Genomic DNA, 71,435 nt, shown 5'->3' with positions numbered 1-71,435 from the left:
TTGATCAAACAAAATATTTGAACCAGAGATGTATAAAGCCAAGGCTAAAAAGTGACAAAAAAATTTCCTTGTTCAAGTATGCGCTCTATATTTCCCATTCATAAAAAGATTTTTAAAAAATGTCAATTTTTGCCTGATTTTGATTGAATTATAGAAATAGCGTCACTTCTGACGTCATATTCTGCCAGTGAGTGCAAATAAATCAAATAAAAAGATGAAAAATATATTTTATGTCAACTCTTCTTAAATATAAGTTAACATATTATTGTACCCGAAGCACTTAAAAAATGCGAATTATGGGGGCAAAATTTAACTCATATCATATATAGTTCTTTGTGATTTTGATGTAGACAGGAATTTTATGTACAGATGTTAAAATTCCAACAAAGACCTAAATATCAATAAGGAGTCATTTTCTCTGTTTATGATTTGTTTACGTTATATGAATATGTTGTACATTATGTATGTCGTTGTTTTTAGTGTCGGGGAACGGCTTTTTGAAATATGTCGTAGGAATATATACGATTACAAAAAAGTCTAAATTGATCGTATCATATCAGATATGAATGATTATTTCTAAGGTAGGCATTAATAGGTTTCCTTGAAAAGAATGCTTTTCTATACATTTCATCGAATTCATCGATTATTTTTATTACAATATTTTGTCAGCGCACGGTCATGGTGTAATAGGTCCAATTACTGTTTTACTTCCGGTTTGTCAGAGTTACTGCATAAGAGAGATGATTGAAATTAACACTAAAAACGTAAGAGAAAAATTGTTCGGTCATTTCTTAGAGAAAAAATATAATACTTATCGAAGAACAAGTCATAACATCGTAACTATATATATACAACAACGTATACATACACGACATTACAGGCGATGAATGGATGGAGCCGGTCACTGTCTGAAGATGAGGGGTACTGAGTGTGGCAGTGCTAGATGGGGAGGGTGGGGTTGTACTGGGGAATAATGTTGTGAGGGTGGGTTCAGCTGACGTGGTCACCGACTCAGAGGAAGCATAGAGGGCGGTTGGCGTTGTCAGAAGTGTACTGTGTGACGTCACACTGCAGGCATCCCTGGGAGGAATCGATGAGGCCATAGATGTATACTGAATCCAATCGATTACACCTGTAAAAATGTCAGATCCTTGTAAGTATATATAGATCTTTGAATTCTTATCAGACGTTTTTACGATCTCTTTTAAACAAATATTAGCTCTAGAGCATATGTAAGTTGATTATTGGCATTTCTAGACATGGAGTAATTAATTGTTCTTAAATTGAAAATGACAAAGAGCTGGTCCGATTTCTTTTGTACAATCAAACAAAGATGAATTCGACTTCTGAAGCTATTTTAGTCTCTAGAACTCTTGAAGGTTAATACTTTCTTGGTACAGTTGATCATGACAAATTTACAACCACTGACAAAACATCAGTATATTCTAGAGAGAAAAAATGGGTTTTTTTCGAATGTGGTGTTTTTATACGTTTACCGGTATATGAATTTAAGTGATTTTCTTACAATGTGCATTTACCGGTATACGTGTATCAGTTTAAGAGATTTTCATACATTTTCCGGTATATCAGTTTATGCGATTTTCATACATTTAACCGTATATCAAAATAAGTGATTAAAAGGGCATGGTCACGATTTTGGGTATAATTTATCGTTTACAATGTTTTAGTGAGGCATTTCTAATGATCAACGAAAATTTTGGTGTCAGTCGTGGTGTTATAAGAGACACAGATCACAATTCTTTGTCCTGTAAACAAAGCTTTGTTTACGTTTTGAATGTTGAAGTAACAATTCCAGCTTTGGGCCCGAAATGAATGTGATAAACGTTAGGAACTGTTTATTTATGTTGAAAACGAATTAGAACAGATAGAAATCAGCTTGAAAAAGTACTATTACCGGTATATTGAACCAATATAAACAAAAACAGGGCACAAGCCCTGTTCATCTGACAGAAATTTGTGAACTCTGTATCTTACTTATAACTTTACGACTGACACTCAAATTTTGGCTGATCATTAAAAATGCATTTCTAAAGCATTATAAACACTAAAAATTTGACCAAAATCGTGCATGACCATGCCCCTTTAGGAGTTTATATTAGGACCACGCATAAATATATTTCTTAAAATATGTACAAGACATGAGCGAAATTTTTAAGTACTCTGGTCTAGAATTAAACTGATCAATCACGTGTGATGCTTACTGTCAAGGTATAAATCGTAACGAGCGGCTAGAGCTTGTGGGGGGTTTACGCTGGCGAGGATTTCACAGCTACCGCCGTGCATTACACCTGCACAGGAACTATCTTCATGACATATTTTAGCACAAGAAAACGGGTCTACAGTGTGGTATATGAATGAAACTGAAAATGAACTTTTGACTACATCGTTCGTCTCAGGGAAGAAACACTGGACTGGATCTGAAAATAACAACAAATGATATTGGTTAAGGTGGCATGGGACACCTCCATATTGTGGCGTACTTCCTATCAAAATAACTGTCATAAAATCAAGCATAGTCTTATAAATGTTTTCAAAATGAAAACTGTTACCAAACAGCGTAGCGCAATTTTATTGTAAAAATTTGTAATTGTAAAATTTTAAAATTCTTAATATTAAAAGTTCAGATTTTATATTTTAATCTATATAATTTTGCATATTTTCTGTTGGTTTTACCTCACTTTTCATTAAAAAAAATCGTAAGGCACGAATTGCAAAATATTGAAAAATGCTTCAAAACGATTTAAAACATGTACCATATCTCAAAATTTTGATCATTGACCTCATATAAATTGTATGCCAACAGAAAAGGATCAATAAAAGTTGTTTAATACTATATTTTTTTTTAAACTTTTTTTTTTACATCCTTAACCGGTAAAAGTATTCTGATTATAATGTACTTTTATCCACGTAATATCTACAAGTGTCCCATACCATGTTAACTTGATGATATTTATAATGTCTTAACAATCACAGAAAATCAATAAAATCGTGTGATAATAACCTGCTTCTATGTTTTCGCAAATATAAGGAAGTGAAGAATAGCAATTCACTGCGGAGTAGTAGGTGGATGATGGGAGGAACATGACACACCCTTCTTTCTGATCCTCTGAAGAACTCTGCCAGGGATTAAAGCCTGTGTAGGAGGTCAGCTGGCCACAGTCGGGCCAGAAATGATGTAAATCTCCGCCTTGAGAAGTGGCATGAAGTCCAATCCAAACTGAGTCTCTACGAACACAGACTGCCATATTTGTATTTGGTAAGATGTTCAGAAATCCAGTGAGTTGAATAAAAGGAATAAGGAACCATTCTTTGAGTATTATGAGGTGATCAAATATGGTCGGGGTGATCAAATTCAGTATCAATATCATCATAGATTTGATCATGTCTAACTGTATTTGGAATCCTCATAATACTAGTATTCAAAGAATGAGTCATTGTATCCTTACCGGTTATCACAAACAAAGACAACGGAAAATGTAAAATACCTGTATACATAAAATTATAAATGTTATTTCATTTCCAAGACCACTTAAAAATTAGAAGCAAAAAACTACTCACAATGAGGAGCCCAGGACTTTATTTATTTTGGAATCCACAATAGAATGTATTTTAGTATGTTCTGCCAAATCGTCTAATTTCAGCAGGGTTTGATTCTTGTCTTTGCATACGTTGTAAGCCTCGCTCCAAGACAAAGGATGAAAGTGGACGTGGTACCGACAATCCTCGTGTTTGTCTATTCAATGAAATGAGGTCTTTGAGGTTAATAAGGTAGTCACGATTTCAGCAAGGAAATTTTCTTTTTTCATCTCTACAGTGCAATACTAAAACATATAATACTTAATAAATACAAATGGACTCGTTTTGTCTTTGTGGATTAAATATCGGTAAGGTTTTTTGTTTCAAATTGTTCCTTTTTTATGAAGACATTTATTCGATTTGTATTTATTTATTAACATTAAAACACTCATTCTAATGTTTGTGACATCTTATTTTGATTTCATTTCGTAGTAATTTCTCTTCAGCCAACCATTGCAGATCTTTATTTTCAAAGTCTTTTAAACAGTATGTACCATTGTGCAAAAATGTTGGTGATGTCATCTCTAGTTTTAAAAAAATATGTTAAAGTTCTGTAATGAGGCGATGACATAGTTTTCAAAAATTATTAGGTAGTTAAAACCAAAGAAAATAATTTAAGTCAATACGTACTTATTTTTTTAATGCGTCTTCAATATAAAGTGCATTTAATGCAACCCTCGTATATTAAAGTTCTCAGAAAGCATAATTGGGAGTCAAAACTTAGTAAAAGCCAATGAGTTTGAAAAGTCAATCACCTTATTAAAAAAACATTGCTATATTTTCATTTTAAAATGCCATCTCTAATTTAGTGTGTTTACTCACAGTCAACAATGGCTACTCCCCCAGCATGGCAGACATGGATCGTTATCACTATCAGCGCAGTGAGGGCAGGCATACACAGCAGTCTCATCTACACGACAGTTATACAGCATTAGGTCTATATCATCTACACGAAAGTCATACAGCATTAGGTCTAATCATCTACGCGACAGTTATACAGCATTAGGTCTACATCATCTACACGACAGTTATACAGCATTAGGTCTATATCGTCTACACGACAGTTATACAGCATTAGGTCTACATCATCTACACGACAGTCATACAGCATTAGGTCTATATCATCTACACACAACAGTTATACAGCATTAGGTCTATATCATCTACACGACAGTCATACAGCATTAGGTCTATATCATCTACATGAAAGTCATACAGCATTAGGTCTATATCATCTACACGACAGTCATACAGCATTAGGTCTATATCATCTACACGACAGTTATACATCATTAGGTCTACATCATCTACACGAAAGTCATACAACATTAGGTCTATATCATCTACACGACAGTTATACAGCATTAGGTCTACATCATCTATACGACAATTATACATCATTAGGTCTACATCATCTACACGAAAGTCAAACAGCATTAGGTCTACATCATCTACACGACAGTTATACAGCATTAGGTCTACATCATCTACACGACAGTTATACAGCATTAGGTCTACATCATCTATACGACAATTATACAGCATTAGGTCTACATCATCTACACGAAAGTCAAACAGCATTAGGTCTATATCATCTACACGACAGTTATACAGCATTAGGTCTACATCATCTACACGACAGTTATACAGCATCAGGTCTACATCATCTACACGACAATTATCTAGCATTAGGTCTACATCATCTACACGACTGTTATACAGCATTAGGTCTACATCTCCCTTAGAGGGGTTAAAATTATGTTTCTTTATTTATATAAATGTAATATAATTTTGCTTGAAACAGGTTTTCATAAACAAACAATCCGGTGGTACATAATAAAGTTTTAACGGCATGACAGACCATTTGGTCTGATTTTATCCTCAGTAATATATATTGAATTAGTATACTTCTGTTACAATATTTCTTATATTAAGTTCAGAAGGTAAAATGTCTAATTTAACGTATATGCTTAAAGTTTGTTCCTAGAAACAACGTTCAACTTTTTTAACATGATAGTTTCTTTGATGTCACGGATGAAAGCCCCCAACTCACCAAATTTACAAGTTATCAAAGCGTGAAAATTACAGAAAAAAATTATATTTAAAAGATGACAATATAAAACTCGATTCTCATCTCTACGTCAAGCTGTCTAACTGCCACCCTCCCCATACCTTTAGAGGTGTTCCTTAAGGATAAACTACCAATTGACGAATCTGAGCTTGAAGAACAGATCATGTGCAAATCTGAGTGCTCGAGGCTTTAAAGCCCATACAGTGCAATTTGCAAAATTGATGAGATACAAAAAAAAAGACATGCCAACTTGCACGTGGGCTCATCGGACTGACCTCCAAGAAGTTATAGTTACCGTGGTAACCGTCACATATATGGGGAATCAGCTGTTCCTTCTGTGTGTCACTCTGGTCAACAATGAAGATAATTTAGTATTTTTAAAAATCTTTTTCTTGGATATTTCAACACATGATTTAAAGATAGATGTAAATATTCAAAGTAAAATGCGTTCTGTGATGTTTCATGCGAGCTATGCAGTTAGCTAACTTTGCAGAAAAAAAAATTTAGCTGTTCACACTAACATGAAACCCTATCTTTAGATATTTTTTCAATTTTTTCATATTTTTAATCATTTTCATCCTCGTGTTTATTCAGTTTCTTAATTTTCTCTAGTACTATTCTCTCTCATTTCTCTTGTTTGAAACGATTATTGTAGTCGTATAGTGCGAAGCATACATGTACATTTTGCCTCAACTGCAAAAGAGGTGTGCTACGGTTATGTGGTCACGTTTAGCAAAACTCTATCCCGGAGTATAAATTGTGCTGTCCAGCCCTCAGAATGCTGACACTGAAATTTTGATGCCCATTCGTGACTGGCTGACTTTTACTTTACTGTAGAGTTCCACGTCAATGGCGTTAACAATTGAGATTGAGCCCCATACTGGGATCATCAATTAATTTTTTATAAAACTTAACATTGAACATATTGATTTTCCCCGTTTAATACAAATCAGCAATGTATTTATCATAACAAGACAGGTATAGTCTATCATCCCAGATCACTGTTTTCATCATCAAATGAATGTTGATTTTCTTAATAGATACACAGAAACTGTTAGAGGAGAAGAACTTCAATCTATATATGGCAAAAAGATATCCTCTTTCCGTATTCATTCTTTATACCAAAACGAAAATACTAATGGTCTTTTCTCCCGAAGATTAATAGTGGGAAAATCTGAAATCTTTTTTTTTATTTAGAAATTCCCAGGGCTCCTCGCACAATTTTTTTTTTCATTATCTTCAGGGTACCTTTCATGTCGTTTGCAAGGCAAAACCCCCTTTATGTTTTTATTTTTGGTTATGTTTTGACACCTAAAGCGATAGAGAGGGCCTTATAAATCAGAAAAACTAAACGTTTTCATTCTAATATTTGTAGCTAGGGCACGAATGCATTTATAATTATCGAAATTTTAAGAAAAAAGTGGCGGAAGCAGAAACTGGAGACAAAGTATACCCAGTAGTTTCTAATGCGAGTATTTACTGACTTTATGAAGTTATTTAAAAGTTATTGACAAACTGAAAACCTGTTTGTTACATCGGTATTTAAATAATAAACACTTTTCCAATAGCTTTAAGTAGGATAGGTCTTTCATCAAACCCTTGGCAGGGACAATAGAAGACGTCATAGGTTATAGGAGATATCACATTGGATAAATGTTATTTTATTTTTTGTCCTCAGAATAACACAAAAAAAGACTTCCGGTAAATCTTATTAAAAATACTAAGAAACAGAATGTTTCTTTTAACCAATTATGAATATTATTTCAGCATACTGTTAACCAATTATAATTTCAGCATACTGTTAACCAATTATATTTATTATTTCAGCATACTGTTATCCAATTATGAATATTATTTCAGTTTACGAGGACCAATGTATTCGTAAAAAGGATACACAGTACCGATCAGATCCAATCTAACACCAGAGTAAATCACAACTAAGCCCCGGGTTTACTTTCTGGGTTTACTTGGGGTTTACTCTGGGTTTATTTTTTGAAAATTTGAGTCCACTCGGGGTTTACTTTGGGTTTTCTTGTGGTTTACTTTCGGTTTACTCGAGAATTGCTTTTTGTGTCACCTGTACGCACTGACGTTTGAAGAAGACCTGTGTTTTACATACCATCTTACTGCATTAATTTATCATAGGTACTAGAACACATGTTATATGTTTTGTTTTTATATATTTAAACCTGTAGACATTGGCTACTATTTATAGCGTATAACCTGTAGAACAGGTATTCAAGTTAAGCACCATTTTCACTCATTCGTAGGCTTTTCTTTGCCGCATTTACACAATCCCCACCCACCCACTTATCTAGTGACATTTAAAAATCGAAGGACTGTGCACAATAAAATGTAAATTTCTTTATTTCAGGAAGAAGTTTGAAGAATCTTTATATGTATTTGTACGTGTAAATAAACGCAGCAAATAAGGGCTTCCTTCACTAATCATGTGTTTTGTTATTATTGTAAATAATTTATGTTCGGTTGAGTGGAACGAATAAGAACATAACTATAATTTCTGTCCCTTGTATATTGCGAATACACACGTGGCATCTGCTTTCAGGGGCATACTTCTGATCGGGGTTTAATCTCTGTGTCCACTCTGGGTTTACTTTGGGTTTACTCTGTGTCCACTCTAGTAAACCCGGAGTAAACCTACAGTACACCCAGAAAGTAAACTCAGGGTTTACTTTCTGTTAGGTTGGGTCTGATCGGTACTGTAACAATTAAGTCAATTACAAGCATTCTATGATAAACAAGGTTTGAAATGCTCTTAGAATACCCTTGTGACTTTTGTATGCGGTAAACAACAAGATGGCAATTCAATAATCTTTTCGATATTGTTCAAATTTAATCTATAAAAAAACATTTAAATTATCTGATTGTTTCAGAAAAAAAGTTGAACACTTCTAAATCAATATGATATAAATTTACCTTATCATTCGTTACTATCCATAATGTTTATATAAAGCAGGAAACTCCCCAAAAAATAAAACTATTTGTAAATCTGTTGGAGGAGCTGATGGTTTTTCAATCTTCCCTTCAGAATCTACGGCGTGACGTCACATGTGTTTCAGGGTCCCTCAGCGGGTTGTCTACAGATATGCTTTTGGTCCACTGAAATACACAATGTTAACAGTGAGAGTCCATCAAAGCGATAATGCCGGTGTATTGTTTCCTGTCTACCACTCAATAACACGCTGATTCAGTGATCCCGGTGCAGGTCAATACACATATGTTTATTAAATGTTTTTCTCTTCGACGGTGTATTCTCAATGGAGTGTTCGGCTTAATTGCGTGTCTGTAAAACAAGTGTTATCTGCTTTTCCAAAAAAACGATCTGTTTGCTTATATTACAATGTTTAACATTTTAATTTTGGATACCACCACGTCAAACAAGGAATTTTTTGCGCTGGTATAGAGAGAAATATCAAGTACAAGCCTATTTATTTTCTATTATTTGCAACTTTATTGCGACAAATCCATTTGGCAAACGAGAGTAATGTCCTTTGGTAATCTGATTCAACTGAGTCTAATTCCAAACTTATGTAGCAATATACCTTCATCAGCGGCATATGGAGTTTTTGTCTCTCGGTTAATTTGATACGCAAGGACATGCTCTACGTATGAACAGTTTTTAAGGCGAAGCGAGCTCCTGACAAACAAGTTGATAAAACATGACTTTCAACAGTCTCGACTGATGTCATCTTGTCGTAAGTTCAATGGTCAATACAACAACCTTGTCAGCAAATACAATCTTCCACTGGGTTGCATGCTGACTGACGTTTTTCATACTTATTGTTAGACCATAGTTAAACTTAATAACCTAATTGTCTAAGAATTTTTCCGTTTTGCCCGATTTCGACACAGTGTAACCGGTGTCCTATAATTTAAGGTCCGCCCCGTAAAATGATCCGGAGTAAAATGACCGGGGGTCATTTATCGACGTAATAAAACATACACACTGCCAAAATAAAGGGATCGTTGTACTTACATACAGCGTTTTAATCAACACTTAGATTGTATCGAAAAAAATTATTTGAATTCGAAAATTAGTGAAATGTTAAGTAAGAGAAGTAGTAAAACATATTTAAATTGAGTTCTCTCCGAGGACATTTTAAAAATGTCACAAATGCATGGAATCCATTGCAAACGATTGTCCGTTTTGTTGGAATAATCTTAAAATATTAACGCAGGTTTGTCCATTTTGTTTGACGGTATCGATTTCATCTAATGGCAAAAAGCAATAAATGTCGTATAAAAAAATAATAATGTCATGAATAATCAAAGTACTGAGGGTACTGAAAGACGGGGTCTTGAAAGTTTGAATTTGTAATTGTCCGGGATTTCCTCGAATATGCTTCCAAAATTTATGAGTTTAAATTAATTGTTACAATCTATGTTAATTCGGAGTTTTTGCAATTTTCTGATACTTTGTCTAGATTTTACTCAATCCCGGCCTTCATAATTGTAGAAAATTGACACAGCGGTATATTATGTAAAATAAGACACCAAGGAAAAATTCTAAAAATTACTACTAACCGGGAAAATAAAACAACTACTGGTACTGTACCAGTTATCGGCTAAGACCAGTTATCGGCTTAACTGAGAGTTCGGGTTTATAGCACGCGACAATCCAAGATTTTTTAATTCAGTCGTCTTTTTCGAATAAAGAAAAGTAAGTTTGCTTGAAAACTGTCTTGAATATGTTTTATACATGAGCTTAAACGATCATTGTTTACCGCTGATTTTACATCTTTGCACTTTCAGCAGTGGGGGAAGTGACGTAATAAGTTAAAAACAGAATATTACCTCTTTGTGATACGTTATTATATCCCTTCTTTGATTTGACATATAAAATCAATACATTTAACATGTATAAACAAAAGGAATTCACGAATTTCCGAGAGATTCGTACCGCAATTGAACGCCTGATTGCACAATTATGTATTGAGTAGTATACAATTTGGTGTATTACCGTATGATAATAAACGAATTATTTTATGAGTTTTGTTTATAATGTATCATGGCCCCGAGTACTTTAGTCTGACCTCACAAGGGGCATAATTCAAATTACATTTAGCAGAGTATAAAATCAACATGAACACGGATTTTTGCTATATGTTATCACGAAGCCGATAACTGGTACAGTAAATCGTAAAAACTCGGCAAATTCGGGGCGTGCTTAAAAGCACAAAACAAGATGTTTTGGGTTCTAAATAATGATATAAACTAACAGATTGATAAATAAGGAGTTCACTTTTTAAAGTATGTCAAGTTTTATCCAAAAATATCAAGAAATAAGGAATTACGAAAAGAAAACGTTAAATTTTAGCCGATAACTGGTACAGTGCCAGTATATCAAAGTAGATAATTTTAATCTTTAGATTTATTTAATTTTGTGATCCAAGGAAAAATCCACAAGTCGGACGGTATCCGTAATAAAAGTTTTATGAAAACCCCGAAAACTCTAAAACTGCTGAATTAACAAACAAAGTGAACATTTGTATACCGATAACAAACACAGGCACCTGACTTTAGAAATATATTTTTACAATAAGATTCCAAGAACTTTGACAATAAAAAGATTTTCACGGTCGCCATTTTGATTTTTAAGACCGACTTATCTGACACGATTTTCTTCATTTGCGATTCATGCAAAATTTATAGGTAAAAATTAATCCGTTCGCAACTTACTACTTTTTTGTGTAAACTCGTGCATCACCTACACGAATTACATGTACGATACAACCGTTCCTTTCATTAAAAATTATACTCCGAAAATCAGAGACATAAATAACAGAGATTGTCAACTCCGCCATTAGCGTGTAAATGTTACGGGACCAACATTACTTCGAGAACTTTAAGTGCAACAGCAATCTTGTATAAGTCATTAAATTTGAACCTGAGAGTGAACATGAACATGAACCTGTAAATATTTTAAGCATGTTTTATTTATGAAATATTTACAAAAACTCTTTATTTAGCTTTTAAATTACTTTTTAAAAACTTATTGACTTTTCACAAAGTAATGGTAATGCATTACTTTACTCATGTAATGGTAATGTAATGTATTTCTTCAAGAAAATCAAGTAATGGTAATGGTAATTAATTTAATGCCCTAATTCATGAAGTAATGGTAATGTAATTCATTATTTTACAATGTAATTCACCTTAAGCCTGATTCCAACTAAGCCGGAAAACATGAACATTAACATTAAACTTGGTTCTTCAATCGATAAGATTGTATATATTATATGATGTACAAGTCTTCCAAAATGTATAATCTATTATAGATTTTGCTTACAATGTATTGTTTAAAATTCAAATTCAGTTTAATCAACTAAAGAGCCAACGAACGAGAATGCAAATTCGGACTTGTTTTTATTTTCTTTGTACAAAATTCCTTTAGAGACGAACAGCAGTTATACCGCAAGAAGACTGGAAGCCAATGAGACACCTACACCCCTGCGAATGTGTTCGGAATGTTTTCTTTATCATTGCTAAGTTTATAATAAATCCAGAGGTGCTCGAATGAAAGTTCACGAGACTTCACCGAGATTTGTTAAGTTCCTGTGAAATTTCGAGCGGAAGTATATGTGTTCGGATAATATTCTCAAAATACGTAAGTACTAGTCGTTTTTCATATCATATCCTACTTTGATTTATGTTAAAACATGAAAATCGTGTTAGATGTATGTTTTATTTCACAATCTAGCGGTTATTTAAATTAAACGATGATATTCAGAACAGAGTTATCGTTCGTGTTCAACCACGTGTAGAGTGGTTGAAAGTATAAACATTGGGTTACTTAATAAAATCATAGCCATGTTTGATGCTTGTTGTGTGCAATACCATGTTTTTTAAATAAATTATGGGTGTCTATTTTGTATAAAAACTTAGTATATCAAGCCTTTTCAAGGAACATTCTGCATTAAATAGTATGGTCTGTTTCACTATTGATGCTATTACTAGGTCAGGCGCGGATCGAAAATAAACCCTTAGGGGGATCTCTACTAAGCATGTTAATTATTGCAACAGCAGAGAAAACACTAAGTTTTTGTATTGTCACATTTATTTCCAGAACACAGTTTATCCATCAATTAATGAAGATGAAGTTTAAAATCAATAACTTTTAGATTTTATATTTGACTACAAGTACCTAGATTCTATAAAATAGACTATAAACACGAGGCACGGTTTTTACTGCGAAACTGAAAGGGTCAAATAAAAACACGTGGTCTAAAATTTAAATGACAATAACATTCGCAGGGGTGACCTATTTGATTTGTAAAACATCTGTGTATAACCCGTCCTGATTAACTTCGGCTTGCGCATGAAGTTTGGTAGTATTAAGGTGAAAGATTGTCAAAATAAAATTCACAACTTTTTATAAATGGCACATTGCGTTTGGGAACTTTGATTTCGATTCCACCATCAACCCTTTCTATTGATTAATGAGCTCGTACACCAACTGAATCGTCAAAACGGCGCTGTGCATTCAGTTACGTAACTCATTACACATTTGAACCCGAGCAAGAATATTTTGATCAATAAAAGTATTTGTTTATTTTCTAAATATAATTTTATATACACAGCTAGAGGACTCAAAAAGATTTAATGCGTGTTTTTATAATACATATTTACTGAAATGCATGAAAACTTTCTGCACTATTTTCTTACGCGTAAACTCAATACATGTGTTCTGCGCGTGCCTTCCGGTTTGAGACTTCAGCTGACAGTAAACCATTTTTTACGAAAATTGATCACAGCTGTGTAGAAACATGCAGGACTGAAATCTACACGATTTAGTTTTAACCAGATCAGTCGAAATCTTCAGCAAACCTAGAATAATCAAGGACTGCTCCAAAAAATTATTCTGTTGTCGGACATAAATTCCCATATAAGATAATTAAAAATGTTGCTATTTCTTTTATCATACGTACTGATTTATTTACTGTTTACAAGGAAATATTCGTCCAAGTTAAATGTTCTCGCCCCTTTTGTCCTCGTTATCAGAAAGCCAAAATACAGGGCGGAACCGTTTACAAGTAGAGACGGGCGAAAATAACACGGGGCGAATAGATAATTATATATATATATATATATATATATATATATATATATATATATATATATATATATATATATATATATATATATATATATATATATATATATATATATATATATATATACCTTTGATTAACTTTCATTATCAATTTATCAGAAGAAAGATTAAAATAATTATACACAACGAAATGCTGTCTTTGGTGATTTATTTTGGATATGAAGGTAGCGACATTGCCAAAAAAAAAATACATAACCCGCGTTAGCAAAATAAATGAAACAAATGACTCCGTCTACGTTCAACTAAAAGCATTGAAACCAAGAAGTTATGGTGTTTTAAGCAATATTGAAGTAAGTAACGGAAACCATTTTTGTAAAGTCGATCAGAAATATCGAATTCAAATGCAAAAATTTGTAGCTTGCCTTCACTGGAATTTTTATGGAAAAAATGAATATTCCTTGATAAAATAGCGAATGCACCTATAGAGTTTCTAATATAATAGTGAACTCTATTTGAACTCAGTATTAACCTCGGTAAAAATTAACAATGTTAATGAGAAAACATTTTTTAAAAGAAAAATTACGACTATGAAATTATAAATAGATCTATTTCGTTACTGTAAAATTTGCACCTGAATAACGCGATTAATGTTTATTTAGCTCTATCAAACATCTTCAAATTATCCTTGTAAATATTGTCATATACTTTTCACTACAAATTGAATTTCTCGACAAAGAAATTGGAAGTGTCAAAGATCGATTGCCTTTGCAGAAGAAATAATCAAAGATTTGACGATCAACAACGTAAAATAAATCCAGAACCTGTTTGAAATAGCCATCAAAGTTCTCTATGTAAGCAGTAGCTACTGGCCCTGAGGGTGATCCCATTGGCCAGTGTGAAATTGTAGACAGAGTATGTTTGATTAGGGTAAGCTGGACGTCTGACCGGTTCTCATCAAGTGCTTGGATTACTAATTTGGAATAAACACATTGTGAACATTTTATCGATACCCGATTCTTTTTAATGGAAATGCTTCTGAGCGTAAATGTTCACTGTAATCAATTCAGTCGGGAGGTATTGAATTAAACACGTGCCATTGCGCGGCTTTGTTGGCGATTATAAAAAAATTTCAATCTAGGAGAGATCAATTCAGTCATCAAAGAAAACCGGAAAATTAACATGAAATGAAATATTTCTTCTTGTTCTGATGAGTTTTTAATGACTCCCTGGTACATTTGTATTTGAAATCTTTTCATTAAGAAACGAAATTATAGTATACTGCGACAATTTCGAAGAAGACATGCATATGATTTCCGTTTTTTGTAGCGTTAAAAAAGATAATCCGATAAGTAAAATGAGTATTTAGTTTAAAAATCGATGATATAATCTAAACTTTGTTTGCAATTGCTGATCAAAGATTTTTTGTTTTGATCAAAGGTTTGGATGTGATATACAAATATTGTTTTAGTTTATAGCTTTATTTATCTTAATGATAATAACTGTGAAATTCTAGAATCTATCAATAAAAAAATAACATTTCAGAAGTCAAAATTATTAAATCAATAAATATTTTAAAAACTAACTCCAAGAAGGTATGTATTTTGAAACTGTTTTAAGGTTGAGAAATTATTTTGGTTGCTGTGGTTCATGCAAAGCTCCATCAGTGCTATATAAACCTGGGTGTGTGCTATTTCTTTGTTTTTGTTTATATACAGAGGCCATAGCTTATTGTGTATGATGTGCAAGAAATAGTACTGTAGGTTAAATTTCAATCAATATTTGTAAATCAATTTCATATCCACGTATTGTTTTACTGTTCTCGTGATTTGGACGACATTGAAAATCGTCTTATTCTTTACATGGCCAAATTATTTATTCTATTAATCAAAGAGAATTAGATTTCCAATATTGCCATAGATTAAGAAATAAACTTAATATATTTAGTTTAAAACTTTTGCCATGAACTAAGAACTAAAGAAACTAAAATACATGTGTGATATATAAATAAATGTATTTCTAGTTATAGTCGACGTCGATCTGATCTTTAAATCCAATTTACCACATTGTACGTTACCTACTTATTGTTTGTATGTGTAAACATCTGATTGTATTGTTGATGTTATTCAATAAATACTTGTTTTATAATAGTGACAATGTGTATCATGACATTATTTTAATGCACCCCTGCCTTCATGGTAATATGGTTCTTTTTTAAACAGAAAGTAGCACATTTTGTTACACGTGGAGAAGATATTTATTGAATGCTTGGTAGTTTATGAAATTATCTTTTTTTTTATTTGTGGTTTTTTTCTGACGTTGCATATTTCAATGTCTCCCTAGCGTAACCGGAATTGACAACAAAGCATGCGCAACGTCTGAAATATTTTCTGCGATATTTCTCTAAATATCAGCATATACTTAAAACATTACCAACGTTTCCAAATCTTCATTTCATATGCATATACATGTATTATAAGAAGTATGTTTGATAACGAGAAGACCCCTTCCTTGCGTGGTTTTTCACTAAGATACACAAAACCGAGAAAGACTGTATAATGATAGACTTTTAAGTAAAACGTCACAGTTTCATGAGTCTGAGTTATTAGCTTACGTTATTCTTACCTCTAGAGTAAGGTCTGTGTTGGATGACGAAACCAATGATCTCTTTCGATCAAAACAGTCATACTTATGGGTAGAAGTATCGCAATCGATGACTAGACTAGACCGATTTATTTATTAAACGGTTACATGTGATCAATCGCAGGTAACGTATATCCTGCATGATCCATATCTGAAAGTTTTATTTGAAAATCATTACAAATACAACACCCCTGTCGGTATTAAAATAATGGATATCGCACAGTTAATGAAATAATGATGACATTACACAGTGGGGATTACAATGACTGGGCAGTCTGTGTGGTGTTAAGAATTGTTCATGAGTTGTGCTTAAAATATAAGAATAAATTTGGAGACAGGGTTGGAGGCAGGATGACTGTCCCAATTTGAGGGATAAAATCGCAACAACAAAAACTCAAAACGGGGTTTAACCCCTTTGCCCCCCCCCCCCCTCTCCAGTTCTGACGCAATAAAGGATACCATTTCGCTTAAGTTTGTGTTTACACATTAAAACACACGAGGGTTCATCCATAAATAATGTCACCGATGCGATACAAGCATTAAAAGTCGACGCAAAACAACAACAATTCGCAATTCAAAATACATATCTACTTTATAATCAATATCGTAGATAGAATTTCAAAGAACAATTTTTATTATTCTTAAAGATATTAACTCATATTAAACAAGGATCGAGTTAATTAAAAGAAGTCTATTCCAACTGGAGACGTCTCTTATTAATCATTGAAGTTTACTATTAAATCAGAAAAGCCGTTCTTTAGAAATTACGGTTTTCATGTTCTGTTCCTCTCGTATGTATTTTTTTCCCAATGAATTGATCAAAGGCTTAATATTTTGCTGCATATTAGACTTGGATTGGAATATTGTAATGTGCTGTTAGTTTGATCGAGGGCTCTATAAAACGATATAAATGAAAAATTAAATTAATGTAAAATAAATAGAATCAAAGTACTGAAGAACTGACGCGAGTTGATTTTATCGATTATTATTTATTTTAGAATCAACGATATATTATTTTGCATGGCAAGTAGTTTCCTATATGTATTTGAATTATGCACATTTTTCAAAAAATGAATTGTTCTCCGACAAGAATTTCGCGAAAACCCCCCTTATGAATAATAATGTGTAATATTCAAAGAATTAATTCCATCAAACTACATATCAGTAATCGATATTTCAACGAAATAGTATAGATCCAAGCAATATTGAACTCTAGTCTCGTTCATTCAGACGCTCGGCTGTCTCCGTTAATCTACGATAAGCAAGAGAGATTCTCTCCTTGTCTGAGATTTACGGATATATTGAACTCTGGCGTAGGAATACATACAATGTACGACTACAAAAAAAATCTAAATTGTTCGTACCATTTAAAATTTGACTATTTACACGGCATCTATAAATAAGTTTCCTTGAAAAACAATGTTTTAGAATACATTTCATCGAATTTATCTATTATTTTCAAGGACTAAATGTTATCAGCGGTGTTAATTTGTGCTTAGGTCCAAACACTGTTTCACTTTCGGTTTGCCTGAGTAACTGCATAGGAGAGTTGATTTAAAATCAACTCCCAAAAATTACAAAAAACTGAAAAGTACGTTAAAATTTATTCATGGCATTACACTTTGAATCAAATTAAAGTGCGCTAATATTGACCATATTGACGCACATTGGGATAATATCATTGTTTACATCTATATATTATTACATGTAGTTCAGTTAATTACTGGATTGTTAAGCCAATTTATATCAAGACGCATGCAGAAATTCCTATTAGACATAAATTACAAATACCATTTAAAATCAGTTTATTACTAGACTTAAAAAAAAAATCAGTTTTATTTGACATTAAAAGCTTATGTCAACTCTTACAATCTTCTCTTGCGTTTTATTGGCTTTTTTATGTCACGTGAGTGGGAAGGGTCGGATTCAATCTTCAATGATGAGAGTGTACTCGCATCAAATACCATACTTTTGTTGAGTCAATACCACTGGCTGCATATTTTAGAGCAAACCTTATCTCCTTTTTTTCATCGTATAAGTTCAAAACTATTGAATGAGGATATTTGAATATGCCATGCGATATGATAGTACAGATAACGTAATTGTCAAGGAGAGGTGAGAGATGGGGAAGGGGGAGACACTCTACATCATGTGATCAGTTTGAATGATATACTGGTTATTTTATGGCCTCATTTTCTGTTTTCTTACTTTGATTTTGGTACTAATACATGTCCATGTATATCATTTTCAATACCTTTGCTGATGTTCTCTACTGAATAACACAAAAACATATCACCTCTTTTTTCGCAAGCCCGGCTTTTTCTTTTGATTTTTAAGTACAAATACTCGCATTTGAGTGCGAGGATGAGAAAATAATTTAGCCGATTTCAACGGGTCGACAAGCATATGTATGTATATCATATACCCTATGTCTATCTCTAATTGTGCCCCTACTCCACAATTAGCTTAAAGTTTACAATACTTTAAATTCACAATTGGCCATTATGGAGTCCTCCTGCTTCGGTGTGTAGATTTCGGTCTTCGTTGACAATTTCCGTATGACAATTATCGGTTTATCGGTTCATCGGACGACTAATGAAGGCTCGGCAAATCTATATACGTTGGATACCTTTTGACAGTGTCCACAGATTCTACTTCCACGGAGCTTTCTCCTCTATTCACACGCTGTCTCATATGGTCTTAGCGGGAGTGTTAACCCCAAACAAGGGGAACGTTCTTCAATATCTTCTCCACGGCATTTCTAAATTGATATTTCTTTGTTTGATCCATAGAACTATTCAATTTAAGCACCTTGTTCCTTCTTTAGCAACTCATGCATTGTCAAAATTGATCGAACACTTGTCGAGCAAGAAGAAAATAGCGTGAACAACATTGCGGCATCGAAAAAAAAATCTACTTTTCACTTCTAATTCTCTGCAAGAATTTTATTTTGACAATAAAATTTATACCTTATTTCAGGCACCTAGCTGCAATAATGTAGCACTCTCCGATTTTTATATCTGATGCTTACCACCCCCCCCCCCCCCCAAAAAAAAAAAATAAAAATCGGGAGAGGGCTACATTATTGCAGCTATTCAGGCACCATGCAATGGCTTCACAAAATCTGTATTTTATATTGAAGCCATGTCGATCTTCAAGAAGAGATTTATAAAAATGTAATACACGGCATTTGCATCGATGAGTAAATTAATAAAAACACGACCGACTTAATTAATTCATCTATTTGTGTAGACTGGAAACTTTTAAGATATAGGCTGAGAATTAAATAAACTTGACTTCGACAGTTATACAGGGTTGTTGGAAAAGTTCGCGGACAAAGAAATGTACGGAAAAATTACTGTGTTTTTGTAGGATGACGTATGTTTTATTAAATGATTATATATATATATATATATATATATATATATATATATATATATATATATATATATATATATATATATATATATATATATATATATATATATATATATATATATAAAAGGCTGACATGAAAAGTAAAGCATATCTTATCATAATTACTGATCTGTATATATTTATGCTGCATTTAAAAAAATAAATCTTTACACATTTTTTTTTACAATGTCAAGGTTAAATCTGAAAAGTTTCGCTTCCATCGTGCGAATTGTCCGCCCACAATCGAACTTGACGGCGAACTTTTCTAACAAACCCCGTAGGCCTGATATTAAAAAAGAAAATGCTATTTCCATACGGCGCAGTATTTTCATAAGTAGGTTTTATGTGTTGTCAAATGAAAGAATTTGTAATATTGTAACAATAAAACATGATGAAAACAACATAATAAGAACATTGTAAATGTAAAATAATATTTTATTAGTTTTGAGGGTCGCTGAAATTTGTATCCGGAAAAATAATTTCCCTCTATAATCATTTTCTACTGTATAATTCAAAATGGCGAACATATAGCATTTTTGATGGGTATGTAATTTGAATCAAGCCAATAATCGATTTTATGTACAAATATAAGTCTCCGCACTATACAGATAATCAATATAACTTTGAAATTTAACTTCAGGGTTTTTCTTCATTTCCAGTTTTGTAAATTGGTGCTTACAAAATGGGTCGGTCGGAAAAGGGATCAGCTATCTGCACCATCAAATACCTGTTTTTGATATTCAACATTATAATTTGGGTAAGAATAACCAATATAAAGCTGTTGCATTGACACAACTTTACTTTTATTTTATTCCTGAAAAGGTTGAATTTCATATAGGGAAAAAATTGAAAATGTCAAAACAGATTTATTATACCAGAGATATATGTCTTTGAAGAGTCTGATTACACGTCAATCAGTAATATTTCAACATTTAAAGAAATGCTCATGGAAAGTTAGGATTATATCATGTATTAAGATCCAATTCGATTCTATATTTATTAATATGTTTTACGGTGCTACCATTGTGGCGAGCGCAGCAAATATTACACATACCTTGCATCATTGTCAACTTAGTTTTATTTAGGTATCAATGAACGCCAAAGAATTTGATTGAGAGAGAGAGAGAGAGAGCTCTGTTTGTAGGTGTGTAATTTTCCACTTTCAAATTTAATGGTTTGACGATATGCAGTATCTGCATAATTTTTTTAAATGTTTGATTTTTTTCTCTTTATTCTTTTTTATTTAGTTCAAAATGTCCTTTCGTTTATTTCCTCCCAACTCATATACTAATCTGCTTACTGTACATGCATACACAGTTAGCTTAAACTGATTGGATTGATATGACAGTAAAAATTAAAAACAAATCATGTGTCAATGAGGCAAGTATCGCAGTCTATCCTGAAAAAGGTAGTACCGGTACACGCATTATGTACAGATGTTTGATCCACCTCTAATTTTATTGCGGCAATTATAGTATGAGAGCACTGTGATGTCATCCATGACCTTTTTTTGTCTTTGTTTACGTATCTCGACTCAAAACAATGGTATGGAAGCATGTAACAAATCTGTTGGGTCTCGCTAAAGCTTGTGCAGTACTTAAAACATGTCTTCAAACCTCAAAACACTGTAAATAAGGTGTTAAATGTCGGCCATTTTTGGCATAGCATCACGGGTAAAAACATTTGAGAGCATTATGGGACGTAGACAAAAAATTTTGTTTGATGTAATGTAGGTTTAGCTCGTTCTTTTCCCGCGCACACTGGTTCTTAAAGCTCGCTTCGTTTGCCAGCGCACAGTGATGGCGAGCTGCTATTGCTATAATTAAGGTAATTGAAGTGTTTTGTTGATCAAGGTATTGGGGTGTGGAGTGTTTGCTGTTGGAATATGGATGCAGGCTAACAGAGATTCATTCTCCGTCGTTTTACCCAGCCATAGCTTTCTAACTGCTGCATCATTAGTAATAATTGCTGGAGCCATCACTCTTGTCATTGGATTTGTTGGCTGCTGTGGTGCGATTGCTGAAAACAAGTGCATGATGGTTGTGGTAAGTTTCGTTTCATTATGTATTTGTTTCCTTTATCCCAAGTGTCTTCTCTTAACAAAGGATGTTTGCAACTACACTTGTGTAAGGATATGGGTAATATATGAAAGAAATGTTAAGTCCAACCATTTTACTCTTATTTGTATATCGATTGAATGCTTACAATCAGTATCAGACATTCATTGATCTTGCACCCAAGTTAAAAAAGAAACAATTCTTTTTCAGTATTTTATATTCGTACTTGTCATATTTGGATTGGAAGTTGCAGCAACAGCTTTGATATTATCATATCAGAAAGATGTAAGTATAAAATATTTAAATAAGGTACATGTATTTACAGTATATAGTACTTAAGTAAGATAAAACCAAAAGCTTAAATATATTATGGCTGTAAAACTATTTTATGCCAAGATATATGCTGAAATATATACAGTAACGAGTGTATGACCAACATAGTAAACTGATGTTTTATTTTAGTACAGGTAGCCATGAATTTTTTTTTACAACACATGCAGATCTTTACTGTCTCTTAGAATATGAGGTCACAATGATTAAATCGAAGAATTATGTTACATGTGATATCATAGAATTTGTTAAAGAAATGCATAGTAGTATTACTTCTATGATGTTGCAACTATCAATGACTTTGGCTTAAAGGTTAAAGGGAGAGCATCAGTTTTTGATGTTTTTGATCACTAAGTCTCTCTAAACCCACTAAGCCCATCTAGACCACTAAACCCATTATCACTTTTTAGATATTTTACATTACAACTCGGTTGGAAAAAAATTGCTTATACTAAATGTTTTAAAACATCTGAATGCTATGGAAATGTTTCTCCTGGTTTTAATTGACATAAAAAAAAACCCACATACATGTATAGGAAGATATCAAACTGTGACATATAGTGGTGGTGTGCTGACACTTTTTTTTCTCTGTAGATTAAAACAGCAATGAGAGAAGAAATGTTGTACAGTATGGAGTACAGCTCTGATCCAGGCATCCAGTCGGAGAAAAGAGAAGGAATAACTCAGCTGATTGACTCAATCCAGACAGATGTAAGATAGTGAAAACATGTACACAATCCAGAAAAATATAACATAATGAAACTGTACACAATCTAGACAAAGATAAAAAGATAATGAACACATGTACACAGTCCAGACAAATATAAAACAACACATACACGTACATAATTCAGACGAATATTAGATAACTTGGGACAAAAGAATAGCCCCTCTCTTCACATCTGGGGCTAGCATAAACAATGTTGTCCTCAACCCCAATCCACATTTGCATAATATTTGACACTATAAATCCTGTAACAGGTATATAATGTGTTGGCTAGTTTATAATATCTGACTGTGATTACCCTGAGCTTCCTTTGTTACAGCTGCAGTGCTGTGGGGTCAACAACTACACAGACTGGTACGATATCAAGGATCGTGGCCAGCAGGTCCGACCCTCCTGCTGTGTCGACCCCTCCCCTGGCTGTGAGAAGTCTCAGAGCTTCCTGTGGAACACAAAGGTATTTATTTTTTATTTTTTTTGTGGGGGGGGGGGGGTGGGGTAGTGAATTGCTATCTGTATCAATTGTTTTGCCTCGTAATTGATTTGTTTTACAAACCCCATTAGCAAATGAATTGATAGTATTTGTAGAGTAAATTGGTAGTGACTGAGTCAGTTTTTAGAACTAAACATGGTAAAAAATCCTTCATTGTACATTTTTCACCTGTAGGTAAACAGATGTTAATTCTTGTTAATGTTTGAGATTTGAATGCTAATTTTATATTACGTTGCACAATCTTTCCTTTCAGGGTTGTATGGAAGAAATAGAATACCTGTTCTCTAAGAACATGCAGTACATAGGGATTGCAGGTTTATGTGTGGCAGTTATACAGGTAAGTTGTCAATCTTTACCTGTGTTGGAGTTGGGGCACTGTTATTCATTCTGAATTCACTTGGATTAATCTTGGATTCATTTTGCTTAATACCTTATTTAATTGTGTTTGTGATCAATTCTTGAATCATTTTGCAAGCACTCTTGTCTTGTTATATAAGGATTCTCTTATTAGTGTTCCTTTTTCTTTGTATCAGATCTTGATGATGGCAGCTTGTATAATGTTGTTCTGCAACATGAGAGATAAATCTAAATACTGAGACAGATTTTTGACACAAACCAAACTGGTGCAGCAGAAAATGCCAAAGACAGAAGTATTTCAGCTTATATTCCTGTGATACTATCATAGTGTGCTGAATCTTCAGGCGAAAGGTGCCTGTATGACAACATGTAAGCTTTAGAGTGAATTGACTCTGACAGTTCATATACATGTAATACTGTAAATTCCTAATTAAACGCGAGGAGTTATATCCGTTTAAAATTGCGAGAGGCAAATCTTGCTTTAATTTTTCTTACAGATGTAAACTGAATGAAACTATGATAAAAATTTGATGTTTTATATTCTCATGATTTGATGCAAAACAGCTGAATTGTGGAATTAAGTATTTGCAGAAAATAAGGAACTACAGTTATATAGTAGCTAAATTCTACAAACTTAGATTTTGTTGTGACTACTTTGATATTGTAAGTACCCATATTATTTGTCGGTTATTGGTTTTGAATTGATTTTGGGTCTAAGTAAAACAGCATTTAGCTATCATTGATGATAAAAATTGTTCACTACTGTTGTTGAATGTTACATATCTAATCTGGTTATACAATACCCACCAAACCACTCATAGTTTTAATATTTAAAAAAAATTTCCAGTACAATACAATATTATCATTATGATTTTTTAAAAATTACCAGTGTTTGACTGTTATCTTTCATATTGTATATATTTTTTAAATTTTTTTGAAAATAAAAAATGATGACGAAGATTTTATAACATTTTTGTTCAAAGTTAAATGTTACTCTCTTTCTATCAAGCAAAATTTACAAGCGGCAAATGTCTCTCATTGTCCATAACCCTGTACAGAAATAAAAACTTTTTTCCAAGAAACTATGATTTGCTAATGCCCTCAAATTTTCATTTATGGCTCAAACTGCAAGTCTTAGGTTTTGCATATAAAGAAACACTCATTGTCTCAATCTTTTTTTGCCCCCCCCCCCCCCCCTCCCCCCACCCCCCTTCCTCATTCGATATCTACTGGCTAGCTATAGTGGGTGTTAAATTTTATACAGGCCTGTTTGGCTAATTGTTACTTATATACATCTATTGTATATTACCATTTTATGATTTTTGTTTATTCTTATATACATGTCTATAAAGGTCTGTTTTAAATTTGACATTTGAAAACTGATGAACTTGTCTTATATGAAAATAATTATTTACATTTACTGTGTATTATCTGCTTTATTTCTTAGTCAAATAATTTGTATCAAACTAGTTAATGGATTAAGTATATCAAAGCCATTTACCAATCAATAGATATACTTGTATATTCATTGTACTTTTATAAGAATACATGTCCAGTGTACTTTAAGAAAAGAAGCAAACATTTTCCATGTTTATTAAATTGAAATTGAAAAATAATGTACACACATAGACTTTTTCCTTATTAATCAATGGACTCATCAAGCATTGAAAACATGGAACGTTATAAGGCCAAAGATGTAAGTCGTAATTTTCTTATATGGATGAATTGTCTCTTCCTAAATGATCGTGAACTGATTAATCACTTCTCACTGTTAATGAGTAATTTAAAAAGTAAAGATTTGTATGGTATATATATATATTAACAATTAAATTAAAGCCTTAAAATTCTTCTTGAGTTCAAGCAGGATATAAATGTTGTGACAATTACAAAAATCTTACATAACCTGCCTTTGCACATGTATATGTACTAGGTATTTATTCTTGCAATACATGTACGGTACCTACAAGTGGGTATGCAGTACCCACATGGATAAACAAAGAAAGCATTTATCAATGATGTGTTTAATATTTAAGTGTATGATGAATGCATATTCATTAAAATTTACATTCATGTTGTGATTTTACTCGAAGGAGAGTTCAATAAATTTTAATGAAAATCTCAAATTACTTGTTCATTCGATTTATGTTTTTTATATTGTTTTATGTTTTTCTTCTCTTTTCCCCCTTTTTTTATTGGGGGGGGGGGGGGGGGGGGTTGCCTGTTCCCTTTTGATCTTTCGGTGTATACTTATTCTGGTACTGATATTGTTCAAAATTGGACTGTTGAAGGTGAAGGTAGGAATGAAATTTAAGGGCAAAATTTTAAATAAATATTAAAACAATTTTAGACTAGAAATCAAATGTTGAAGAAAGCGAGACTTTGTCACACCATAGAATAAATCGTATTGACGTGCACAAAGAATACACAACGAGTTATAGAGCTTGCAATATATATTTAATAAACATGACTCTGAAAAAAAATCAATTGCACACTTACGACATCTCTAATATATCATCTCTAACACATCAATGCATTACAAAATATGAAAAATATGATATTTAAAAGATTGTAAAATATATTAAATTGTAATAATCAAAATCTGGCACGGTCATTCCAGCTGGATGGGGGTGTGTCCGTTGGCCCACCAGACCGGCTGCCGCCCTGTCGGAAGTCGTTACTGTTGGAGTCGAAGCGGCCTCCGCTGGATCCTCGGTTATCATTCCAGCGGTCACCGGAACCTCCCGAGTTTCCTCTGTTGTTGTCCCAGTTGCCCCCTCCCTGTCTGTCGTTAAAGCGTGACCTACTTCTGTCCGTGGATGCGCCTCTACTGTTGTCCCAACGGTTCCTGTTACGGTCGGTATCCCAGGAAACCCCTCCCCTGGTTCTGTCGAAGGTTATACTACCGCTTCTTGATGTATCGGTATTTCTTCCGCTGCGGTTTGAATCCCACTGACTGTTACGATCTACATTCCTTCCGCGGTTGTTGTTCCAAATTAGACTGTTGTTATCATCCCAGTTACCTCCGCTACTTCCTCGGTTATTATTCCAGTTGCCACCTCTACCACCGCGGTTGTTATCCCAGTTCCCACCGCTACCACCGCGGTTGTTATTAAAGTTGCCACCGCGGTTGTCATCCCAGTTATTTCTGCTACCACCGCGGTTGTTATCCAATCCATCACGGTTGTTGCCAAGGTTATTATCCCAGCTACCACCGCGGTTGTTATCCCATCTTTCGCGATTGTTGCCACGGTTGTTATCCCAGTTACCGCCGCTACCACCGCGGTTTCTATCCCATCGGTTGCGACCGTTATCTCTGTTGTTATCCCTTCCTCCGGTCCTTCCTCTGCTCCTGCCATCTCGTTGGCAGATATCTATGTCACAGGCCGGGCACCTCCTTCCGTTGACGACGGTGTAATCGGTTTGGCGGCACTCTGGTGGAATTAAAACAGATGGACAGCTGAGTTGTGGACATTCGTCCCTAGTCCGCGCTCTCGGCCAGGTCGCTGTAAGCAAGTGAAGTCTATCAATTCTAGATCTTTTACCCAATGCTAATTGCAAGACATGTATTTAAATTCATAAATTTTAGAACTACTTCAAAATATTTTCAAAATATTTTCAAAAATGCATATCAAAAGATTCAAGCGCAATTGAATTTCAGATTTTGCCCTAGATTACATGTAAGTTTTTAAAAAGCCGGACTTCAATGGCAGTATTCTGCTTTTGTCTTTGTGTTTCATCAAAAAAAAATGTTCCAAAGATTGTATTTCTCAGTTAATTAAAGATCGAAATATAACCAAGCAAGAGTTAAAATACGATTGTAAGGTCCTACCTCCGCTAGAAGCTATCCAGCCTAAGAGCAGTAGTACTGGTAGTGCTGGCCTCATGGTGCCGCTTGCCCTTCTCTTGGACTCTGTACAGCCAACCTTCCGCCGCCCTCCTTTATACCCCCTCGTGTCCGACGGGCCATCAGGGAGGAAATTCGCTCTTGGACAAAAATAACTTTATTTTCGGTCTGTTTCCGTATAAACGAGTCTTTAATGCTCCCTCTTTAGTCGTTTGTATGCTGTTTAATGGTTTATATTCTCCATATTTTAGACTGAGGCATCTATCAACCACGTGTTAGTCGTATATACTAATGTTATTTTTGAATGATTGACCAATAAATTGTTAGGAAATAAAAGACTGTTCAAAGCAGGTTGAAGTATAGATTCTGGTTTTTTTTAAACTTCGATATTCCAGTAATTAACTTGCTTCATGATCATGCAGTTTGTAGTACAAAAGCAATTCCCTTACAAATGTTTTCGCAGCTGAAACTTTTGCAAATATTATTCATGTAGAATATGAAACATTTTAAACAAATATTTTAAAAGTCTCCACAGAACAATAATAATGCATATGAACCGTTAATCGCTACGATTTTACGCGAAATATGAGAAAGATCTTTTTCAACTTGTGGTTTACTAGTATCAGTATAAAACTTCTTGTTCATATAAAATTCGGACTTAATCTTAAAAGGAAATGGATCTCTCTCTCTCTCTCTCTCTCTCTCTCTCTCTCTCTCTCTCTCTCTCTCTCTCTCTCTCTCTCTCTCTCTCTCTCTCTCTCATGTCTATACTGGTATGCATCTTAACAAGGATTTCAGATTTATCAAAAAACGTTAAAAGTGTGATGGATTCGTCCTTCGATCTTCTGTCTTCAATAATTTGAGGATTTTAAAATCATCTGCGGTAAAACTATGTGTCACAAATTATTTCATTAATTTGCATTTTCCTTTTATTTTTGAGAATTGCGCATGTATCCCGTGCAGTCGTAAAATTAATGTAAATAAGACATTCATGAATAAACACGGCGCAGGTGTTTGTTATTGGTACACGTAAATATACTTTTTACCGTCGTCTGGAATAAACATTCGCCTTAATTGACTACTAATCATCACAGAGTACTTTACAATGTGCTCGTAGCCAATCAGTATAAAGATACATGTAAACGTTTACGGAAGAATTAAACAGATACATTTTGTGACGCATTTCCTTTCGAACGATGTAATTTAATTTTCTGTCGAACAGCACCCGCGCATGTACGTAATTCATCCTGTGAAATCGATAAGAGGGGCTTTATATGTTTTACCTAATTATTAATTTTATAATAACATCAATTGACTAAATATAATACAGCATTAAAGCTTTTAGGGACCCTTATTTTTCCCGATGTGATATCTGCTATAAAAAGATTTTCATCATGATTTTTACTGAAATTTCATGCATAAATTTGCAGTAGATAATTTTAATTTTCTGTATGAATTGCTATAGTCAGATTCAATTATAATCCCTGTTCCAGAGGCATCCATGCATGATAAAAGAAAATGCAGCAATTCAATTCAGTTGCTAATATGATTAGAAAAAGATCGACGCACATGGTTGAAAATAAACTGCATTTTCTATAAAGAAGGAAATGACTCTTGCCCAGGTTAGAAATACTAAACCAACAATGAGAGTTCTGAAGCCAAATTGTTCGGTAACTACAAATATACTATCAATGCCATAGAAATGTGTTGTTTATGATTATATTCTTGTAATTAATTTGTTTGCTCACGTAGCAAACTAAGTAGAGGCGCAGTAAGGCTTTTTACCACTCCTGATAAAAAAATACACTCGTCCATTATTTACTGAATTGTTCATTCAAAATCCGTAGCTGGTAAAAGGGTACCTGAAGAACTGAATAGTATATTTTATCTTGTAACCATTGATACAGCTAATCCACTAATGAAGGGGACCAGAATCCTAACAATTGTTGTAATTTCGCAATTAAGTTAGCCGTCCGCCAAAGAAAATAATATCGTATGGTCATATCATTTATTTAAATAAATGTAAGGGAAGTCTTGCCCCTACCGATCTTTCCACAAGAGTTGCAGTCAACGTATATCTGTTCCTAAAAGACATTGTTCTGGAAGCGAAGCTGTTCACAACGTCAATATTACGGAGACTAAACACTGGAATCAACCAAATTTGTTCACCTTGTCACAAGTAGGCTTTTCACTGGAATGGTATATAAGTGTAAGGTGAACTTAACGCAGGTTTTTGCGTTTTCATTATATTCTGGTGAATCTATGGGTATTGCATTCGATCGTAGTTTTACCGTGACTTTTTAGCTCACCTGAGCCAAAGGCTCAAGTGAGCTTTTCTGATCACAATTTGGTCGTTGTCGTTGTCGTTAACTTTTCACATTTTCATCTTCTTCCCAAGAACCACTGGGCAGATTTCAACCAAATTTGGCACACAGCACCACTAGGTGAAGGGGATTCAAGTTTGTTCAAATGAAGGGCCACGCCCTCTTTAAAGGGGAGATAATTGAGAATTATTGAAAATTTGTTGGTATTTTTCAAAAATCTTCTTCTCAAAAACTATTTGGCCTGAAAAGCTAAAACTTGTGTGGAGGCATCTTCAGGTAGTGTAGATTCAAGTTTGTTCAAATCATGGTCCCCGGGGGTAGGGAGGGGCCACAAGAAGGGGATCAAGTTTTACATAGGAATCTATAGAGAAAATCTTTGAAAATCTTTAAAAATCTTCTTCTCAAAAACTATTGGGCCAGAAAAGCTCAAATTAAAATGGGAGCATCCACAGGTAGTGTAGATTCAAATTTGTTCAAATCATGGTCCCTGGGGGTAGGTTGGGGCCACAATTGGGGGATCAAGTTTTACATAGGAGTATAAAGAGAAAATCTTTAAAAATCTTCTTCTCAAAAACTATTAGGCCAGGAAAGCTCAAATTTGAGTGGAAGCATCCTCAGATAGTGTAGATTCAAGTTCGTTCAAATCATGGTCCCCGGGGGTAGGGTGGGGCCACACTGGGGGGATCAAGTTTTACATAGGGATATATAGAGAATATCTTTAAAAATCTTCTTCTCAAAAACTATTAGGCCAGGAAAGCTCAAATTTGAGTGGAAGCATCCTCAGATAATGTAGATTCAAGTTCGTTCAAATCATGGTACCCGGGGGTAGGCTGGGGCCACAATAGGGGGATGAATTTTTACATAGGGATATATAGAGAAAATCTTTAAAAATCTTCTTCTCAAAAACTATTAGGCCAGGAAAGCTCAAATTTGAGTGGAAGCATCCTCAGATAGTGTAGATTCAAGTTCGTTCAAATCATGGTCCCCGGGGGTAGGGAGGGGCCACAAGAAGGGGATCAAGTTTTACATAGGAATCTATAGAGAAAATTTTTGAAAATCTTTAAAAATCTTCTTCTCAAAAACTATTGGGCCAGAAAAGCTCAAATTAAAATGGGAGCATCCACAGGTAGTGTAGATTCAAATTTGTTCAAATCATGGTCCCTGGGGGTAGGTTGGGGCCACAATTGGGGGATCAAGTTTTACATAGGAGTATAAAGAGAAAATCTTTAAAAATCTTCTTCTCAAAAACTATTAGGCCAGGAAAGCTCAAATTTGAGTGGAAGCATCCTCAGATAATGTAGATTCAAGTTCGTTCAAATCATGGTACCCGGGGGTAGGCTGGGGCCACAATAGGGGGATGAATTTTTACATAGGGATATATAGAGAAAATCTTTAAAAATCTTCTTCTCAAAAACTATTAGGCCAGGAAAGCTCAAATTTGAGTGGAAGCATCCTCAGATAGTGTAGATTCAAGTTCGTTCAAATCATGGTCCCCGGGGGTAGGGTGGGGCCACAATGGGGGGATCAAGTTTTACATAGGGATATATAGAGAATATCTTTAAAAATCTTCTTCTCAAAAACTATTAGGCCAGGAAAGCTCAAATTTGAGTGGAAGCATCCTCAGATAATGTAGATTCAAGTTCGTTCAAATCATGGTACCCGGGGGTAGGCTGGGGCCACAATAGGGGGATGAATTTTTACATAGGAATATATAGAGAAAATCTTTAAAAATCTTCTTCTCAAAAACTATTAGGCCAGGAAAGCTCAAATTATAATGGAATCATCTTCAGGTAGTGTAGATTCAAGCTCATTCAAATCATGGTCCCCGGGGGTAAGGTGGGGCCAAAATGGGGGATCAAGTTTTACGTAGGAATATAAAGAGAAAATCTTTAAAAATCTTCTTCTCAAAAACTATTAGGCCAGGAAAGCTCAAATTTGAGTGGAAGCATCCTCAGGTAGTGTAGATTCAAGTTTGATCAAATCATAGTCCCTGGGGGTAGGGTGGGGCCAGAATGAGGGGATCAAGTTTTACATAGGAATATATAGAGAAAATCTTCTTCTCAAAAGCTATTAGGCCAGGAAAGCTCAAATTTGAATGGAAGCATTCTCAGGTAGTGTAGATTCAAGTTTGTTCAAATCATGGATCCTGGGGGTAGGGTGGGGCCACGATTGGGGGATCAAGTTTTACATACATGTAGGAATATATACGGTAGAGAAAATCTTTAAAAATCTTCTTCTCAAAAACTATTTGACCAAGAAAGCTCAAATTGGCGGGAAACCATCCTCATATAATGTAGATTCAAGTTTGTTCAAATCATGGTCCCTGGGGGTAGGGCGCGGCCACAATGGGGGATACATTTTTATACATAGAGAAAATTTCTAAAAAATCTTCTCAAAACTATTAGACCAGGAAAACCTAAATCTGAGTGGAAGCATTTCCAAATCGTATAGATTCAATTTCGTTAAAATAATAGTCCAGTGGTATGGTGAGGCCACAGTGGGGGATGAATATTTACATAGGAATATATGGAGAAAATCTTTAAAAATCTTATTTTTAAAGACCATTTGGCCAGAAAAGCTTTAACTTGTGTAGAGGCATCCTCGGGTAGTGTAAATTCAAAATCACAGTCCCTAGTGGTAGGGCGGGGCCGTGATGGCGGTTTGAATTTTTACATAGGAATATATAGAGAAAATCTTTAAAAATATTCTGGGAAAGTTTTTCGGTCAAAACTCAAAACTTAGTGTGAAAGCACAGGTTATGCAGATATAAGTTTGATGAAACCATGATACCCTAGAGAAAAGTGGGGCAACAAAATGGGGGGGGGGGGATATAGAAATAGAGAAAAATCATCTTACAGGTACAACAACAAAAGGGGCTGAGTATTTACCAAAAGAAAGAGGTGGATAAAAATTGGCAGATTTTCAGGGTTTTTTAGCAAGATCTACTGTACTTAGTTGTCAAGATATTTTGATACTGTAATGCTAATTTGATCAGAATTAAGGCAATTGTTGCTCAGGTGAGCGATGTGGCCCCTGGGCCTCTTGTTTTTTTTTTACTTATGAATGTACAATGAAAGTAAGTGTACTCGAAATGAAAGTAAGAGGACTTGGAAAAAATAGTAGATGTAAAGACACTCATAAATAAACCGGCAGCTGTGGTTTAGTTGTTTGCCTTGTTTTGGACAAATAATGCGACAGCGGGGCAATAAAAGGACTCTTTCCGGAAAGCACACCGTGGGGAAATAATTTGCCAGCCATACTGATTATGTCTGTATTCCTGGATAAAGTCGGTATTCAGTAAAGTAGCATGGGGTATAAATTATCTTCTTGCACGTGATCAAATGGCAAGATCCTGATGATCGAGTGTCTAGTGGACCGTATTTGTTGTTGTTGTTTTTGTTTTTTGTTTTTGTTTTGGTTTTGTTTTTTGGTTTTTTTGGTGGGTTTTTTTTTTGGGGGGGGGGGTGTTTTGTTTGGGGTTTTTTTTTTGGTTTTTTTTTGGGGGGGGGGGGAGGTATTGGGGGTATTTATTTTCACTGTTCATGGGTTTTTTTGTGGGTTTTTTTATCAGTAAGAAAAAACTGTCGCTCTAGATAATGTTAACCAAAATAAAAGTTTTATTCGATCCAGAATTAAAAATGTTTCCTTTTTATCTTTCATGAATATGCACAATTAACTGTACCCATAAATCATAAAATTGAACTTCAGAAAATGATACACCTAGAATTGTTTCGTTATAAAAAATGCAATTGAAGTAAACCTATTGAAAATCCAAAGGAACTTAGCACATACCTATGTACATTAAATCAGTGAAAATCAGCATTTAAGATTGATTATGTCTTAAATTACTGCTGTTTATTGAACTATGTTCAAAGCTGTTTTACCAATTTCATAAATAATTTAGACGCTCTTTAAATTACTCTTTTTAAGCAGGAACATTTCTTAAATGGATATGGTTTGCCTTCATTTGCGAAACGAAAAATACTTCCTTGACATTTCTTAGTGTAAATTAAACAATGAAGGGTGAATCGTGGAGTTATTTTGCCTCGGCCATGGTTTTAACTTCGGGGAAATTCTATCATGGTGAATCCCCTATCTATAAGAGGATTCTATCAACGGCCGATATCATCATAATGTTATATTTGCTGCATTTTTTATGACCATCTGTGGATCATATATCAAGTCATGGATTTGTATTATAGCGATGTTTTTATTGACATGTATTAGACAATGATTATTTATTGCTATAGAGTATCCCAAGGGGCTGCACTCTATTGTTATTCTCAATTTACCTCATCATTTTAGCACAAAATATTCTTTAAAAGTGTTTATAATATACCAATATGTATAGTACTCGCATTACTAGAAATTGAAAAACTATATTTATCATAAATATCAGATTGTTATTTAAATAATCCTACTTAAATGCATCGATGGAATCTACTAATTTCAATGTTGAAAGTTGATGAAGACTGTTATCACACATTTTAAAGCCATAATTATGTGTAATGAGGTGTTGAGAATGCATATATTTAGTGTTACAAGCTCAAAATTATGTAAAAATAGAAGAAAAATATTTCACTGATTCATTCGTTCATTGATCACACTTTCTTCTATTCATTTATAATTCCGGATCATGCTTGGCTAGTATTCGTGTTAAACCACGTGATTCTGTATTATTAATGGTGATTTTTTTTATATAATTAAGACATTGTTGTATAAATATTTAGGTTTATGTAAGTGAGAATGGTCAGTGCACAAATGCGACTTCAGTATAAATGGTCTTATAGGGGCATGTTCACGATTTTGGTAAAAAAAAATGTTTTTCCGTTTTAATGTTTACAATGCTTCAGTGAGGCATTTTGAATAGGCTACCAAAATTTACGTGTCATTCGTTGAGTTAAAAGTTGTTTACATTTTGAATGTTAAAGTGTAAATTCCAGTTTTAGACCAACAATAATGTGTTAAACGTTAGAAACTGTTTATTTACGCTTAAAATGAATATGAAGATAGACAAATTACATGAAGTTTGAAAAAAATATTTTACTGGTATATATTGCATGAACTTAAATATGTAAACAAAAACAAGACATGAGCCTTGTTTAAATGATAAAAAATTGTGGACCCTGTATCTGGCTTATAACTCTACGATTTACTCTCAAAATTCATTTGATCATAAGAAAATTAATGAATCCCTAAAGCATTGTAAATAATTAAAACAGAAAAATAAAATTTGACAAAATCGTAACAATACCCCTTCAGCTTAATTAAGAAAAATTGGAGCCACTTTGAATCTTCATTGTATTATAGTAACTAATTAAACTGACAGAATATGCTCAGATGGCGAAATAAGCCGCTCTAGATCTAAATGGCGTCTGTAAAAAGCAGTGACCTTGACCTTTGGCCCCGGATATCTTTGGTGACGCCTTGAGCAATTCCAACAATCACGTGCAATGTCGGCGAAGACTTCTTTGACACGTGTTGCAAACGCCAAAGACGTTAGTCCCCCATTCAGTTAGATATATGATCAGCTGCATCGTCATGTTTAACAACATATAGAGTCATTAAGAAATCACTTTAATTCACCAGATTCTGATTTTCAAGTCCCCCGTGCTTGATCCAATCGACTAGATTTCCTTCGACGTTCCGTGATACGTGGCATGCATGATATGCACTCGTTGGCCACTCAGTTCCAGATGCAGTTAGACTCCCGTCGATATAAAATGTACACTATAACTGTAAGTTAAGATTCATTTTCATATATACTGTGTGTAATACTTCTGTTTTATAGGTCTGCATTTAACTCAAACTAAGAAAAATATCATAAAATTTTACATTTAGGTAAAATGCCATTTAGTGGTTTGAAGGCAAAATACAGATAATGATGACAATAAAATGTATTATCAATAAAAAAAAAGGACAAGAAAACTATAAATTAAAGACGAAGAAAGCATTACGCGATAGACCTGACCTTCCCTTCTCTCTCTCCTTCTCTTCTCTCTCTCTCCCCCCTCTCTCTCTCTCTCAAAATAAATCACGTACAAAACTATGTAGAATTATAAGTAAGCAAGCTCTTAATGGAATAAGGTTATTATTAAAGCCATTACTCTACAACGCGTGTTAAACAACATCCTTTTTAATTTTCTGATGGCTTAATGATTCCGCGGGGATCAATAATCCATACAGGATAATTAAAGGAGGAACTCACTCTGGAATAAAAGGCATAGGTATTCTAACGGCGTTATTGTGAAAAAAGATATGAATCAAGAACCACGTGCACATCATTCTAACCTGGGATCAAAAACAAAACCTACGGACACATATGAGAAATGACTGGCGATTTAAGCGCTAACCATGTACACGGTGCAGGACAAGATTTCCCTTGGAATCGAACCATGCACCAGGTGCTTTCTTCTACCATTGCAATCATTGGGACAATCTTAAACTTGGTGGCCATTTTCGTTCTCTACAAGGAAGGTCTCCACAAACAAAGCCCGTTTAAGTTTGTGCTGAACCTCTTTGTGAGTAACTTTCTGATGTGTTCCGTGTGTCTGCCCATCATTTCGTACTGTGCGTTTTTCCTAGATGCGGACAATATCGGACCGTGTCCATACTATGGGTACATCATCTACAGCATTCTGGGAACGGCAGTGTTAAACATCGTGCTTATCTCCTTCAACCGTTATTTCCTTATCGTCAGGTTCAGCCTATACCACAGGATCTACACCGCTAGGAATATCAGGATCATTCTCGTGGTCGTCTGGACGTTTTATCCCACCCTGTTAGCGTTTCCTCTGACAAACATTTGGGGAACGTTTACCTATGACAATCTGAGGTTCATGTGTAACCCTTTACACTCCAACAGTAGTTTCCGGGTGTTTGTTCTGGTTACCACAGTGATAATCACTGTTCCGACCATATTGTTTTGTTACGTTGAGATTTTGAGAAAAGTGAATTCAAGTTTCCGTCGAGTAGCCAGCGTGCATAGCGGTGTGGTACAAAGGATGCGGAACGACAGGCAGCTGGTTCGAACTATTCTGGTGACCATCATTCTTTTCACGTGCATGAATCTCCCATTTATAATGTTATCCATTCTTGATCCACATATGAACAAAGTTGACCTCTGGATTCATGGTTTTGCCATTTATCTTGGATGGTCAAATTCCATAGTGAACCCTCTTATTTATTCAACATTAAACTACCAGATCAAATCTTCACTTCTGGGTGTCTTTTCGGCCTTATTTAAAAAGAACCCCAATGCGGATTTTCCCAAAGTGATAGCAGAGATAGAAATCAAGGTGATTGCCGTTCCTCGCCGCGCCAGTTCACACGAAACCACTATTTGATATCGTCTGTGCTTTTAAGGAAGATGTCACGTTGGACACCGGTGATACTGGATTACAAGTGCAGTGTATAAAACCTGCTGTCGGGGTATCACTGTGACAATTAAGGACAGAATAGTTTAGGTATGGTTTGTGTACATACCACGGGTGTACACAGAACCCTCAGGTTGAGAGGAAACTTGCAATGCAATATACGATACATGTTCGTATTTTAGATAGTACACAATAAATGAGATCATATCATCTCTGAAGGAATGAAAGATCTTTTACAAAAGGAATTGCTGATAAACATCTGTTTTGAAAACGATACCGTATTTTTAATCGGGCCTTATAGTGGTCAATCTGTCCGCCCGAATATCTTGTCAAGGCCATATCTTCTCTTCCCTTGGCCCAAAGTGCCTTTGGATAAAGGGTGTGCAGTGACCTTGAACCATGTTTATAGGCATAAGGTTAAGGTCATAGCAGATTTATATTGGACATTGTCCGGGGCATATCTTCCCTCTCCTTGGTCCAATCTAGCTCATACTGGTATTTCACTCATATATAGTGCCTATGATCAAAGGGTGTGCAGTGACCTTGAATGAAGTTCGTAGGCCAAGGGACAAGGTCTTAGTGGATAACAAAAAATACTTTTTTTCCTGGCATTTATATACTCTCTTGTTAGTCCAATTTGGCTTATTCTTCACATAGACAGAGCTTTTCGATTAATGGTGTGCATTGACTTTGAACCTAGTCAAAGTGAAGGTTATAATAGCAGATCTCTTTATAATCAGATTAGATCGTAGATTCTTTCCTTTTTGCTTAATCTTGCTCAGATTAAACAAAAATGCATGTAAGGGGTAATGAAATGGAAAACAGTTCTATGCCAGCTGAAAAATATCTAAGTTGTAGGTCAAGGTCAAAGCAAAAGTCTCTGAAATGCTTTTCATCCTCATCTAAGTGGGGCTCTTTGAGATGGTCAGCATCTCAATGTTGTCTAGTTTGAAAAAATGTGTTAGACTGCAGCTCATACCGTTCTCAGAGATGATTTACTCTATTCTTATTTATTTTAACATCGTCATTTTTCCCTATTTAATGACCTTCCTAATGTCTAATTTGTTGAAAAAATATCACCATAGCGCATGTTCTAGGAGAAATGCAAACTCAAGCAGACAGCATGTTTCATCTTTTTAAGAAGATAACATTTAAGACGGAGTCAATCAGCTTGTTTCAAATAATCCCATTAACCACCTTAAGTACCTCAAAACAACAAGTGAAATACTCGGAGTGGAAAGATAATGTCTTTTGCTCCTCAGTCAGAATGTTTGGTAAGAAACACTCCTTTGTATTGACTGACAATCAACGATAAGCCATCCCTTGATCTACCGGAAGTGCTGTCTTCTAAAGCATAAACCTGGTAGATGACTCTATAAATATGATAAAGCTTGGTGTCAAGGACAATCCACATATAATAAGGCCTCTATGAACCAATAAAATGAGTTTATTCATGATATATTTTCAGTATAGAGTACCAATCAATCAAGTAAAAGCATTTTGAGTGCAATGTTCTAACTATAATGGGTCATTCAAAATTTGAAAAAATAAAAACGACTTATCTTGTAAATTATGGCCTTGGGTCATGTACATATAACTTTTCAGGTAAGATCAAGTTCAGTCTAAATTATAGAGCCAATATCCCCGAGGTATGAAATACTAATATATATTTACATTATCCAGTGTCTTTGTCTGTGATAACACTACGTATCGATTTTGTACTATATAACTCATAATACAAATGACGCCAAATTGAGGCGCCAGCGGAGTTTGTTTATTTATATTTAAATATTTAATCGTACGTTGGCCTAAAATTATATAAATACAAGTAATAAGGAATCATTCTTTGAATATTATGAGGTGATAATTTCGGTCGGGGCGTGATCAAATCTATCATAAAGCCCTTCGGGCTTTATTGGATTTGATCACACCCGACCGAAATTATCACCTCATAATACTCAAAGAATGATTCCTCATTCCTTATATAATTACATTTCCCAGTGTCTTTGCCTGTGATAACACTACGTATCGATTTTGTACTTTATAACCCATAACTTCAAATGACGCCAAAACGAGGCGCCAGCGGGGTTTGCTTATTTATATTTATATATTTAATCATACGATGGCTTATAATTATATAAATATAAGTAATAAAGAATCATTCTTTGAATATTATGAGATGATAATTTCGGTCGTGGCGTGATCAAATCTATCATAAAGCCCTTCGGGCTTTATTGGATTTGATCACGCCCCACCCAAAATTATCACCTCATAATACTCAAAGAATGATTCCTTATTCCTTATATAATTACATTTTCCAGTGTCTTTGCCTGTGATAACACTACGTATCGATTTTGTACTTTATAACCCATAACTTCAAATGACGCCAAAACGAGGCGCCAGCGGGGTTTGCTTATTTATATTTATATATTTAATCATACGATGGCTTATAATTATATAAATATAAGTAATAAAGAATCATTCTTTGAATATTATGAGATGATAATTTCGGTCGTGGCGTGATCAAATCTATCATAAAGCCCTTCGGGCTTTATTGGATTTGATCACGCCCCACCCAAAATTATCACCTCATTATACTCAAAGAATGATTCCTTATTCCTTAACTAAGCAAAAGTTTAATATTTCTTAAAGCTAGCAATGACATCGACCTATTACGAGGCTCAAGGTCACGAGACTCCATTTTTAAGACATTACTTCATATCATACAGGTATGTGTTGTGAAGTTTTTGAGAAAAAGTGTATCTGACTAAGGGCTTTATTGGATTTGATCACACCCAACCGAACCTATCACCTCATAATATTCAAAGAATGATTCCTTATTAGTTATATTTATATAATTTTCAGCAGTTGTACGATTAAAATTAGAATATTAAGTATTCCAACCTCGCTTTCGCCTCAACAATACATCTTTTGAAATTATTGGACTGTATAATACAGAATCGATTTTAGTGTTATCACAAAGACACCGGAAAATGTAAATATAATGGAGTGACAACAGACAAGGAAATTCTAACTGTATCCCACCTAGTAGAGCTGTATCAAAACAAATCAACACAGAGCGATGTCATTCCCATTTAATGGATCATCAGCAGTTATAACATAACACAGGGAGACTATCATTCTGTAACATACTGGTTAACATGTTATCACCAAACACAGGAAATACACAGAGTCCATGTAATCACCAAACACAGGAAATACAAAGTCCATGTAATCCCTAAACACAGGAAATACACAGAGTCTATGTAATCACTAAACACAGGAAATACAGAGTCCAACAGATTGAGCAAACACAATACATGTAATACAACAGTCACTGGTTTATACCTGCAAATAGATCACTTAACATATTCACGCTATAAAGTTGTTAAAAAAGAATCAAAAAGCTAGTTCCTTGACTATAACTTTTTTGTTGTTGATTGTATAATTAAGCCAATTCTATTAAATTGTTTTACCTCGTATTATTAACTTTTGGTGTCTATATTATAAAATATTTTGACATAGTTTGATTAAAATAGTATTTGATTCTAAGGATTCAGAGTCTCAGTCAACAATCAATGTAATGTAATGCAACATACTAGTACATGTTTACTTAATTGTCATGTAGAGGATGGATACGAAATAAATCCTAATATATTTCATTTTATTCAAGTATTGATTGGTGTCAGCAAACAGATCATTATAATTACAATAACAAAAGATATTGACAATGCCTGAAATCATGCACAGAATATTGCTCAATAAAAAGTAATTTAACACCTATAGCAGACTTACATGTACATGGAATATTGCAAACATTGCAAAACAACAAACCATCTGGAAAGGAGCCATTATAATTATCAATCATTTAAACATAAGGATCCCCTCTTCTAAAAAAAAAAAGATAATGAAGTTGGTGTCCATCTGATCAAATACTGCTGGGCACCAGACTCTGTTGCTCTTTCTTGCAGGGGATATTTCTGAACATCTTTATGCACTCAATGTTGGATTTCTTGGACATTTATGAATACTGAAAATAAATTAACATTTTTGCCATGCACATCTATAATGTTACTCCTATGTTTCTCACATCTAAGTTTGGTTGTTCTTGTTTATCATTAATGATCCGTCCGTTGAGCTTTTTAATGTAGTAAATTTGATCTTCAAAAGAACCAGGTAGTGTGTCAAGTGTACTTGAGACAATACTGAATAACACAATACTGTACACCAACTTTTACTTGCGACAACTTTATTTCGCAATTTACTTCTGATAAACTAATTTGCGATGACTAATGTTTGTGAAAAAGCCTTATCCAAACTCGTATTGTTATAACAATCATACGACAATGACCGCTTCACGGCTAGAAATATTTGCGAAGACGAGGCTCTCGGAAACCTTGCGAAAATTTCTCACACGCAAATAAAAGTTGGTTTACAGTTTTCTATTCTCCCTATACCATACATGTAGGTGACACGTATCAGTAATTGCTTTAAAATAACATCACTGACTGAGGAAAAATAAGGTCATACAATAGTGTTAAAAAATACAGTTGTTGAAACAGAAATAATGCATGCTCTGCAAAACATTGCTGTGTTTGTGTGACTATGACCACTAATCCTGATTTCTAATCAATACCATAAATAAGACATTACAACAATCGTTTGTTTTGCACTAATTCAGTAACAGATATCAGTCTCGGGCGACTACAGAGAACATACAAGTACGGCGACTACAGAGAACATACAAGTACATCGGAGAATACATTGTGTGTATAGAGGTCAGGAACGCAGAACCCACAAAATCAATAAATCTAAAATACAACAAAACAAAAACATTAAAAAAAAATCAAACGGTGTAAACGTCTCAACGGGAGTTGTCTTGGGAGATATAGATGACTGACATTCAGTTTATGTAAACCCCAAGGAGAAATATGTACCATAGATTATTGCAATTGAGTCATTTCAATACTCGTGGATGTAAATCAAAAAATTCTAATATGAATACAATTCTCTGTAACATGTGCATATAACAGAAATGACTAAATATGATGCTGATCAGTTATATAGAACCATTCTAACAAGACCTTGGACTTTCTGTAGGATGTAACTATCTTTTTCTTGCATCAAATCAAGTTAAGAATGATGCTGGTTTCAAGTGACAGATTGCGTAGTCATAGCTCAAAAGCCAGACAAATCTTTTTGATTTCAAAAATCCATGGCTGAGTGGCCAGCAATGAAATAGACAGTCCTACATTACATTGCTGTTTGAAACAACTTTGCAAAGTCCAAGCTCTTGATAAAAGGAATCTAATGATATAATACCAATCTGTTTTGTGTCACTAAACAAATAGGAAAATATGAAAATTAGGCATTGTGTTTAACATTGCATATATTACTACTAATTGTTAAGAAATAGCATTCTGTCACAATAGCAATATCCTAGTGCAATATCACATATGTGTACTGGAAATAACAGAGCACTGAGCTACCCCTGAATCCACTTACAAAATAGCATCGTGGGGAATAATGTGGCAAAACAATGCCATAACAAAATACAAACAGCAAGTAAATAGCACAAGTACAGTGTCTGGGCAGAAAATATATTTAGCAATGTTTCATGGCCTGAACTACCTTTGCCACACAAGGAAACTGCAAATAAAACTGAATTCTATGGGGGCAAATACATACGGTAAACATGTAGCACTGGTCAAAAGTTCCAAAGGGATTTTCTCTGTGGTAAAACAACAAATGATACTTACTCATCTCGCCAACCAACCCCCCAAAATCTTGTCTAACTTGGGTCGGACTTTAAAAAAAATAACTCTATGGGTACATATTCTAACCTAACAGAAATCCAGGATCCATCCCTAATAAATTACGGCACAGTTTGAAGCAAAACTTAAGAAACACTGACAAAACAGCACAACATCATCCTACATGTATATGAAAGACAAACATGGCACCACTAATGAGTTGGCACAACAAAGCAGGTATATCAATTGCTAAGTAAATAAATAATTCATAACATATATGAAGCAACAGTGATGCATGTTCAATTCCTAACTTTATCATCAACATTTTACAAAACATCTACAGACAATGCCTTTAGTGCAACACAAAAAAAATTCTGACCAGAGAAATCCCAGGCAAAAACAAGACCAGTGACAATTTTAAAAATGAGTGAAAAAAAGTAATAATGCACTTACAAATCATATGTTGTATAACAATACTTCAATTACATCACTACTCACAAAATATAAATGATTAGGGATACAAAGACCTTGGGCCTTACTTAAAATCTGGAAATGTTAATGTCTACAAGTTTATTTCTTAGCACAATGCCATGAAGTTCATTTCATTATTTCTAGATGGGGATAAAATTACAGAAATGTTTAATCCCTATTACAGAGATTTACAATCTCAATCCCTAGAATGGCTACAGTTGATGAATATGTCAGTCTACCAAATCCTCAGTAAGAGTTTAGGAAATGGAGACTCCTTAAAGATTGCATAATTAATGAAACATACAGAACAGTCTGCAGACCAGTCTGGCTGTAGGAGACGTTGACCTTGTTATGCCCAACACTGAGTAAATGTCTATTGCATATTCTAGTTCAACTAAAAACTCATTGATATAGTCAACAACAAAGTCTCTTCTTTTATAGTCTTTGAACATAAAAGGCTACAGAAGTACAAAACTATTTTGGAATAAAGATATGAATGGAAAAACTATACTTTTAAATCATTTTTGTCAATGTAAATACCATAAAAAAATTTAAGTTGCAAGTAAACAATATAAAGTAACATGTCATAAACTGCTAGTAACTTTATATTACTGTCTATTCTTCACTATAACATTTAGAGCTGAATTTATTTGTCTGAATCATGCCGCCGTCTCTCTGAGAGGCTTAATTCCTCCTGAAGCAATGCCAGAGTCCCCAAAAACGAATCCTTCTCCCTGGTCGCTGCCAGTAGTTCGTCCTCCAGATTAGCTATCCTCTGAATGAGACGAGCATTTTCAGTGGTGTAAGTTTCCAGTGTTTGATTCAATTTTGTAACTGAATCTGCATCTGATGAACATTTCCTGCTTTGTTCTCTTAGCACTCTGTTTTCAGCCTCCAATTCTTGTAATCGTAATTTCACAGACTTCAGCCCAAGGTGCTCCTCGTAATTCCCTTGCTTCAACACTTGAACATCATTTTTCAATTCTTGCACTTCTACATTCAAGTCTGTGGTAGCAATACTAGTCTCGTTGTCTATTGAGCATTCTTTCTGTTTCACTATGTTTTCTAAAAATTGATTTACTATATTAACTTTGAAATTCAAAATATGGAGGTTCAATGCAATATAGTTAAATAACAAATGAAATGAAACTTTTCTGTGACGGTCATATAAAATGCATATTTTTCAACTTTAAGACTGTATTTTGATATCAAGAAAATGATATCTATATCATATAAAAGTGATTGCAAAATAAAAAGATAATTAGAACCAGACAATCATACTAGATACATACGATTCAGGTGCATAACTCCGTCCTTCCCTCGGGAAATGGTTAGACAGTGTATCTGTATGTGGGTGGGTTCTGGGGGGGTGGGGAATCCGGGGGGCGCCATGTCATCCTACAACACAGGCAGTATAAACTTTTATATCTAACTTAATGATTATACTTCTGAATTGCTGATCTACATAAGAGCAGGAATTCTGTCCAGACCGTTTCAACTGTGAGACACATATACTTTGTTATCATCTGTAGCAACATCCTATGCTGTCCTGCAATACTTTAAGCTTTCTCCATGAAAGGGAGATAATTCAAATCTCTTTGCCTCATCTGTACATTTTGTGCTTTGTGAACATATTTGAACAAACTTTATTGATTCTCTTGGTCCAATGCTTTTCTAACGATTTATTTTGTCACATTTATATCAATCTCCCAGTAGGACCATGATGATGGCAATCTATTTCTATAACAGTCTTTCGATAAAACAATCGTTTTTACAACTGCCTTACTTGTAGAATAAGCATGAAGTTGGAGACGTCCACATGCATTGGTGTCGACTCTCCGGCATTGTCATCCTCAATAAAGTTGGTAAGTGTGGTCAGGCTGGAAGTCTTGAAATGTAGGCCAAAGTCGTGAGCTTTCACGGACAGGAAGCCTTCCTCCGCCCCAGGGCAAGAGTCCTGTCTAGAGCTAGGGCCTGAGGTGAACTTTAGCATTACAGTGGGGGGAGTCTCTGTTGTGTAGCCTTTTTCCTGACCAAAGAAACCTGTGGCCAGAGGAACTGTTTTAGTTAAATGGAATATAATTTTGATCAAAATATTAACAGTTAAATGAAAGTACAATTCTTCTTTTACTAAATCTTGCATGTGTAGGTACAATTGTTCTTTACTTAATCTTGGCTTGCATGGAATGGTACACAAAATTTCAAACAATATCATTGAATAGAAACCATCAATAATGAGAACCATCAAAACAAACTGACAACTTTACATCAGATAAACTACAGTAACTGTGGAATCAACTAAATACCTTGGTGTTTTTCAGGGGATATTAATTGTGGTGATTGTTCCTACAATGTTCACAAACTTCTAACGATTCTACAGTACTATACCTGAAGGAGAGAGGAATTTTTGCTGGAAGGCTTCGAGGGTCAGGTTGTCGGGCTGTAGGGTCAGGAGTTGCCGGGCCTGTATCCTAGCAGCCATGTCCTCCCCGTCCCCCTGTAGCAGCAGCTCTAGAGCTGACAACTTGAACAGCACCACAGAGACCTTCAACACATCAAATAAATACTTTAATGAATGTGCAAGGTACAACTGGTGTACACAAACTTTTATTTGTGTCTACGAGAATTTTCAAGATATTTGTCACAAAAATTTCTCACCATGAACCAGACTTCAAATATATCTTTAATTTGTAAAAATAATTTCCAAGAGTTATGTTGCAAAAATTAGTTTGTGAAAACCAAACTGTCACTGGTAAATCCCAGAATAATGTTGCCATGATTAAAAATTGGTTTTCATCATGTTATTCTTTTTTAATGATAACTGAAAACTGTAAAAATAATCATACATTGAACTTTATTTTATACAAGCTATTTACCATAATAAATCAAGACCTTTACATACATATAGTACATTTAAAATGTATGGATTAATGTTAAGCATATTTAAAAATCAAACTCACAACATAAAATTTTAATTAATTACCCTCTCTTTGCCCCTGGCTTCAGCTGCGTTCTGCTCAGCACAGAAAGATGACAAGTCGTCAGCAGTATCTGTGGACATAGACTCGCTCTCTGGACGAGTTTTCTTGAAAGCTGGTATTTCTAAATCATCAAGTGACAATTCCTCAAAGTCCATGTCATCATCCGAGCTGTCCGTCCGTATTGACATGCTGTCCAAGCTGTCAGAAATACTCAAGGTGTCATCCGATAAATTCTCCATCTTTGCTTTTATCTTGTCTTTCAATCCTGACATTTTGAAAGTGAACTTTTTCATTGAGTCTGTTGTTTTTGACACAAGCTTTTTCCCTTGCTGGGCATCTGAGCTGTACCCAGATTCCTGGCCTATTGAGCCGAGTGCTTGAGATGACTGCGAGTTACGAGACTGGAGACTGCTCTCTAAGATACCTTGAGTTCGAGTCTGGTGGTCAGAGGTTGGTATAAGAGTCTGCACGTTTGAGTCGCTGTAGGATTTCCCGAGGGCAGGATGAGAAAGATCAGAAAGGTCAACATGGGGAAATGTTTTGTTTGGTGAGCCTGAAGCTAAATCATACAACATGTTATACGTTAATTCATATCGAACATTAGACCTATAGAATTCTTTAACATGTTCTCTGTAAAGTTTGAAATTATTTAAATTCAAGAAGCAATTTTTTTTTAAAAGATCATGTTTAATGAATTTCTTGAAGACACTTACTATCCTGAATTTCACTGGGTGTTTGGGTGTCACTGATGGTTGATTCCTCCTCCTTCTCTATGACCTCATCTACAAGGTCGTCCTGACCACTGGTAGAGGTGGGAGGACTAATGAAGGTCACGGGTATCCCAGCATTCTCTGCTGCTGCCGGACAAAGCATTGCAAACTCCAGCTCTGACAACACTAAAGGTACAGAAAATGTCACAGCAGGGGACACTATGGTTATAAAATAGTCTACGTCTGCTTTCATTTGTGTCTGAAAAAATGTAAAAGACTCCAGCAGACGCATAACAAATATATACTGTGAGTGGGTCATCTGTGCCCTGAGGGGCCCAGGACCAATTTTAGCCAAGAGGTTGAAGTCTGCCACCTTGGTGGCTGTGTATTGCACATTATCATCACTAGCACTATTCTTGCTATCATTGCTATCACAGTTAGATTGAGATCCTTGGAATATGCTGTCTTCCGATTCCCCCGATTTGGTTTCACTTTCACTAGAATAGTAATCCTTCAGCATGCGCCGAGTTCTCCGTCTCTCTCGCTCAGGACTAGAATGTTCACTGCTGCTGGATTTTTCATCACTTAAAAGACTATTACCATTGTTGTATGGCACAATGGATGGTTTAGAAGACTCTGAGTTATCCCCTCCATTCTTTGGCTGAGCCTTGGAGATCCAGAGACACACAGGGATGGACTCAACAAATGGGAAAGGTCGGCCCTTTCCATTGGAGGCCCCTAGGAACTCTAGCCACACCTGTTCAGCATGACAGCACCAAACATCAAAGCTTGCATCACGTTTCAGGACATTAGTCTTCCATAATTTGCCAATTTCTTCTGATGAATATTTATTTGCACAGCCATTCACCAAGTCATAAGCTTTCTTCTCTATGAAATTGTTCTCTAGTTTTTTGGCATGATTGTTAAACTTGTCTGGTACAGCCCTCAAGCTGTTATTGTCATTGGGAAATGATTTGGATGAGAATAATGGAGATGCTGTGTAGTTTGTGATGACTTCTGACAGACTTTCCCAAGAGGACGCACCACTGACACGGGTGTTTGTGGCACACATCCTGGAAATCTGAAGCTGCACACTCTTTGGGAAATCTGGTAAAACACATTTCTGGTCCTCCACTGGTATAACGATCTGCAGCAGAAAGACAGAGAAATCAATTCACCATTCCTACTACCATAAAACCTACAGTCACCATTATAAGCAAAATGAAAGATGTACAGTCTACTTTAGTTTATCAAGCAAAGTGAAAAAACAAAAAAATCCTCAATCTCTTACCCTTGGCATGATGGCCTCCAATTTCATATCTACATGCTCTAATGGAGCATCCTCCAATTCAATACTTTCCTACAACAGTTTAAAATTATGCTTACATACATGACATGGTACTGCAATATAAAGGTTTTGAAATTTGAACTACAGTGCAACTTCATGAATCAATTTTCAAAATGTTTCTAAAATCACTTACAATGCTTTTAGACAGATTAAGCATGAAGAAATTTGCCCAGAGCAGGGTCAGCCAGTCCAGATTCAGACGTATGGGGTTGAGGAGGACATACAAATTGGCATGAGGTACTACAAGTTAATTGTACAGATGACAATGAAACAGAGAGTTATCATTCATAATTTCTACAATCTAGGAATTTTCTAAATTGACAAGAGTCTTTGAAATAAATGATAAATTCCATTAAATATTTTATATGGTCATGGAATAACAATCAAATGGCATGTACTCACCTGGATAGTCAATACCCTCTGGAAAGAAATAATCAGTGAATTCCGCGTGTATGACTGACATATCTGGGGGAAGATGCAGGTGCTTCTTGTCAGAGCTGAGGAACTTCTGAGGATTGTTCCTCTTGTTATCCGCGGTGGACACTTGGTATACGGTGAACTCCTCCACCTTTATCACATAGCAGCTCTCCAACAGCTTGGTTTTGCGCCTCTGCTTCACATTCGGTGACCCCTGACCTTGATTAGCTCTGGGGGCAGGTGGTCTTGGGGGAGGAGCTTTACTTTGATTGACAGGAGCATTCTGTGTGGTTTTCTGGACCCCAGTGTGAGCTGGGGATGGAGAGGGGGAGGGAATGCATTCCTTGGCTTTTGAAACTTCTTCTTTAAAGGCTGTAAAGAGTTGCTGAACCCAAGGATTTCTGGATCCTTGGTTGTCTGAGTATCTAAACCAGTTCTTCCTTTCTCCACCTACAATCATCAGTAAATATAATATATAATATTCACTTAGCTAAATCTGTGAAAAACAGCTTGCTGCAGATCAAATCCCTATCTTCAGGATTAAAACAAATAAAGAACAAATGTAAACCAAAAACCCTACACACATAGCATGATAAATGAAAATATGAATATTTTGTTAAGGGAAAACTAATGTCTTTGCAAATTTTGCAAGGACAAAATAAATATTATTTTTGAAATACAATACCCTGAATACAGTATGAATGCTGCAAAAACATCCTGTTTACAACATAATCATTAATAACCCAATTCTAGCAGTACATGTTATAATCAAACATCATGCACACCCTAACACCTGCATATAGCTGTCAACCATAAACCCAGGGTATAATACAACAATACAAGAATGAGAAAAATGCCTACCAGTAATTCATTGAAAGAAGTATCAATTCAGAGATAACATGCCATCATTGCCATGGATATATTTAATATATGTCACAAACAATAAGCTCTAGAACTAGACAGATAAAACTCCTTATAAATTCTGTTAATGAGTCGTGCCCTGAAGTGTGTTCAAGATCTGAGGTGATAAAGGTAGATCGATTGTTGAAATTGATTGGTTTGAGACACTCATGGATGCTGTGTTGTGCATTCAGAGTTTACAACAAGAATCATGTGGTAGCTTCCATGCACCAAAAATAACGGGATCATTACCCTTTAGGAGAATGAGTGGTTAACAAGCAGTCCGTAACATAATTTTTTAACAAACTAAATATGATTATGTAAAACTTCAGTTATCACTATCACAAGCTAAGAATTAATTTTTGCTTAAAATATAACCTTAGGTATATATTGTCACTAAAACAATCTTTAATGTTTTTGTTTCCATCTGGGCACACAAGAGGCCAATAAATTTTATCTGTTAGGTAGAGCTCCAAGTTTTGGAGAGATTTAGGATAAAGAACTACACTTTAATTATATAGAGTCTTCAAAAATCTAGGGTGTTAAGCAAAATCTAGGGTGTTCAGTAGAAACTTTGCAAAGGTTCTGTAACTTACTTAATTTGTCATTATCTCTCTGCCACTATGTGAAACAGTTGGTGTACATGTATTTGATGGTGTATTGGTGTAAATAACAGCAAAAAGCTCAGAATTCACACAACAAAATGGTAGCCACACAAAGGACAAAATAGACTATCAAAACTAATTTTTGTTTAATTATTTTTTGTTAACTCTGAACTAATAATATGTATACCAGTTTAAGCCATTGCAGAAAAAATACTTCAGATGTTATCCTAGTTTCAATAAAAAAATATTATCACAAGGTTGATTTGGGACACATGTACTATGACTCAGCTATGGAGGATAAGGACCAGTCCATGTATTTTATGCTCTTGGAGCAAAGAACCAGACCAGGTTACAGAGTTCATTAACATGCTGGGACAGGGATGTTCCTGGGATCCTTAAACAGAGACCATGAAGGGAAGACTTACCCTGGGAATTGATCAACTCCTTGTCTACAGAACACAGTCAAAGGACCAAAAGTCATTACAGTGGTTACAGAAAATAAAAAACTAATTACATTGATTGCATCTAATACTCAACTCATTACATTGATTACAAATAATACTCAAATTGTTACATTGATTACAGATAATACTCAACTCATTACATTTTTTACAGATAATACTCAACTTATTACATTGATTGCATCTAAAACTCAAGTCATAGCATTGCTCGTACAAATAAAACATGGGATAATACTAAGTAAGGTACATAAATCTCAAGTAAAATATGAAATCTGTGCATGCTCTATGAAAATGAGGGAAAAAATTACTTTAAATTTTAGATTGATCAACAAAGATTACATATGAGTCATAATCAGACTTTTTATTTTCATAAAGTAGTTTTATTCAATTGTTAAGCATTCACTGCATAAATTTGTTCTCATCATCCAATGCCTTGTCAAGAATGAGAATCGCTTTTAGTGTTTATCTCAGTAACGCTATCTGAAAGACTTCTTCTGGGCGTGATGTATTTACCTGCTGGGAAGAATGGGTACACGTCCACGGACAGCTTGTGGATGGTCACCTGCATCGCCCCACCCTCAATCTGACTGTTGTGGCCAGGAATGCACTCTGAAATTCCCGGTCAATAGTTAACAACATATACATTCCTACCAGGAAAACAATTCCATGGCTACAATTTAATTAAAATTAGATCTTTGAAGTACACCTAATTGATTGCTAAAATGTGAATTTATTGACATTAACAAAAATTCAAATCATAGTTGCTCTCTTTCCTCTGATAATAGGTTAAAAGTTACTTGAAATGTGTATGTAATCATGAAATAATTCAAAATAACGGTAATTGACTTGTTTTTGGCTAACCTGGTATAAACAAGAGATGTTTGTGAAACACTTATGCCCCCCTCCCTTGGAAACATCAACATAGAAAATGAGCGGAAACTTCAAATATTTGGAATTTTTCTAAGTCCAAGGGGCATAACTCTGTCAAAATTTGCTCTATCATACCAAAAATCAAATTTGACCTAGATATTATTTAGATTAACCTGTATACTAAATTTCATATCAATATGTGCATCGTCTACTGTTGTGTTGTATACTTGTGTCTGTTGTGTTATATACTGATGTCTGTTGTGTTACATACTGGTGTCTGTTGTGTTACATACTGGGGTCTTTTGTATTACATACTTGTATCTGTTGTGTTACATACTGGGGTCTTTTGTGTTACATACTTGTATCTGTTGTGTTACATACTGGGGTCTTTTGTGTTACATACTTGTGTCTGTTGTGTTACATACTGGTGTCTGTTGTGTTACATACTGGGGTCTTTTGTATTACATACTTGTATCTGTTGTGTTACATACTGGGGTCTTTTGTGTTACATACTTGTATCTGTTGTGTTACATACTGGGGTCTTTTGAGTTACATACTTGTATCTGTTGTGTTACATACTGGGATCTTTTGAGTTACATACTTGTATCTGTTTTGTTATCATCACAAAGATGAAGGTCGATTCGACTGGAGACCACATGGTAGGAAGTTGTCTGAACATCAAATTTATCAAAAAGGCGGGAAACATTGGAGACATTGGACTGACTTCGGGGACGCTGGCTTTGCATATTGTCGTTGTAAAGCGAACTCAATCCTTGCATCTAGAAATAAATTTACGGTAGTTCAAAGCATTTAAAAATATCATTTCTCATCATCAAAACAGGACAACCGGCTTTTCAGCATGGGCATGGCAAAGTCAATTGCCAATATTATTAAATTAGTTATTTATTGAATAAGCTACACATACATCTATATACTGCTTACACTCTTTAGTGAATAAGGTCTATCTGTTATCATACTTTAAATAAATTTCAATTATTTGGTTTATCTGGCCTACATCTTATAAAGAATAAGACATATCTGCTTACATCTAACTTCTCAGCTGCAATGTTTTTGCTCTGTTGCCTCGATTTCTCCATCATATCCTTGAGCGAGTTTATGTACAAGATGGCTGCCTTCAGTTGAGTGTCCGTCAACACCCATAACAGGTCGTCAAGGAGGAGCATGACCCTGGTGGCAATCACCCCACAGTCTGTGAAAGCAGGTCCCAAATGTTATGTCTTTTGTTTTCAATCACAATACAAACTGATATACTTTTAATAACCTTCATAAGATGTAATTGTGACCCATTTTGTGACAAGCAAAAATTCAATACAACCTTTTTTTATCTGTGTCTGATTCACTAACAAGCAAAACTACATCTACATCTTAAAACTTTTCATTTTCTTTCCCTGTTTCTCTATAATCATGTTTTGTAGCAATACACATGATCGTTACCACTGAGCCTCTTTTTGATGGTGACTCTGATTTTGGATTGGTTGGCGATGAATCTGAGGGGAGTGGTGAGAAACGCCTCTGAGCTTGACCCTTCCACCGCTGTCGCCTCGATCCTCGTCGTCTGCCAATCAAACTCTTTAAACAGCAGCATCTCCCCCCGCCCTGTGTCCCGAATCTTTGTGGGGCCAAGGTCATCTGACTGCTTCCAGCTGGGAGTAACACTGTGAGCTTTAACTCTGGACAACTACAAAATACTTAAATATGGTAAATCAAAAAAATACCTCAGATTTCATAATCATTGGAATGATGTTAAAAAAAAGGAACCTGTCACTTTGGAGAGTTCCGAATAAAGAATATCTAAAAATTTTCACTTGTATTCATTTTACAAAAGAAAATAATAAACGTTTATTAAGCTAGAAACTTTGGAAATCTAGAACAAGATAGATTATATTACCAGGTAATCTTTTTTATCACTGGTCTGATGCATTTTAATTGATAATCAGTACTATATTTTTACTATTTACCCTTTTTTAAAAGTTTTAATCACCTGTAAAGAGGCATGGAACTTCCTGGAGATGAACTTGACGAGGACAGAGTTGATGTGGACGTACATTCCGTCAATGACTCGGTCCACAAAGCCGTACTTGCCCCCACTCCTGTAGCTGGCCACATGGGCGGGGCTGTTAGGTGGGCGTGGTGTGTCACATGTTTCAATCTCCAGCTCCACCTCGTCCAAAAACTAGGACACAGAAACATATTGGAAAATGATTAAAGTGGTTTCCCAGAACTCAAACAATACTGATTCTAGTGATACACAAATTGCGTAATACAAGTTCTACTGGATAAAGTGAATTATTATCAGTTTGTTATAACATCTAGCTATTAATACAAAGAAACTGAAGCAATACATATGCTATTTATTCAGTGTCAGTGATGTTATGTACATGTAAATATACTGTTATTGTAGATTCCCTATTTCATGCAAGTCCATAGATTTGGGATACTCGGTATCTTCGTTTTTGCACCATATTGTGAGAAACGAGATTCGTCAATTATTCCTACTGGTCTACCAAATACTTTGATTTTGCAAGATTCTGATGCACTGTATCCAATGTCTTTCTTAAAATGGAGTCAAATATACCTACATGCCTATCTAAATGGCCTATTTGCATTCACCAATATGAATCAAACATTACATCTTGTTTACCAGTATACACTGAAATCTTTTTTAGAGTATTCTTCTCCTCTAGAGCAAATAAGGCATTTACAGTAAAATTAATACACTTATTCTTACTTTACCCTATCTCTCAAATAAGACGTCTGGAAGGTGACAGTTTTATTTACAATCATACTTTATCAAGAAAAAAATCTGTAACTATTACTTTTTTTCATGTTAAATATTTATTTACAGTGTATTTTCTTTGTTCATAAGTAATGAACAATAGAAGTGTCGATGAATAACAACAGCATGTTTCACTCTTATTGATATACCTGTACATAAAGCATGATTTAAGGAGAGACTCAGTTATAACTTACCAGGCACAGTGGCTGGGATTTCAGCTTAGTCCATTGAACCTAAAACAATGAAGAAAAAGCCTTTATTCATCAATATTTACATGGACTGCGTATGTTCTTTCTTTTCACTTAATTGCTTAATAAATGTACCTTCATACCCATCTATGTATGAACCACTAAAACAAGCATTTTATTGTCTAAGAGTGACCTTAGTAATGAAGGTGTCCTGATACATAAGCAATATAGTGGTATATTTGTGTGTAAATACTTATTACTACTGTTTTTTACTCCTCTTGAAATATGTGCAATAGCTGCACAATTAGCATGATTAGAATTCAATATTTCAGAAAGTCATAAAAAGGTGACCAAATCTTTGACAGTGTGTTAGTTTCAGAGATTCATTAAACAGTAAATGAAAAGACTTGTAATGATTACTGAAGTTTGCAGTGTACACTAATTGGGACATCAATACACTTCAGAGTTCAATAACTTTATTGTATTTTTTTATAATCTACAGCAGTTATATCCAGTATCTAACTTGCGCATTGATCCCTTTTTGATGTCTACTCGATTTACATGTATATGGTCAACAGCTATACACCACTTAAGGTAATAAAGAACTACATTCATTGATCTTTATATAAGCACCTATAAGTGGTAATAGCTAGGTTGCTGTGTATCTGACTTGTGATCAAACAAAATGGTACAACAGTTTCAGATCCTGAGCAGGCTGTGTGTAATTCTAACAGAGTTGTGTGGTAAACTGTTACAATTGCAATACCTGTAACTATTTCCTGAAAATGCTGTTCATTTCATTGTTAGCAGGTTTATTTGGAAACAAAGGTTTTATGATATCTATAAAGAGCATCAATACATGTAAGTTGTGCAAACACACAGTTTATCTAGAATCAACAGTCTCTAGGCTCATACATTCTTCAGCTCTTTATTCTCAGTTAGATAATCTGTATGTAAAGGTCTTAAATTGCCTTATTTTACCATCTAAATCTATACATATTCACTACTATGGATCATGTGCTGATATTTAGATGACTGTTAGTAATAGATTCACTTGTAGTAACTAGAATGTCAAAATGTCAATGACCTCTGCAAGTGAATGCCCTCTATGTTATAAAGCTTTCTAAGATTCCATAAAAAAAAATAAAACTTGAGGAGGTCCCAATGCCTCAGTCCTTTCTGATACATGTACCATTGTATTTTAACATCTTTCTCTGAAATCGTGAGATCCAATTAACACATACATACAGTACCAGAAATAAACAATGTGATATTCATCAAAACATAGTTAAAGAAAACCCTTGGTTATAATGGTTGCTTGCATGACACAAATGATAGCATTCAAGTGAGATCTTGTGTCAGATCAATGGAGACTTCTTGTGATGTCTGCTACCCTGACTATTAATTGTCTCTGTTCTCATCCCCCATCAGCATTCTCACATAGTCTCTATAGACCCTCATTGATTTGATCACTCTAGGTCTTTTATCTTTAACTGTGTTAGCACATGGAGAGACAAATTCCACTGTCAGCTGAAAGGGCTGAATATGTATCACCTAGTCCTGTATGAGCCTGTGTTATGTATGGAAAATAAGAGATGGAGCTCTATATTACTGTTTTGTGCAAATAAGAAAACAAAATTGCATAGCTATTGCACTCTATATATATTAAGCACTAGTTGCATTCTATAAATTACTGCTCTCTTTAAACTTAAATAATGTAAAAATGTGTTATTAATTAATTATGTAAATATAAAATTAATAGTAAAAAAGGTTTTTTGGTGAATTATCCTGGATTAAGGGATGTGAATGGCAGTGGAAATCAAATCAGTTCGGGGTCTGCTCTGATCTCAAGAATGACTTCCAAATCAACAGACAAAATTGCATCCCTGTGGATTCCCATTGCTACTTAGGCATGGATTGTACTACCTCAACGTGTTACTATTGACAAAATTGTATTTTAAACAACATGTACAGTGGATAATAAAAAGACAAAGAACATGGTGACACAACTGTTAATATACATGTATGTCCACTGCAAGGGGGGGGGAGGGGAGGTCAAAGCTCTCTGTGTTGTATTGATTGTAAAATAGCTTACTGAGATGTTAAATTTGAAATGAGAAGACAAGCCAGACCTAGCTTTCAGTAAAATGATTTCTCAAGTGTTCTCCTAATATGTTGCAGTGAATTGCATTAATTACTGTAACAGTTATAGTTCTCACAGGTTAATGAATATATACTGGATTATAAGTAAAATTATTTCCATCTCAAACTTTAAATCCCTGAACTTATTTTCTCCCATCATATGGCAATGCAACTGCATTTAGTCACAGTTATATCAACAAGATTATGATTTAAAGTAAAATAATATTCTCACAAACTTTACATTTCCTGAAGTAATTTAGAGATCTTAATCATGTTTATGCAAAACATATTTCATCTTCCTCCTTTGCAAAATACAAGAGTCCTTTACTATTTTTAGAAAATACTTCTCTTATTATGTTGAAGCAGGCAAATACATGCATCTTTACACAGATTCACAACTATTGAAAGTTTTCTTGATTTCTGGCTAAATGAGATTTTGAAGTCAATTCTGATTTCAATTAATTTATAAATATATCTGAATGAAACCTGTAATGCATGATTTTTATATATTCATAATTTTTCTTGCGCTTTTTATCCCATATTATAGCATAACTAAGATAAATATTTTAATAAGAATTTCATACAAGTCCAAGTTGCCATTTTCTGAGATTATTTCCATGCATTCACCAACTTCAAAATGTCTAGTAACAGTTACAATGATACAACTGGGGTTCTGTAATGAACAGTTCCATCAAGTGCTTGGTAAATTCTTCAGTGTCATTTTTTTTTTAGAAGTTTGATTCAATTATTTATTCGCTCAAGACCAGTTCTCTGGTATATGAGGTTCATGTTCAACAAAAGTGTATAAAATTAACACATATAAACAGGCAAGGATCACAAGTACATGTATATTTAATTAAGATTTTTAAAAATTGGAAATCCAAAAGTCCAAGTTGCAGTTTTAAAAATTAAAACATGATGATGATTCTATGACAGTTGAAATTTATTCAATTCAATGCTAACAGATATTTACTTGGATATTCTATATAAAGAACAAACAATAAAAATTTGAAGAAATATCGCTTTACTAGTTTTCTTTGTTATGATAACAAGCCGCTATTTTGAATATATAAAAATGATTTTAAAAATAATATGAGCTTCAACTTTCTTTTTTAAAATCTTTTTAGCAAACATATCATTTGATTTGATATGAGAGAGAGAGAGAGAGAGAGAGAGAGAGAGAGAGAGAGAGAGAGAGAGAGAGAGAGAGAGAGAGAGAGAGAGAGAGAGTGTGTACATGTATATAGTAAGGTTCGTATCAAGGTACTGATATGATGATTTGATGATTTAAAGTTTTGTCTGTTTAAAATTTTAAAAAATACCTTTATAAAAAGTCTGTTACAAACTGCTTTGGATAACTTCATCCATGTTGGTAAATCCAAGAGCTCCATTAATACTGCCTCATCAAGCTCCAGATTTGAAAGTTCACCTTCTCCTTTTAGTGTGCTCAAATTGATTTTGTCAGGAGACAAGTTCTTAGTAAACCTATATTTAAAACAGAATTGTATATCAGGTATTTGTTAAATAGCCTTGGAATATTTTCCAAAATGGGTTATAATAACCAAAAGGGGTATATCATGATTATCCTGAAGTACCAGTAGTTGTATATCAGCCTGAGAGCCGTTAGGCTCCAGGGCTGATATACAACAACAGAGGGCTAAAAATGGAATGCAATATAAAAAGTGCCATGTATTGACTTTTTACATCATATACTTATAGAAAATATCAAAGAAATGATATAAAACATCTTATGATGTTATTATTGTGAAAAATCCCTGGGTGTCTATTACTGTTCAATTTCTTCTGTTAAATTTTCCATCATTATTTGAACCAGCATCAGAAATGACTGCTATAGATTTCTATGTCATAATAGCCAATGGTGAATGGAAAGGGGTGTATTATAACATCTCATGACATACTGCCAGAAAGGAGTGTATAATAAATTTTATTATACATCATACATGGGTAGGCAAATTTTCAGTTTATATTGGTCAGCAAAGAGTAAATACATTTTCTATATATATATATATATTTATATGATATATAAATTTAACTTACAGTGCATAAAACCAACAACACAGCAAACCTTTGCAAGATACCATTTGACAGCATAAAAATCAACTTCGGTCAACAATTTTTAGACAATCCTCAGTTTGAGAGGTTGACCTCAAAGGAGATTAAGGCCCATTTGTATAGTAGACCTACATGGTCTAAGACAGTAGAGTAACGGAATACTGTAAAGCAACTTTTATTCGCGTGCAAGAAATTTTTGGTTAGCGAGAGCCTTGTCGTCGCAAATATTTCTCGCTGCGAACCAGTCCTTGTCATATGGTTGTTATAACAACACAGGTCTCGATAAGGCTAGGTTGCAAACATAAGTCGTCGCGAACTAGTTTCTCTGAAGTTAATTGCGAAATAAAGTCACTGCGAATAAAAGTTGGTTTACAGTAGGTTCTTTCTTTTCATGCATTTTATAGCGGATTTACAATATTTTTGCATTTTTTTTTTTTATTTAAGCACAGCAAATCCATATATATTTTATTTTAGATATCCTATTCCAAAAGTGCTGTTATATCTCATTTGAAAGATTGGGGTGCTTTCCATTTAACCGGCATCGCCGGATTTGCCGGTGTTGCCTTCGTCGCCGATTGCTGGAACGTGCATCGCCGGCGAGCGACTGTGGCAACTGTAGAAATATCAACATAATATTGCTGAGAAAATTCGAACTACATAAATCCGACGGTTTCTGCCTTGAATTCAGAAAGTTAACTTACTTAGACAAGTGTTTAAGAATCTGGTTCTTAATTATCGACGCCATTTTCTTCAGTTAGTCTGTCTCAATGTAACATCTTATCTTCTTGGCCACACCGAGAATTCCTAAATTTACATCCGTCATCCGACAGAAAGTTTGTTTCTCTCGTAGCTGGACTCCATTACTTCAAACTGCTCCTTCTAACAATGACGAAAATCAAATTCAAGTTCCTAAGAAAATAACCTTTGCCTCATTTCTATCGCAAAAATAATTTTAACAGCATAAGAATAGCTTTTGAAGCATAAATAGATATGATATATACTTTATCAGATATTATTTATTTTTATTGATGTAAACGACCGAACGTTGTTAGATTTGCGGATCAAGACGAACGGATCTAATCTACAACTTTTATTATGTATAAATAATGAAATAATCACTTAATTTGTCACGGTACCCATGTTTTTATTCAGATACACATAACTATAATTTCAATGTTCGCAGATTTTTTAAATAAAAAGTTTGTTCCATCGATCTAAACAAATCGGAAACCTTTTATACTTAAACTGTTTAATGTTTTTACTTCATTTTTTTTTTTACAATAAAATAAAGCCAAAAATAGAAAGGAAGCTTAAGAACTTTAATAGTTGTATAAAACAACTGTATAAAATTATATAGATTTGCTGAATCTGTAAAGCACATAGGCGTCGGAACCGGGGGAAGGGGGGGGGGGGGGGGCTAGGACTTTCGATTTGCTTCCGACGCCACTGAAGCAATAATGCAATTTTGCGTATATAATAATGTTTTTTATTTCAAATGGTTGTATATCATCACTAGCAGAAGCAACTGCACCTTTCTAGACTACCGATAATTACCTGTGTATTAATGTGAGCCTCCGGCCATGGGAAAGATTTTTACTGTTAATGAATGTATCTGCTCATAAATGAGTTTATTTCCCATACCTGTCTTTAACTATCAAACAAAGTTGTAAGGCAGTTTTGGTACTTTTTGTGGGCTTATGGATATTTTTAGACCTATATGAGATGGAAATCCCAGACAATTATTAGCAAAATGGACTTGTTCTAGCCGGATTGAAAATGAGAGTACATTAGATTTCTCTTAAGAATTTAGCGTTCAAAAATGAGTTATCTGTTTTCAGATTCTATTTTGCATGTAATTGCATGCCGGTATGCGACACATGCGCGAATTAAGGGGGGTTGGTCCAATGGAGTGGGTCCAATAGCATTTTCTGATGATTTTACCATGTAAATTTCAATTTTTCAGGGACCAAGACCACCCTCTGTTATTTTAAAGAAAATTTCTTTTTAAATCGATTTTAATGTGACAAACGTGAAATAAAATAAAACTTATATTAGTATAATTTATGTTGCTTGTGACTTGTCATTGTAATACTGCCGGATTATAAGTCTGGTTTATTTCAATCTGTAGACAAATTACATGTACCTTTATGGGACAATTTTTAAAAATATTTTTTAGAAATATTTTCTTTTCCAATTTTTAATATAAAATAGTTTATAAAATAATCAAATATAAATGAGACGCATATACATGTAACAAGCAAAGGTATGTGTGGAATTTTTAATGAGAAATTTAAAGTGATTTAAATTGTTTGGAAATAGTGTTCCGCTACACCATAAAACTTGTTTAATTTCTTCTTGTAGTTAATTCAACTTTAAAAGATACACGTTGTTTGTCTGATGTACCTTTGTTTACTTTGCTAGACTGATAAGATTAATATTTTACTGGGATTCACAGGTGTCGCCAAACACAAAATGGCTTCCATTGCGTGTCCTCTGGATCAAGCCGAATGGAAGGACAGATCGAGGCACTGCGTGTCCAACGAACAGAGCTACCACTGCCTGGGGGACGAGTATGGGAATCTAGTCGACGCCTGTGTCGACCCAGTGTGGATACAACCAGGTAAATTAAACCGCACAGAGCACACCTTTAATGTAGGTATAATGTGTAGATTCTTTCTGACACACCAGGCGTGACCAGCTTTGATCAAGGCCAAACATCGAAGGTAAGGAAATATGACTTTATGATCGGCAAACTTTTCCGGCAGCCAAAAATTGTGATTTTCTAGCGTGTACAGAATGCATAATGCACTTACAACCTGCACATGTTGCGCAGGTTTACGACACCACACCTTCTATACAAGATCTGTGCTCAATCGACGGTAGCAGTATAATTATAGCCATTTTCCACCTACTTATATTCGGTTAAAGTAGTGTCTTGGTACTATTATGAAATACCAATGTACAAACCAGGCACGTACAGGTGTATATACTAAGTATACGTACCTGTACAAACATAATTTGACATATAACGTAAATCAAACCAAATAATCCCGACCCCACCCAACCCTCTTCGCTATTTCCAGACTGGTAATTCTGTACTCAAGGTGGTGATATTCTACGACAGTTCTACCATACTACAACTGTTTCAGGGCACTGCCCGGTGTTTAAGAGCGAGGAACACCGAGTGGAATCGGTCGTCTGCCAACCTTCGGAGTACATCTGCCCTGACGCTGTATACCAATCTAACCAGGTCTTTCTATGTACGTCATTCTTTTAGTGTATCCAGAAACATCAACCTATTGTCCCATATCATTTTTTACAGTTGTTTTATCAGTCTCCTATTGTTTTGCAGACCCTGCTTGTAGAATGAACACACAGACAAGGTGAGCATTGAGTGTGAAGAAGGGTTGTTTTTTTTTTAAATTTATACAGGAGTTCTAAATTGGCTACGTTCTTTATAAGTACTAGAATGGACCCATTTGCTAAATATGAATCGATATTTGGAATTTAAATGGTGTCTAAATTATTTCATCACCAGGCCCAATGTGCACTTAGCACTATTAAATGAAAAAAAATAATATAATTACATGCATCTAAAAGTAAAGAAAAAACGACAAACAGCATGTGTTTTCAAACAGGGCGATGTACTATTAAATTGTTTTCATACACATACACACTCTCTGAATATTGATTTATAAAAGCGACCACGTGTGAATCCACAGACTGGAAGGCATTGACGTGCATGTTTGTGCAACAGAGTGTAGAGCACAGGAGGTGCTAATGTCTGTTTAGATTTGATCTCTTGTCAAGTACAGAAACATTCTGCTGAATGCGCGTCAAACATCTGAGTAATACATGTAACTATGCATATTAAAAACTATTGTTTGTAAACTATGCTTAGTAAATCGTGTGCATTTCTAATTGCGAAGAAATATTTATGTGTGTGTGTTTGTGTGAGTGAAATAAACTACAGATTTTCCCGTAACTTATAACTTTAATGTAGCAATAAACCACCACCGCCACCTTACACTGTGGCCATGAGTAACCAGTCCACCACCCCTGCCCCCGTGCCCGCGGAAGAGCCGGCATCCTGTGGACCAGCATGCATTGGGATCGCTGTCGCCGTACCCATCGTATTGATACTGCTGGGGGTGGTCATTGTTTTATTCCTCATCAAACGGAGGTCAGCCTCTAGGGGCGGACAAAGTAAGACAATTCTACTACAGCTTACTGAGTGAAAGGAAACTTAAGACTTGATACAACAGTAACTAACAGTTTGTTAGATAAGTTTAATACACTAACCATTAATTTAAAACTAATACACTTAATATTTAAATTTTAAATAGTTTTAAGAGAAGTCCAAAGTAGTAGAATCAACGGTTTTTAAAAAAGGAATTTAACCTATTGCGTTTTTGTAGTACTATGACCATTAAGGCTGACACTTACCAGTATCCATTTATTAGCAAGTTTAATTTACTCCTACCGATGATTAAGCTTGATTACAATTACCAATAAATAACCGTTTGTTAGCAAGTGTATTACAATAATCAATATCAAACCTTTTGTATGCAAGTTTATTACATTTACCAATAACTTACCCTTTGTTAGCAAATTTTTTACAATTGCCAATAACTAACCGTTTATTAGCAAGTTTATTACAATTACATGTAAAAAAAAAAAAACCCAACCCTTTGTTAACAAGTTCATTACAATTATCAATATCAAACCTTTTGTAAGCAAGTTTATTACACTTACCAATAACTTACCCTTTGTTTAAAAATATTATATGTTGACCTTCCATTCTTACATTAACTATTATAATCTTAAGAGTCTGATGCGCTTACAATAACTTATTTGTTAAAAAGTTTATAAATACACCACCATTTAACTTGCTGTTTGTTAAGGAAAACTATTACACTTGCCATTTACTAACCCTCCTGGATAAGAAGTACATTTATAAACTAATTAAACTTACCACCCGTTTTAAGGCTGTGCCATTTACTAGTATTTATTTTGCAACTGTCCATAGCAAGAAGTGTTTCTTAATCAATTTGTCAGCATTTTCTGCTCTTCCATAAACTTATTAGATTATGACGTTTGAAGTCAGTATAAGAAAACATCCTGTTTGCTTTGCAGAGAAACCGTTACCTAACATACTGCAGCGATTTCAGAAAAGTGATAAACAAGATAGCACACAAATTGAACTTGGTAAGCCAAAAGGTCGTTTTTAAGCAAATATTTGTCGCCAAATTCAAAAGATAAGGCCTTTTAATGTAGATCTTTTTACAGAAAACGAAGAACAGAAGAAGAAACTATTGGATGTTCAACAGAAGAAACCAGACATGAATAATAGAGGTAGTAGAATTCTCCTTATTTTACAAAGCATTGCTTGGGATTAATCTGTAAGAAGATTAAATCTAGAATAAATTTACCAAAGTGACTACATGTACACGAAATCATCAAAAAGCTTATACAACAGTGGATTACTTTCAGATGATCTGAATCCGTTCTTGGATGATATGATGGACGAGGATAACGAAGAGACAGGTCCATGGGACCTCTTCCTGAAAAGCTGTAAGGATTTTGGTTGTGTTCAGAATACAATTGTTGGGTGTTTTTATACATACTTCTGTAAAGTGGAAAATAGGATTATACGATATTATTCATATTTTGAATAAGAAATTATGTTAGTTTTTCTTTTGCCAGTAAATTTGATGGTTGACAAGCTGTACAAGCCTCCAAGCGCCGAGAATCTTGGAACCCGCCTACGCTCTCTGGAAGCCATGTCGATAGTTGGCAAATGGGGAAGCGGTCGAACAACTCTGACAAAGCAAGCCATTCTGGAGTGTGCGTTAAATTTCGTCAACAGCACCTGCAAATTTACAACAATTGACAGAGTTACAGACTGGAAGAAAGGTGTGCATGACGGCTGTGTGAGTTTCATTTACCTACCTGACTGTATCAAAGAGTGGTACACACCAAGCCATGTGGAAGACCTAGCAAAAAGTTTAACAAGTTTGTTTGTTGAATCTCGTGGTAAATGTTTTGTAATATTGGGTGTCAGGGACATCGTTTGGGAAAAGTTTAAACACGTTTTATCACAGTGTGATATTTTCAAAGAAGAAAGATTAAATTTTATGCAAGACAAAGAAAATCTCTCTTCAAAGGACTATAGAGAGATACTGCATAAACAACTTCATGGGAATAATGCAATCGTAGATGTCTCCGAAGATATACAAGTTGATGACAAATCTAAGAAAGCTACTCTCGGCTCCAAAAACGCAGAACTTCTTGTTGCCAAAGAGAATAGTGTCATAGGATTACCTGAACTTATGGCCCTCTCAAGTAAAAATCGTCGAATTTTAAGTAACGTTGCGAGATTTTGTGCGGAACCTTTAAGTGTTATCAAAGATGACTTGAAACAAATGTCGGAATCTCCGAAGATTTCAGAAAAACACAAGTTTGTGGTGCTAACCTATGCAATGATTCATAACGGCAGATTCAGTTTGCAAAAACTGAATGAGAATTTGCTGAGGTCGATTCGAACCATTTTTGCCGTTTTTAGTCCCCCTGATGACTACTTTGAGGATGCAGTTGACAAACTAATGGAAGAGTATCTTGAAATTAGCACAGACAAAGCAACGTATTATATACAACATGAAATCATAACGCGCATTCTCTTTGAGATTGTTGCAGAGAGTAAGATAGACTTTCTTATTCAGAATTGCGACTCAAGGCTTCTACTGAACTGTATCCGTCCTGCCACGTTTACCTTTTCTTCCATCTTTGGCAAACTCAACAAGGAACTCGTGGTGGGAATTGAACCAGGCCACCATCAAGCCCTGTGTGAAAGATTTAAGCAAATAGAGAGTGGGGGCGAAAACGAGGTCCGGAAACACGTGATTATTGAAGATGCAGCATTTCAGAGACTCATGGTGTAGTTTCAAAATTATTTCCTCTATATCTTTTTTACTTTTACATAACGTTTAACTCTAATTTTTAAATCGATATATAGTTTAAGATATCAGTGTTCATTTACTTTGAAGTATCTGATGTAAATTAAACAGTTATATCTTTTTATATAGCAGCATCTATGAATATAAGTCAGTAATCAATATACGCTACTTTGCCAAATAAAGTTTTGTACACAAAACAAAATTAATACTCATTAAACGATATTCTTACTTTCGTAAAATCTTGTATTTTCTGTTATGTCCTAACTTTGTTCGCAACAAGATAAATAAAAAAAAACAAGTTAATATCTCAAATTAAAACTAAATAAACAACACTTTGTTACTGACTGTCAAAACTTACACTGAATGTGAAGTATAGGTGATTGAAGTTTACCTTCAACGTTGCCTTTTACAGCATTCGACTTGTACATTAAATGTAAAATGGGGGAGTATAGTATGTTTAGATATATTTGAAATCTCAAAGAATGTTTATTAGCAGGTGCTCGAAGATGGAGGACATCAAATGCATAAATATCCTGAACATTTTCTATTTGATTCTCCTTTATCAGATACGCGTATTAATAAAAACAATTTTTAAAACACAACCAGGGATATTTTGGACTTAATGGTTGACTTTTAATGTAGCTTAATTGTTATGCATATATACATGTAATTTGAAGAAAGTGTCATCAGAGCCGATTATTAAATATGAAATATTGATGCCAGGGTTGGCAATCGTTTGTAGAATTGCTACCGGTTAATCGCAATTCGGTCCGACCGATTAACCCGTTACTCGTATCAAAATTAAAAATTGTTTGAAAATATTTTTTTCAAAAACTGTTATAAATAACACCGAAAAAACGACAGGAATATTCTGTTCATGTGTAAATCAAGATAAATAAAAATTGGGACTTAATATAATTATCAAAAAGAAATCTTGAACAACGAATCGCGAGCATGCAGTCATGCAAGGGATTCACTGCCCACATGTCGCAATTTTGCAGTACAGTCTTCTCAAGACAATGTCTGGCCATGGCAAGTTATAGATCTCTATTTTCAATCATTATTCTTTTGGATCGTAGTAACATTAGAAAACTACATTTGTATATTATAAAAAAATACAATAAACAAATTGATCCTAGGTACAATATTGATAATTGTAACGGTACTCCACAGAGATATCATTCAATAATGATTTCTGAAAAGCTGAACAGACAAGACAGTGCCATGTTGTTTTAACAATCATTATAAATAAGGGGGATAATAAAGGGACTTGCCTCCTTTTCTCGCTTGTAACTTGACTTCTAAAATTCAAATTCAGTTCAATTATTCAAAATGCACAGGTAAACCATTTTATAAAAAAAATAATTAAAGATGAAATCGTATCTAGCTCCCTTTAACGCAACTGAAAATACCAAGAATACAGCTAGTTTATTTTTGTACATATGTACCAAATATATATTCCACTTTTATACGTTGTTTTTAGAATAAGGTTGATGTACATTTTTGGATAAACATAACTAACACACACGTCAACTCTTTGTATGTCCTCAGGATAAATGAACTTATCGAGAACACATTACCTGTACAACATATTGTACAATCAGTTGAACACAGATATAAACTGCTGAAAAATAATCAAACACGGAAACAATTGTGTTTTGCTTCGCATAGACCGAAGGCGAAAGCTTGACGGAGTGAGAGTAACAAAGATATCTATGGTAGGTAATTTCACATATATGTGTGCTATTATAATAAGGTAGATTTCTTAAGTTTTTCTGTCCCAAACGAACGCAATGACAGTGTTCCATTTCTATGCAGGACTCTAATGCATATATACCGGTATTACTGTTAAAGGACTCCTATTTTAATTGATAGTAAACTTCCTTCCATAGCCATTGTTGGCATGTTTAAACATTAATTAATTATTTTTTAAACCCAAGCAGTATGCATCACCAATATTGACAAAGGATTTCAAATGTACATTTTCTTTCGTAGATTTGACTTCAGTGGTATCTGATAAAGACAAAGAAAGACGCAGAAAAAACTTCATTTAAAAAGGTTTGTAAACTGTATTTTTTGATAAAGAACATTTGTACTGTAAGGCTAAAAGATCAGGTTTTTGGAATACTTCCTTACTATCTCATAGCTGTTATAAAGTAACCGTTATTGACAAGGAAAGAAAATCATACAAACAACCCAATAAAAAAGAGAAAAAAAGGGAAACGATAGGTAATAAGACTAGCTAGGGTCCCTGATATTTTTTTTTTTAATTTTTTTTATAGGGTCCCTGATATAAGACAATGAGGAGTCTGTAAAATTGTATAGGTAACGATAGACCGCAAACATACTACCTTCTGAGATCTCTGTCATCATTTTATTTCAGAAGACATGAATCCATTTGAAGATGACATGATTGAGGAGAATGATGATGAATCGAAGAATCCGTTCTTTGAAGATATGACAAATGATGACGATGATGGTGATGATGAAATGGGTAGTGGTGGGGGCGATGGCGGTGATGATCTGATAAAAAAGAGTGATGAGAAATCCAAGAATCCATTTACCCAAGATACAACGGGTGATCGTGGTGATGATAATGCTGTGGAAGATAGTGGTGATGAAATGTTGGATCTTTTCTCTGTTGATTATGACAGCTTGAGCATTCCTTGGAAAAGTTTTCTACAGAGCTGTAAATATAATTCTTTTAAACTTGTATGAAAATGTTAAGCCAAGTGAACTTAAAAATATTTAATTCAATTTATAACAATCATATTCATCATTTGTAACGAATATATCTTATGTTTTACAGTCAATCTTAACGTGAAAAAGTTGTACAAACCCACCTGCGTCAAGACGATAGGAACCCGCTTGAAATCGCTTAAAGCCTTGTCCATTGTTGGCAAATGGGGCAGCGGTCGAACAACTCTGGCAAAACAAGTCATTCTCCAGTGTGCTCAAAGTTTTGTAAAGAGCACCTGCAAATTTACAACAATTGACAGAGCTACAAGCTGGAAGAAAGGTGTGCATGACGGCTGTGTGAGTTTTATTTACCTACCCGATTGTGTCAAAGAATGGTACACACCGAGTCATGTGGAAGACGTCGCAGAGTGTTTGAAGGACATGCTAATCAGACCCTCTGATCAATGTTACGTCGTGCTAAGCATTAACGAGAATACCTGGTCCAAATACGAACACATTCTATCACAATGCGACATATTCAAAGGAAAAAGGTTGCATTTCATGCATAATAAAGAAATACTGTCTTCAAATGATTACAAAGAAATGTTACACGTAATTGTCCAGAACAGAGTCAAACTAGACAGCCTTACTTCTAAAACCAGTGCAATTCTCGCTGCCAAAGAGAACGATGTCATAGGGTTACCTGAACTTATGACCCTTTCATGCAAAAATCGTCGAATTTTGAGTAACGTTGCAAGATTTTGTGCGGAACCTTTAAGTGTTATCAAAGATGACTTGAAACAAATGTCGGAATCTCCGAAGATTTCAGAAAAACACAAGTTTGTGGTGCTAACCTACGCCATGATTCATAACGGCAGATTCAGTTTACAAAAACTGAATGAGAATATGCTGAGATCAATTCGAACCATTTTTGCCGTTTTTAGTCCCCCTGATGACTACTTTGAGGATGCAGTTGACAAACTAATGGAAGAGTATCTTGAAATTAGCACAGACAAAGAAACACTCTGTACACAACATGAAATAATAAAGCGCATTCTGTTTGAGATTGTCGCAGAGATTAAGATAGACTTTCTTATTCAGAACTGCGACTCAAGGCTTCTACTGAACTGCATCCGTCCTGCCACGTTTACTTTTTCATCTATGTTTAGCAAATTCAACAAGGAACTTGTGGTGGGAATTGAACCTGGCCATCATCAAGCTTTGTGTGAAAGATTTAAGCAAATCGAAATTGGGGGAGAAAACGAGGTACGGAAACACGTGATCATGGAAGATGCAGCATTTCAGAGACTCATGATGTTATAGAAAACAACGTTACAAAAGAATGTTAATCACTTGAGGTATCTCACTCCTCAATGTGGTTGTTTCAAGAATTTATTCGGAAGAGTATTATTCAGATTTGTAGACAAAACTAACTTGAGAAATATATATAAAAAAGGGGCGGTTCAGTGTTCATCCCTCTAAGTTAAGGTGCATTAAATTTGACCTTTCTGCAGTTTTGCTGCCTGATTTCCTTTTGTTCCTAGTATTTTTGAATAAGCAGAATAATGTTTTAAATTATGCACAAAGATAAGATTGAATTTGATAATGAAGGTAAAGTTTTATATATACCTGCATAAATTTTTCGTGACCTTTTTGCACTTACAAATATCTTATTTTGCAAAAGTAATCAATAACTCGATAGGAAACTTTCTGAATATGAAGATTTTTATAAATTCAATACAGTGGATTTAGGTATGTCCCCAGTATCAAATTGAAATGATAAAACACTGGGATCAGGAAGTATTAATTTATTTTGCAAAATGGCTTCTAAAGTTGAATTCTTACCAAAAAAAAAAAAATTTTGACTTTTTCATTACATTTGCGTGACACTTATGGTCAATCACACTCTTTAATTTTGATTTCGAAACGTAAAACAGTGCCTTCAGAATACGTTTCAAAAATATTACTGGTTGAAACTTTGCGTGAATAAAGAACTTAAATGAACTGTTGTTGAACACCAGTTCTAGAATGCAGTTCGCAATTCAAAACTTAGAATTCATATTTGGGGTCCGAAATTTTCAGGGGCATCTCATAGTGGTATATCACTACCACTGTGAAAATATGATGTTGCAGTTATCTCTAGTTTTTAAGAATCGGGCTTTTATGCAATTGAATAGTGAACTGCGTTCTAAAACGCAGTTCGCAATTCAAAATTTAAAATTCATATTTGGGGCCTGAAATTTTCAGGGGCATCTACTGGTGATATACCACTCCTACCGTGAAAATTTGGTGAAATGGTCTTCTCTAGTTCTTGAGATTTTGGCTTTTTCGCAATTAAATAGTGAACGGCGTTATAGAAAGCAGTTCGCAATTCAAAATTTATAATTCATATTTGGGGTCCGAAATTTTCAGGGACATTTACTGGTGGTATGCCACTGCAAACGTGAAAATTTCGTGAATTTAAGTGGTCTTCTCTAGTTTTTGAAATATTGGCCTTTTTGCAATTGAATAGTGAACTGTGTTCTAGAACGCAGTTTTAGAATTCATATTTGGGGCCAAAATTTTTCAGAGGCAACTACTAGTGGTATTTCACTACCACTGTGAAAATATGGTGATGCAGTTATCTATGGTTTTTGAGAATCGGGCTTATATGCAATTGAATAGTGAATCGGTTTTTGGAACGCAGTTCGCAATTGAATAGTAAACTACGTTCTAGAACGCAGTTTGCAATTCAAAATTTAAAATTCAATTTTTGGGGCTCGACATTTTCAGGGACATTT

General features: G+C 34.6%; 7 protein-coding genes across 12 annotated transcripts in view; 4 read left to right on the top strand and 3 right to left on the bottom strand.

Annotated features, from left to right (window-relative positions):
• Nucleotides 1–16,495, bottom strand: part of LOC128187390 (uncharacterized) — a 17,533-nt gene extending 1,038 nt beyond the window's left edge. The window contains exons 1-8 of one of the 3 annotated variants that reach the window (XM_052857851.1): nucleotides 9,232–9,386; nucleotides 8,606–8,788; nucleotides 5,944–6,015; nucleotides 4,420–4,507; nucleotides 3,580–3,754; nucleotides 3,023–3,246; nucleotides 2,223–2,438; nucleotides 869–1,132 (exon numbers count right to left, since the gene is read on the bottom strand). In XM_052857851.1, coding sequence (XP_052713811.1) covers nucleotides 869–1,132; nucleotides 2,223–2,438; nucleotides 3,023–3,246; nucleotides 3,580–3,754; nucleotides 4,420–4,507 — 967 coding nt within the window. In that variant the 5' untranslated portion in view covers nucleotides 5,944–6,015; nucleotides 8,606–8,788; nucleotides 9,232–9,386. Of the gene's footprint in view, nucleotides 1–868; nucleotides 1,133–2,222; nucleotides 2,439–3,022; nucleotides 3,247–3,579; nucleotides 3,755–4,419; nucleotides 4,508–5,943; nucleotides 6,016–8,605; nucleotides 8,789–9,231; nucleotides 9,387–16,364 lie in introns of those variants that run through there. The other 2 variants (XM_052857846.1, XM_052857842.1) reach the window with 2 other exon arrangements.
• Nucleotides 16,496–20,294: 3,799 nt separating this feature from the next.
• Nucleotides 20,295–25,883, top strand: LOC128187433 (tetraspanin-4-like). The gene is made up of 8 exons (XM_052857878.1): nucleotides 20,295–20,342; nucleotides 20,459–20,556; nucleotides 21,653–21,844; nucleotides 22,067–22,141; nucleotides 22,781–22,897; nucleotides 23,233–23,367; nucleotides 23,657–23,740; nucleotides 23,937–25,883. Exons 2-8 carry the CDS (start codon nucleotides 20,482–20,484, stop codon nucleotides 23,997–23,999), a joined length of 741 nt encoding a protein of 246 aa, XP_052713838.1. The 5' UTR covers nucleotides 20,295–20,342; nucleotides 20,459–20,481; the 3' UTR covers nucleotides 24,000–25,883.
• Nucleotides 25,884–26,192: 309 nt separating this feature from the next.
• Nucleotides 26,193–27,714, bottom strand: LOC128187422 (N66 matrix protein-like). Its single transcript, XM_052857869.1, has 2 exons — nucleotides 27,590–27,714; nucleotides 26,193–27,263 (listed from the first exon to the last, which is right to left on the bottom strand). Exons 1-2 carry the CDS (start codon nucleotides 27,642–27,644, stop codon nucleotides 26,353–26,355), a joined length of 966 nt encoding a protein of 321 aa, XP_052713829.1. The 5' UTR covers nucleotides 27,645–27,714; the 3' UTR covers nucleotides 26,193–26,352.
• An 8,296-nt stretch (nucleotides 27,715–36,010) lies between these two features.
• LOC128187411 (protein trapped in endoderm-1-like) lies at nucleotides 36,011–37,448 on the top strand. The gene has a single exon (XM_052857860.1). It carries the CDS (start codon nucleotides 36,258–36,260, stop codon nucleotides 37,272–37,274), a length of 1,017 nt encoding a protein of 338 aa, XP_052713820.1. The 5' UTR covers nucleotides 36,011–36,257; the 3' UTR covers nucleotides 37,275–37,448.
• A 2,937-nt stretch (nucleotides 37,449–40,385) lies between these two features.
• Nucleotides 40,386–59,981, bottom strand: LOC128187329 (UHRF1-binding protein 1-like). 2 transcript variants are annotated; one of them, XM_052857733.1, is made up of 18 exons: nucleotides 59,722–59,981; nucleotides 58,270–58,432; nucleotides 54,812–54,850; nucleotides 53,823–54,014; nucleotides 53,276–53,519; nucleotides 52,867–53,030; nucleotides 52,422–52,599; nucleotides 51,464–51,559; nucleotides 50,915–50,938; nucleotides 48,970–49,434; nucleotides 48,701–48,807; nucleotides 48,511–48,579; nucleotides 47,223–48,366; nucleotides 46,512–47,068; nucleotides 45,917–46,073; nucleotides 45,315–45,571; nucleotides 44,821–44,926; nucleotides 40,386–44,593 (listed from the first exon to the last, which is right to left on the bottom strand). In XM_052857733.1, the coding sequence occupies exons 1-18, from the start codon at nucleotides 59,763–59,765 to the stop codon at nucleotides 44,175–44,177; spliced, it is 4,425 nt and encodes a 1,474-aa protein (XP_052713693.1). In that variant the 5' UTR covers nucleotides 59,766–59,981; the 3' UTR covers nucleotides 40,386–44,174. The 2 variants fall into 2 exon arrangements, with proteins under 2 accessions (XP_052713693.1, XP_052713704.1); XM_052857744.1 differs by lacking the exon at nucleotides 50,915–50,938.
• A 1,405-nt stretch (nucleotides 59,982–61,386) lies between these two features.
• LOC128187341 (uncharacterized) lies at nucleotides 61,387–66,178 on the top strand. 2 transcript variants are annotated; one of them, XM_052857756.1, is made up of 8 exons: nucleotides 61,387–61,640; nucleotides 62,170–62,280; nucleotides 62,373–62,403; nucleotides 63,024–63,226; nucleotides 64,157–64,228; nucleotides 64,310–64,375; nucleotides 64,514–64,594; nucleotides 64,727–66,178. In XM_052857756.1, the coding sequence occupies exons 1-8, from the start codon at nucleotides 61,493–61,495 to the stop codon at nucleotides 65,959–65,961; spliced, it is 1,947 nt and encodes a 648-aa protein (XP_052713716.1). In that variant the 5' UTR covers nucleotides 61,387–61,492; the 3' UTR covers nucleotides 65,962–66,178. The 2 variants fall into 2 exon arrangements, with proteins under 2 accessions (XP_052713716.1, XP_052713722.1); XM_052857762.1 differs by having other exon boundaries at nucleotides 61,621–61,743.
• A 128-nt stretch (nucleotides 66,179–66,306) lies between these two features.
• LOC128187382 (uncharacterized) lies at nucleotides 66,307–70,524 on the top strand. Of its 2 annotated transcripts, XM_052857819.1 has the most exons (4): nucleotides 66,307–67,694; nucleotides 67,972–68,034; nucleotides 68,360–68,665; nucleotides 68,786–70,523. In XM_052857819.1, the coding sequence occupies exons 3-4, from the start codon at nucleotides 68,365–68,367 to the stop codon at nucleotides 69,976–69,978; spliced, it is 1,494 nt and encodes a 497-aa protein (XP_052713779.1). In that variant the 5' UTR covers nucleotides 66,307–67,694; nucleotides 67,972–68,034; nucleotides 68,360–68,364; the 3' UTR covers nucleotides 69,979–70,523. The 2 variants fall into 2 exon arrangements, with proteins under 2 accessions (XP_052713779.1, XP_052713790.1); XM_052857830.1 differs by lacking the exon at nucleotides 67,972–68,034 and having other exon boundaries at nucleotides 68,786–70,524.
• The last annotated feature ends 911 nt before the right edge of the window (nucleotides 70,525–71,435 follow it).

The sequence above is a fragment of the Crassostrea angulata genome, chromosome 1, assembly GCF_025612915.1.
Source record: "Crassostrea angulata isolate pt1a10 chromosome 1, ASM2561291v2, whole genome shotgun sequence".
Taxonomy (NCBI): Eukaryota; Metazoa; Mollusca; class Bivalvia; order Ostreida; family Ostreidae; genus Magallana; species Magallana angulata.
Note: the sequence above shows the minus strand (reverse complement) of the source record. Positions and strands in the feature narration are given on the sequence as shown.

Coding starts and splice junctions, on each gene's coding strand:
- LOC128187422 (XM_052857869.1), bottom strand. CDS start 27,644: ATGAGGCCAGCACTACCAGTACTACTGCTCTTAGGCTGGATAGCTTCT. Junction 27,264..27,589: donor CTGGATAGCTTCTAGCGGAG/GTAGGACCTTAC, acceptor ACTTGCTTACAG/CGACCTGGCCGAGAGCGCGG.
- LOC128187341 (XM_052857756.1), top strand. CDS start 61,493: ATGGCTTCCATTGCGTGTCCTCTGGATCAAGCCGAATGGAAGGACAGA. Junction 62,404..63,023: donor AGAATGAACACACAGACAAG/GTGAGCATTGAG, acceptor ACTTTAATGTAG/CAATAAACCACCACCGCCAC. Junction 64,229..64,309: donor TAGCACACAAATTGAACTTG/GTAAGCCAAAAG, acceptor ATCTTTTTACAG/AAAACGAAGAACAGAAGAAG.
- LOC128187329 (XM_052857733.1), bottom strand. CDS start 59,765: ATGGCGTCGATAATTAAGAACCAGATTCTTAAACACTTGTCTAA. Junction 53,520..53,822: donor AGTTCCATGCCTCTTTACAG/GTGATTAAAACT, acceptor AGTATTTTGTAG/TTGTCCAGAGTTAAAGCTCA. Junction 46,074..46,511: donor AAGCCAGGGGCAAAGAGAGG/GTAATTAATTAA, acceptor GATGTGTTGAAG/GTCTCTGTGGTGCTGTTCAA.
- LOC128187382 (XM_052857830.1), top strand. CDS start 68,365: ATGAATCCATTTGAAGATGACATGATTGAGGAGAATGATGATGAATCG. Junction 68,666..68,785: donor GAAAAGTTTTCTACAGAGCT/GTAAATATAATT, acceptor TATGTTTTACAG/TCAATCTTAACGTGAAAAAG.
- LOC128187411 (XM_052857860.1), top strand. CDS start 36,258: ATGACTGGCGATTTAAGCGCTAACCATGTACACGGTGCAGGACAAGAT.
- LOC128187433 (XM_052857878.1), top strand. CDS start 20,482: ATGGGTCGGTCGGAAAAGGGATCAGCTATCTGCACCATCAAATACCTG. Junction 21,845..22,066: donor ACAAGTGCATGATGGTTGTG/GTAAGTTTCGTT, acceptor ATTCTTTTTCAG/TATTTTATATTCGTACTTGT. Junction 23,368..23,656: donor GCTTCCTGTGGAACACAAAG/GTATTTATTTTT, acceptor CTTTCCTTTCAG/GGTTGTATGGAAGAAATAGA.